Consider the following 72,089-nt stretch of genomic DNA (forward strand, 5'->3'; position numbering starts at 1 on the left):
TTGAGTCATTTACTCTATATTTCTTTTATGCATATTATGTATTTATTTATGTGCCTTACATACTCGGTACATTATTGGTCCTGACGTCCCTTTTGCCTGGGAATGCTGCGTTTCATGCTCGCAGGTCCTGATAGACAAGTCGAGAGTCCTCTAAGTAGGCTATCAGCTCAGCGGAAGGTGTTGGTGAGCTCTATTTGCTCCGGAGTTGCTTATATGGTAAGTATGATTAGGACATGTACTGATTAGTATAGCGGGGCCCTGTCCCGACCTTTATGACATTTATGTACTCTTAGAGGCTTGTAGACATATGTCGTGTACGTGATAGATTGTACGACCTTGTCGACCTATATTTTGAGTTTATAAATGATCATGTTGGCCTATTAGGCCTGTATGTCACATGTATATGATGATGTAATAAGAAAGATACGTTACGTTGGTACTCGGTTGAGTAAGGTACCGGGTACCCGTCGCAGCCCATCGATTTGGGTCGTGACAAAAGTGGTATCAGAGCAGTTCTGTCCTAGGGAGTCTATAAGTCGTGTCTAGTAGAGTCTTGTTTATGGGTATGTCGTGCACCATACTTATAAGTAGGAGGCTACAGGGCATTTAGGACTGTCACTCTTTCTTCTTACTCTAGATCGTGTGGTAGAGCTCAGTTGTAAGAACTCAATTTCCTAAACTCTATCCTATTCATAATACAACAATGCCTACATTCAGAAAAACGGTTGGTAAGAGATATAGTTGTGAAAGAGTTGAGTCAGAGGGACTCGATTTTTGCATCATGCTTATGATGGATAAACATGAGGTATTCAGCAGATCATATCTATACTAAGACGTGTAAGCCTCTTGATAAGGAGCCTTAAGGCAAGAATATTTATTCACTTTTATGGTGAAAGACAATGAGAGATTTAGAAGATAAATACAAGTTTCAAGGAGTAAAAGAAGCAAGATGAAGAAGGGTACGGGGTACCCAGTTAATAAAGATTATCATTATCCAGGAAGGGAGATATAAGCATTTTGAGTTACCTTCAACGGTGACAGATGTATGTACAATCGACCATACCTATCTCAGTTATACCCTATGAGAGCTAACAGACATAGCTTAAAAGAAGGACGGGTTATAAGGATCCGACTGGGATAGAGTAACCCAAAATAGTGGATGAATTGGTAGAGTTAGTTGACATTTCCGAAGGATGGTGCAAACGTGGTAATGGATCTCCTTGTGAGACACCTCGATAGTGCACCCTAAAATAATACAGATAGATATGAGTACTACAAAGATAAGCATTGGAAGTCTAGAAGGGATAAATATTATCTTAGTATGGCTCCCATCCCTAGTAGAAGAATGTTAGGCAATTCGAGGAGCCAATGGATTGAACAAAAGGGGCTAAAAGCAAAAGAATGTTTTGTTCGAGTTTTTAGAATAAAGTGATAGACATAAATGTTAGCATGAAAATAAGAAGAGAGTTAATGGAGCAGTATGAGTAAAATATGGTACATGAATGACAATGGTAGATCAAAAAAATGATAGTATTACAGAGTCTATAGTCAAGTGAAGGGAAAAACGAGAGGTGACGGGCCTTGAGACAACAAAAGAGTATAGACCATAAAGTCATATCCTCACTTCAAAAAATAAGTTTGTGACTCCAACGCAACTACCAGAAGGACAAGTTAGATCAGAATAATAAAAATCAGTATGGGCTGGTGAACAAGATAAACTTAACATGAATTAGGGACTGAGTGACTTAATAATAGTCAGCATCATGAGAATTTCATATTTGCGTTCCGACGATAATAGAATGGACAACTGGAGATAATTCATGAGAAATTCAGAAAATGGTCATTCAGGAAGACGCTTCCCTAAAGCAAGCAATATGAGCAAAGTTAAGCTTAAGGGATTGTATGTGCCAGTTGCAATAAGTGTCAGCATTGCGAGTAAGGGAATTTTTTATCCTTAGTACATAAGGATTGTCGCAAGGCGAGTAAGGGTCATTGATGTTATGAAACGACGCCAAAGATAAAGAGGTAAAATATCTATAGGTAGATCGTCGTAACGCTAAATATTAGTACTTCCCCAAAGAGGGGAATGTGGAGTGAGGTGGCATTAAGTCAGAATTAAGTGGTTCTAGTAATTATGGAATGGTAGAGGAAGAATGTGATAAAATAAAAAAGGAACGAGATTGCACTTATTCAAAGCCTACAAATATGCTATGATTCCAGAACATTATGCAAACACGACGTCAAGGAAATGAAGTAAGGGTCCCTGCCCAAGATGTTATTGATAGACGAGGAGTCAGTGCGAGACGTAAGTTATTGTTGTTTCTTTCCAGCCCGTTCCATTTACCGGGGGCCCAGTTTCTGTCCTAAGGGGGGCATCATCAATTCTTGATGCTTGAAAGCAGCTGTTCCAGACAATTTTCTTTGAAAGCTAGGTTAGAGGGCGAAAGCCTGGTTTCCAAGTTAGTCTTCAAGCCATACAAAGGACATAACCCAAGAAAGATTACGCGGAATATTGATATGAGAATGGGCCAACGAGTAGTCAGTAATTGATTCAGTAAGAGCCTAGTTATGGTTAAACATGGGATTACAAACGAGGTAGCAGATCGTGCAAGATAAAACATAGTAAAACCCAATATGGTGAATCCAGTCTCGCATATATGACATCATGATCCTTGAGAAATATTTAGATAGGAGTTGGGTAGTTAAAGGTACCATATGAGTGTTACGAAGATAAAAGAGAGTGCCACTGGGAAGTCAGTCAAAATATCAAGTTCAGAAGCAACCATACAAGCAAAGGGGGTGGAAGTAAATAACTACATATAATTATAGGCAAGGAAGGACATCAAAAGGTCCGTCAAGTATACAATGTAATAAGCTCATAGCTTTACAAGAGTCAGAGAATCCTCCCTAAATACTACAAATGAAAGACTAGTTACGAAAGTAAGGAAGAAAGCTTTAATCTAAGCTGAGTGACCTAAGGAGGAAATGGTCTTATAACAACAGTCTCACAACAACATTGTATGCACTCCATAAGAAAATGGCACCTACTATGGCTAATGAACGGGAAGTAAAATCAAAAGTGATATTCAAGATCATATGAGTTGTATGGAATTCCAATATGCATGGGTACCAAGATAAGCTAAGTATGCACGCCAAAAAAAGGGGCAGAAAGACCAGAAAAAGTAATTGCTCTCGTTTGAAGAAAGCTGATATGGAACAAAAAGAATTATTCGATTCATGATCGAGAGTTAGTTACGTTATGAACGCACTTGAGAGTTTGAATTTTTATACATGCAGCATATACAACCGTAGAAGATTCCAGTATAAGTTAAAAGAAAGAATTGAGCCCAGGTCATAGACGAATGATTGAATTATTAAAGGATTGTATCATGAATATTCCTCAATGCCCATGAAAGGCTAAACATAATAACTAATACCATGAACCACATATTGAGAGGTAGCTTAAGCCTACATAAAGGCTGATCATAAGAAGGAGGAAACTAAAGAGTTATATCAACGAAGTAAATCAAGAATCTCATTATTGGACCCAAAAAATTATAGAAATCGTGATTGAGAACATTATAGGATCACTCTTAATATCAGAGGTACTAGAGGGATAGTACAACAACCATATTCTATAACGGCCCTACGATAAAGCTAGTTAGAAAAGTACCAGCCTCATAAGAAGTCAGTACGAAACTCCCACCGGATTGTGTATGCACCAGAGGTGCAAGTATTATAATAGAGCTTCAAGTTATGGACGTGAATTATACCTATGTAGAAGGGAGGTCATGAAAGAGATAGAAGATACGATGCGAGATTTTAAGGTAAGTAAGGTAAAGGTGAACAACGCACAAGATACTCAAAGGCAAAAGATCGTGAATAGTCCATGCTTCGGATAGAAGGCTGGAAGCACTGGGATTCAATATCCAAGAACGATAGCAGCGTCGTTATTGGCGTACCTTCCAGCCTATGGTTTCTAAGTATTGAGAGATCTAGTCAAGAGAGTAAAGAAGAGTTAGAGACAATGCGATGTCTCGCTTAATGTTCCAGAATAACATAAGGGAATTAATGGTGCAAGCAAGTTGAATGAAGGTTGTGAATAGTATAAATAGATACGTAGAGGTCGCAAGCTAAATTATAGTAAAGCGACAAGGTTTTATGACAGGAGTAAAGATAAGAAAGGATGAGTAAGAAAGTGACGAGAATGAGTCAGTTCTTGGGATTAAGCCCATGAAAACATGAAAGCCGATGGGTTCTCTAAGTTATAGAAGGCTCAGTATAGCCTGAATGAACTCAAATGAGTCTATGACTAGTAGCATTTAAAAGAGATGGAATGGTGCCCTGGTAGTGAAATGAAGGTGTAATTGTGACAGATAAAAGATAACAGTTGGGCCTTCGACTAAATAATGAATTGAAGAAAAAAGGAAGAGAGAAGGAGAAAAGATTTCGCGAACGACACGAGATCAGAATACCCCCATAAGGCGAATCACATCGAGATACTATGAAATACGATTATGGAAACCACTTCAAATATTCCTCGATGCAACGTAAGCCCTAGTGGCAAGGTTTTACGTAAGAAGTTTCAAATTATCAGTGGTATATTGTAGATCAATATTGAGGCAAATCATAATGGATGGACAAAAGTCACAAAATATAAGCTGAGATTAGGTCGTCATTCTTAAGATGAACAGTAATAAGGAAGCATTAAAAGACTTAGATTTATACATATGTGATAAACAACAAGAGTAAGCTGGAATTTGGTAGCAGGCCTCCGCAACGATAAATCGAAGTAAGAATTATGGTATAGTATGGCTTAAAGCTAATGACGCCCAGAGGGAGAGTTTGACATAATTTTGTATATGTTCACAAAGTGAAGCCTAGAGATTGGCTAAAAGTTGGAGGAAAGAGAAGAGAAGAGTCGCATAGGCGCACATACAAAGTTAGAGTCATAAAGGATGCATGATAGAAGGTAGCAACAGTTACGAGATTAGAAGGATTCCGACTACAAGTCATGGTGTGAGAAAGAAGATTAAAGTGGGGAATGCCCTGGCCTATGGGATTCATTCACAGAATAGTCGCCTAGATGGCAAGAGGAGTACTAAACTATTCGCAAGAGTTATGGGTTATGAGAATGATAAGTGCATTCGTCAACATTTGAGGACGGATGTTCCAAAGGGTGGAATGATGTTACACCCCATATTTTCATACGTGGAAGTATGCCATAAGTAAATTGATATAAGATCGGAAATGGAATTATTTTGAGGTTATAAGCATTATGCTATTTCAAACAAAGGGATAAGTAAATTCGTGAAGGTGGGAGGGTAAGCAAATCAAAGAAAATGAGTTCCGTCGAAACTTGACAATTTGGGATAAAATACAGACCGGGCTATAATACCCAGTATTTATGGACTAGCGCCATACAAGGTACTACATAACCATGATAGTAAGATGTACAAGGTATGTTAAAAGTGAGTAGCATTTTAAGTAATTTGAGATAATTTTTAATTATGTGGGTGATTGATTAATTATTAGATAATGGGATATTACCCAATTAATTAAGGAATTGTATTGGATAAGGATTAAAGGGCATGAGGTGGCAGCCCCCATTCAAATTAAATGACTCATGATATAAAATGAAAGGTGGCCATCAAAGGGGTCATACAAATGACACTTACCTAAAGACTATCAAGACATTAAAAGTTTGGCATTGTGGTCTTCACTTGGCCTTAACATAATCAACAATCTTATAATCTTCTCCATACTACAAATATTCAAAAATAGACGTGACCCCAATCTAACAAGATCTCAACAAGATTTCTTGAAACAGAAGAATTCCAACGAGATTTCTTAGCACTTTAGCAATGTGAGATTTTACGATTCTAAAGGAGTACGGTGCAACCTTTTCCAAGAATATCATACTGATTTTTTCCTACTCCAGGTATGTTAAGGCCATTCCTTATTTCTTTTATGCACTATTTTCATACATGACTATATTCATAGAAATATTAGAGATGCTTATGTTCTTGATTTGCCACGTGCCATATAATTTTATCATATGTTCATGGGTCTCAAAAATACGTAAATTGGTAAAGTTTATTTCATGATATTAATTAGAGGCATAATAGTCTTACGACGTACCGAAAGATTTTATTAACGTATTTCATATCCATTTCATGCATTTATACATGCACATTGACCCATGACCAGATGGTGTTATATACGCATATATATATATATATATATATATATATATATATATATATATATATATATATATATATATATATTGGGATGATGGAAAATGTTATGGCGTTATATACGCACTACTGATCAGCTGGTATACATTGATGATTTTGCCCACAGTGGCCGAGATGATATGATAGGATGCCCTCAGAGGCCTGATGATGTTATGAAACATGTACCTATGCACGCCATGACATTCATACGCATATGCATCACACTATAATTATTTCATGATTTACAGAGTTATCCAGACTTACAGGTTGAGTCATTTACTCTATATTTCTTTCATGTATATTATGTACTTATTTATGTGCCTTACATACTTGGTACATTATTGGTACTGGCGTCCCTTTTGCCTGGGGACGTTGCGTTTCATGCCCCTAGGTCCTAATAGATAGGTCGAGAGTCCTCCAAGTAGGCTATCAGCTCAGCGGAAGGTGTTGGTGCGCTCCATTTGCTCCGAAGTTGCTTGTGTGGTAAGTATGATCAGGACATGTACTGATTAGTATGGCATGGCCCTGTCCCGACCTTTATAACATTTATGTACTCTTAGAGGCTTGTAGACATATGTCGTATACGTGAAAGATTGTATGGCTTTGTCGACCTATGTTTTGAGTTTATAAATGACCATGTTGGCCTATTAGGCCCGTATGCCACATGTATATGATGATGTAATAAGAAAGATGCATTACGTTCGTACTCGGTTGAGTAAGGTACCGTGTATCCGTCGCGGCCCATCGGTTTGGGTCGTGACAATCTTTTTCCTACATTACCCTTGGAGTAAATAGTATTGGAGTATGTGTTAGGAATATTTATGTGAAGAGATAGTAAATGTTAATATGGTCAATTTCATTGCTAATTAATTTTAAAAGGTGAATTTCTTAATCTGTGTGAAAACAACCAAAAAATTACTTATTGTGGACCGTAAGAAGTATTCTAACTAAATTATCCTTAATTAAAATTAGCATATTGTTAACTTGACATATTGGGATTTGTAAAGAGGGGCAAAGTTTGGAAAAATAAAATTAATTTTTTCTTGATTATGTAAAATGTTACTTATTTTGGACCAAAATAAAAAGGCAAAAAATCACTTATTATGGACCGGAGAGAGTAAGATATTAGGTTAAATTGTTTTAAAAAAATTATAATTAAATTTTTTAAAAAAATGGGGATGGAGAATATCTAGTATCTACATAGGATCTACCACATGGAGGTTGGTGCGTCAATTCTGGGGTATGATAAAAACGAAGTTATATATGTTTCACAATCTTATAATCACAGTTGACTATTTAAAATTTGATAGTGTGCCTGGTTATTCAAGCAAATTTATATGTTTCACAATCTTTTAATCACAAATGACTATCTAAAAATCTAATATCATTGGAAGAGGCCATAAAATCATTGAAATTTAGGAATCAAATATGAAATTAAGTAAGGCAACGCGCATAAATGCTTTGATTATTTATAAGCATATTTACAAGCATTTCTACTCTATTTAATATTTGATACATTATAATAGGGTTAGAAAGCATGATATTTGAAATATCCCACTTGATGATATCATTATCATGAGATCACATATAATCTTTAATCTCCTACGAATGTCATGATATTCAAAACTTTATAACGGCAACTTATAATTTATAACAAAATAATTCTTGTGAAAAAAGTTGTACTTATTGGTAATCGATAGATAGACTTCTCTGTCGTCAATTTAAACTATTTTGGATACAGATATATATTTATTAATTGGAGAATCAATTATTTATTGTTTCTAGTTCTTTCATTTTTGTATTTTAATTATTTTAATATAAAAATTACAAGTTTTATTACTATAACACAAAAAGTTAAAGAAAAAAGAAACAAGTAAAAACGCTCCCCCTCCCCCCCCCAAAAAAAAAAGAGAAGGGAAAAGGAAAAAAGAAAAAGAAAGTGTTTAACGTTACTGTTGAGTCCCTGACTCATAAGTATCCTGTTTCAACCCTAACTTCACCTAAATCAAAACCCAACCCCATCACTCATCTCCCCCTTTTTTCTCTTCTTTGCCCCTTTCCCTCCCTCTCCTCTTCCCTTTACAAATCAAACCCTTCCCCGCCTCTTCTCCTTCTTCTGCTTCTACCTCTTCATTTTTCCCCATTTTCAAAATAGAGAATCTTCTCTCTTTTCACTTCATCAAATGGGAAAGTATATGAGAAAAGCTAAAATAACAGGGGACGTGGCAGTGATGGAGGTGTCACAAGCAACTCCACTCGGTGTTCGCACCAGAGCAAGAACCCTAGCCCTTCAGCGCCTTCACTCTTCCTCCACTTCGCCGCCGCCGTCTGCTTCTGCTTCTGCTTCAGACTCTTGTTACCTTCAGCTTCGTTCCCGCCGCCTTGAGAAACCACCCACCCCTCTCTCCGACCACAGAAAGACCAAGAACCTTCACACAGAGGAAAACCCAAAATCTGATTCGAGGTTTTTAGTGTCTGGCTCTGTTGGGTCTGTTTCAATTACACAAAAAGATGGTTTCTTGGATGTGAATGAAATTTCATTTGGAGAGAATACTCTTGATTTTGAACACAGAGATAGGTACAACAAAATCTTCCTCTTTAGTCTGCATGCTTATCAAACTCAACTATTTTGTTCTTAATGTGGTTTGTATTGTGTTTTGCCCCGATTTTTTTATCAATCAATATGTTTTACGGGTTTAAGGCGGGAACGAGAGAAAAAGATTATTGCTTTGCAAATTTTTGTGGATAATATTAAGGGGAAAAAGAGTTTTGAAGGTGTAAAAGAGTTTGTTGCTTTTGTTTGAAAGCGCCCTTTGAGCGACTTTCGCATTCACAAAAAAAGAGTTTCTTTTAGTTTCCTCTTTTGGTGTTGCATTCGTGGGTACCACTTTTTTTTAAATGCTTTTTTCAGTTCCTTTGTAAATTTTGTTAAAGTTTGAAGAGGAATGATGCTTTTAATATTCTACAGCATTTTTCATGGTTGAAGTTATTTTTCTGTTTGTCTAAATGTTCTTTCTCTTCATTTGCTAAGTTCTAAATTCATTAAAAATTGTTGCTTTGTTAGTTTTCTCTCCTTTGGTCAAGGAAAAGATGAAATTATTGGTCTATAGTACTTTTATGCTACTCATGAACCTAAAACCTTTTCTTTTCTCACCATTCGGGTGTCTCAAGATTTTGGTCATCTATTTTCCTTCTTTGTTAAGTACAAATTTAGTCATCTTTTCAACCTTCTGAATTAGCGGAATTTTTGTGTAGTATTGTGTTTGAGCTGTTAGATCTACATGAGAAGAATTAACTAATTGTCATTTTGTATCTTATGGCAGACAGCCTTTGGAAATACCATGTTCCACTGCATAAAAAAGAGACTTATCATGTACTGTTAGAAAGAGAAACACATTGCAAAAATAGTTTAATACTTTAACTGCAGCAAAATGTTTCATTTTTTATGGAATTCCCTTACTTTTTTCCTACAGTAAACTTAGTAAGTAGTAGCAAGTGAAAAGTGAGGTTTGGACTAGATTTTTGCAGACTGCTTAGTTAACTGGATCTATGTTTTTCTGTTAACAAGTTGGATATTCAGTTCTTTTTTTTTTTACTAGAATCAGTTTCCTAAGCACTGTAGACTGGTCATAACAGAGCTATATCTGTTTATTCAGATGTGTACTAATGAGGTATAGCGGAACATTAGCTCAGTTTAGTCAGTAAAATGGGGTAAGAAAAAAGAAGAAATTTGGGTTTGGTTGTCATGGACCTAATTGTAAATGTAGCAAAATATAAAAGTTTAAAGACATCTAAAACTATTTTTGTACCATGTTTTTTTTCCAATGACATGTCCTAGTCATGGGGCCAAATATCTGAGTAGCAAAGGCAAAATCCTCAGCTATATTCTAGGTTAAAAATAGGATATCCCTTTTCACCCTCAGTGTATTTACATTGCTGAAACCTAGCAATTTTTTGTTTTCAGTACTATAGTTGTCCCTTTTTGGGGTATGGGTGGGGGTGGTGTAGAAATAAATTTGGATTAGATAGTTATTATCCCCAAAATATAGGTAATATAGAGCTTTATAAGATGGAAGTAATTACACCTTAAATTTATAGTGATTTCTCTATTGTAGTTCCAGCAAAATGTGATGTTGTCTCACTGAATATGCTTTCTTTGATTGCATAAGTGGTTTTTGTAACTGATAGTTGTCGTGTGCTTTGTTCGTTTTTCTTCCTTTAAAAGAAGCACTAGAGAAAGCACACCTTGTAGCCTGGTGATGGAAGCCGATGGTACGGTCAACCCTGGTTCCGCGACAAGGCGAACAAACTTAAACACAACAGCTCAAAGAACAAGGGACTCTATTCTTAGAAACATCCCTTCAGCTCAAGAAATGGAGGAATTTTTCACCTTTGCCGAGCAGCAACAACAGCGCCTTTTTATGGAGAAGTATGTAGTATTCAATTCAACGGATACTGTCATCTTTAAACACGTTTTACTGTCGACTAATGTGAAAATTTTTGTTTTTCATCAATAGGTACAACTTTGATGTGGTAAACGATTTACCGCTTACTGGTCGGTATGAATGGATTAGGGTGGATTACTGAGCTGGAGAAAGTCATCAGTTTTCCCTAATTTGCTGTGAAGAAGAAATTTGAAAAAAAGGGGGCATGAAGTTGGTGGATATTTTATGTTTGTCTCTCCCCCAACCAAAAATTGTTGTATAAAGAGAGTGGGTGTAGTTTAAGTTGTCTGTCAGATGGCAGAATTACACATGACTAACAATTTGGAAGCTGTACTGTAGAATAGGGCATAAATTGTCAAATTAGGCTTTTGACTATCTTTGTAACTTGCAAGGTGACATAGCCAACACCTTATGTACCATCTGTTTTTTCAATCAATTTAGGGTTTAGCTTTCCACTCCCCCTTTATTATCCACTTGATAATAGTTGCATGTGACATCAAAGGTGTACTTTTTCTCTACAGTCAATTCTATGGTTATAAAATCTCGCCCTTTACTTTACAAAGACAAATGTTTTAACTATTTCTGAACGACTTACGTATTCGACAAAAAAAAATTCAGTAACGATCTAAATAATGAGTCAATTTTGTACTGTCTGGAACTGTAACCATTTTATACCGTCCAACTAGAATATTAGTTGAATATTCATTAGCAAAGTAGGGCTTAGACCTATCCCTCTTCCCCACACTAGAGTGTAATATGAGGATAGTCTTATTACTTATGTTCAATCCAAAGAACCAAAGCTCCATTTGGATTGTGGTGTGACCAAATTCAATATTTTCATTTATCACCAATAGGCAGAGTGAGCAGGAATTAGTTGGGCTTGCTAATATATCCCAGGCGTACTGCAAAGGACTGATTCTAATGGGGATTGATCATTTCATGGGAGGCCCTGTGCCATGTGATTCTCTCCTGAAAAACTTCACATGTGATGTTTCGAAAGCGAAGAAGCCTAGTATAATCCCACAGTAGGGATGTATACAGACTTTATCTCTATCTTAAAATGTTATTTGCCGGAAGACCCTTAGCGAAAGCATAAGCTGCCTATTATCAACTAACCTAAGGGGATCTTTCCCAGAATGCGCATCAACAGTGCTTAAGCTGTTCCTTGCTCTCTGTCGTACACTCGTTAAGGGGGCAAAAATTAACTTTGTAATCAGATGATAAAGCATGAAATATTTGGTAGCATGGATATAGCATAATTTTATTTTTCAAGTGTAATTTATCCATATAAACAGTGAAATATAAGTAATCCAATTGAGACCAGTATATATAATTGGGTTTTCCTACTCCTTGGTTTAGTAAGAAGTATCAATGTCAAGTGGCAATAAAGTTTGTGTGGTGGTTGGTGGTTTTGCCATTATTATTATGGATTCGTATATTGTATTGTCCTGTTTTTCTCAAGCTGCCCAGCTAGTAATAATAATATCATTCACAGGTGTGCATTTAATAATGTGCGTGAAGTCCCAAATACTCCCCCCTCCCCCCCCCCCCCGTGTTTGTTTGCTCCCTCACATGCAACATTGTACCCTTTCAGCTTTTTCTTACCAATTCATATGAGAATTGATGATCAAATTGTAGATTTAATGGTTTCCACTTCTCTCATGTTTGTACCATTTGTACTTTCAACTTAATTTGAGTTCCCCTTTGTTTTGTAGATTTATGTCAAGTCTTGAACATAATACAAAGTAAATTTCAATTTGGGACCTGAGCAGATATCGCTAGGTAGTGCATAATTTGGACACAAACCAGCGCTTTGCAATAACTTGTTTTAGCGTTATCTTTAGGTGAATGCTATACTTAGGCAAATTTGTGCTTTCATTCTTTAGCTTCTCACTGAGAGATCTCAAAAGCTAAGAAACAAAGCAATTTTGTTGTGTTGCTCTTTATGTCACGATGAGGAAATTGCACACAATAAAGATGCTGTCAGTTTTGCTCTTTCATTTTAATTAAGAACTCAATGGGCTAACTGTTTACTTTTCGGTTTTTCACTTTTCAAACAAAGAATCCGGAAGTTAAAAAGGAAAGCTAGTTTTAGCACTTCAAAGAGTACTTGAGATGCTTGGTCACTTTGATGCAAGGCATGACAAGTTTTAAAGTGCATTTCATGCCTTTCATTAAAATGCATAGTTATTGCGCAAGCAAAGGATTTAACTCAAACGTTTTTAGAATTAAACCTATTTGTTTTAATTTTAGTGAATTTTTATACATTACCCTATACTCGGCATTGAAAGTATTGGATTCAGATGAACTCAGTAAACTACATCCCCTCTTGAGTATTGCCATTTGAAGTTGAATGATTGGTTTTAGAAAAAGAGGTTATCATAAGAAATATTTATATACATTATTAGATCACTTATAAGGTAATTAGAGTTATATCTTTATTACAAGTATTAAACAATAACCTGATAATATGGTAGCTAACTCACTAATAAGTTATAGTAATAGCTTAAACTATACCGCTTATATAAATAAGTTGCACTTTATCTCTTAGACCATTTACTGAAGCAACTATAAACTTGGGGAAAAAAATAATTATTGCCTCATAGTTTTTAAAAGTGACACTTATTTCAGACCAAATTAGTTTGTCTTAAATGCTACGAGTACTTATTTTGCAATGGAGGAAGTTCTGCTATTCTGAGAGACAATGATGATGATTTCAGAATTCATTGAATGAAGTAGGGTAGTGGAGTGAGTTGTAAAGCTTAAAAAATACTATACTGTCAATTTCAGGATTGACATCTTCCCCCAACGGATTCTTCTCCTTTTACTTTTGTCATTGTTTTCAGTGAGAGAAAGTCAGTTAATGGACTGCTTCAGTGTCTTCCAACCTCGCATTACACCACTGCTTCACTGTTTTTTAGTACTACCCAAACTTCTTTCCCCCATAAACTATACTCGTGAACTGTTCATTGGTCACTTTACTGTTCCCATAATTTACATTGAACTTTGTGTTCGATGCAAACTATGGAAACTCCTTCCCCTTCAACATGTATTGTAGAATAGTTTGAAATTGTTTTATCCTTGATCAGAGGTTTTGATTATTTTTCAAAGTTGGGGCTTAGCTACCTTGGGAGCTGATAATAGAAGTTCCTCTACTGTAGACAAAAATTAATTATTTGTAAAAGTTATGTAAATATTTTGAAGGAAAATTGCCTAAACATGCTCAACCTTCTGTTTTCTAATGTATCATTGTTTGTTCAGCTGTATTTTTTAACAAGAACCGAACTTTGTTTTCCTCAAAATTTCCTCTTCGGCGAGTTTGATACATGAAAACAACCGGTCACACAAAATTTGTAATTTTTCAGACAAATCAACTATTCAAATCAATTGGCACTCTTCTGTTAGACACACGAAAGAAAATCATTTCTCCAGTGGATTAACCCCACAATCTCGAGAAGAAACACTTCATAAAGAGATGAAAATTCAACACATAGCAAGGACAGAGAGACATTTGATGTGCAATCTCATAATATTTATCTGGTTTGACATCATCAAGCTAGTACATTAAGATAACTTACAGTTAACCACCATGAGAAGCAGAAAATGTAATTTAACCAACCTAGATTAATCCTAACATCTACTCAATGGAAAGTCTGATCTTCTGAGCATTTACAGAACTATAATACACCTTGTAACTTGCACAGTTTGTCAGCAGTCAGCAGCATCTGCGAAGGACATAAGATTCAAATAATAAAGACACGACAAAGTATCTCGTTAAACTCTAGCTTGCCGAAACTCAACAAAGTGATTGAGGAACATCAAATGTGAATATTTCTAAGAGTTAATACCCTCAAACCCGTCTAAACTATACGATCTTTGTCAGTTCCCTACCTAAACTATCAACTGTCCCCAAAACCCCCCTGAACTATATCTCCCTTCATAATAAAACCCCCCGTCTCAATCTTACTAGTGCGTATGATACACGCTCTAATTAAATTTTAAAACCTGCCATGTGGCGTGCCACGTGGATAATTAATTACCTTAAATCTTAAAACTGGCTTAATTAGCATATATTAATTTAATTACATGGTAAAAATTAAAAGGGGATTTTACCTTACTAGTCGGTCATTTCTTCTCAGCAAAAATGGTCTCCTTGCTCTCATCCGAAAACTTCTCTCATCGGACATGAGAGACACTTTTGATTTCACTTCTTAATCACCTTAATCTTATTGTTGCTACCATTGATTTCTCTTCTTAGTGTTGCTGCTATTTCGAATCGGGAGTAAATTTCGGGTTTTGCCGGTGAATCAGTGTAAAAAATTAGGGTTTAGGGTACTGAAGATTCATTTAGTTCTGAAGATTGTTTGAAGATTCTGAAGATTATTAAAGAAGATAGCTTCAATACAGGTCCTATTCTTTATTCCCTATTATTTTTGTTACGAAATTATGATAGGTAGGTGCTACGATTTAGTTCGGAGTAGAAAAATTTGGGTCTTTTTTTTGAATTGTTACATCTTTCTGATTGTTGATGTTGGTTTGTCGAATATATAATTGCATGCATGCTGCCTGTTGTTAGTTTTAGATTTCGGGTCTTTTTATGTTAGTTTAATAAGTTCTTAAAAATAAATTTGGGTAACAACTAAGGATGGATAAAATGAGAAAGATAAAAAATAAACTCAATCAACAGAGAGAATTTCAAATGGATTAAGATGAAGAAATGGAGAAGAAAGGTGTAATATAAAAAAAAAAGAGGAGAAAATATAAGTTTTTAAAAACATGGGCTAATTAGCCGTTACTTCCTGTCAGCTGGGGCCCATTTTACTGGTTATTGTCACCCTTCACGCGCTCTTAGGCGACTTATTTCACACAATGTGTCACATAAGCGACGGGAGGTTTTTATTATGAAGGGGAATATAGTTCAAGGGGGTTTTGGAGACAGTCGATAGTTTAGGTAAAGAACTGACAATGATCGTATAGTTTAGGCGGGTTTGAGGATAGAGGTGCATTTGTATTTATAAGCAAATACGAATTAGATCAATCAACTTCTCATTTAATGGTTCTTAATATACTAAGCTCATCAGCGGCTTAGAATCTTCTAATGTCCATTTGATATGCTCTAGTGTGGCTGGAAAGGGAGAAGATTGTCTTCAAAAAATTAGCAGTAGATTATACAAGCAGCATGTTGCTCAGTTCTGAGTGTCCTCTTGCTCCAAGAATAGGACAGGATTATTCGAGCTGCTATATTCCACTTCAGAGTACAATGTCTTCTTGCCATATTATCAGGAATAGAGTCAAGGAGGAGATTCATGTTTCACCATTTGATTAAATACTCACTTTAGCAAAATGACATGCATCTTCTTGTACTAGCCTCAATTTCCCTCAACCTGTCTTTCTCTCATTCTCACACATATTCAGGTAAAACAAGCTGGCTTTCCCCACAGATCTCATGCTGATAGCAGCATGATCAGGTTTAATAAAGTGGCCGTTTCCCTTACTCGCCACCAGAGTTACGAAATGATTAACTCCGAACTAGTGCATAGATAATCCGGAACTTAGATCTTCTGTGCTCAAGACCCTAATATACATATCATTACGAGCACATGCCAGCAGTATATCAGGAGGATTTTATAGAGAACCATTGATTTTTTTTTCTTGTAAAGGTATTACAACCATCTTATTGATACTATTTCGAACAATGAAAAGATCAAGAATTAATAGTTATCTATCTATTTTTGATGGATAAAATAACATAATTATCTATTATAGGTTTTCAATGAATGTGTCTACCTCAACATTGAGCATTTGGTTGTCTCCCTTATAAATACCAACTTCAGTGACAAAAGAGGAACTGTTGGTAACAGCAAAAGCCATGTATGTCCAAGGTGTTTGGGTGAGCTTATAAGCTGGTCAAACTAGTTCATCGGTACTTTCTGCTTATTTACGCATTTGGTGAATACCAGATGTGCTTATAAGTTATAACCAAGTGTTTATAAGACAAAATCATTTTTACAAAAGTTTTACTATTTTTCTGAGAAACCAAAAGTTTTAGTATTATTTTATCCCTAATACTTTTGTAATTCCCGAAATGCCCTTCCAGAACAGAACACCTAACTCGCTCTCCATTCCATGTACGTTGTTTGCCTTTCTCCATGTAAATATACTTTTAAATTCATATTTTTGACAACTTTAAGGGCATTTCGGTCATCTTAATGTAAAAGTGCTTATCCACATTTTTACAAACACATCAATAACTCTTTATCAGTTTTAGCACTTTCTATCCAAACACGTAACAACTTATTTACAAAATCAACTTTAGAAATTGTGCTTATCCCTTAATTTCAATCAGTTAAGCAAAAAGGGCTCATAAACAACAAACCAACCCCATCCATGGCAATTTTTCACATCCTTTGTACCAATCTTAATGTACATCGGATTCTGCCCTCCTCGTGGCATATCGGGCCAGTGGTTTCTTCAATCTCGCACTCTTTTACATGGCAATTTGAGAATGGAGATGTCGCAGTACAATAGATACACATGACACTGCTTCAGCCACCTTTCACATGTCCACTATAATTTAAAGGTCACTGTGAAACACTTCCCCTATTCCAACCGATATTTGTGTCAATTTGTATGAAGAAATATTATCTAACCTAACAGGTTGAAGGAGAAGAAAATCTTGGCAATCCAAAACCAAATGGAATCAGGCAATTGGTCAGAATCAGCGACATAGTAAAAACATTTATGTAAGAAATCACATTGTAAAAATATCTTCTCATCTTTCACGGTGTCCATAGATTTTTAAATTAGGACAACTAGACTTTTTTTCATCATCATATCTAAATTTTGCTAGCAGCTTCCAATTTTGAATATTTCAATCACATGTTTCACACATATATTTTCCATTTTCCACTATATAGCCAACATTGCCTTAAATACTCATGCCAGGGGCACGAGCTCACTTACTTCCAATTTTTGAATATCCTCCCGTTTTTGAAGGGGAGCTTTGGCGCAATGGTAAAAGCTGCCGCAGTATGACTAGGAGGCCACGAGTTCAAATCGTGGAAAGAGCCTTTTGCAAAAACGCAAGGTAAGGCTACCAGACCCGATGTGGTCCAGCCCTTTCCCCGACCCCGCACATAGCGGGAGCTTAGTGCACCGAGCTGCCTTTTTTTTTTCCTTGAAAATCTCAGATATCCTGTTTCACTTTCCATTTTCCAACTATATTTCCTACATTGCCTTAGATACTCATGCTAGGGACACGAGCAAACTTGCTTCCCATTCTCGAATATCTTCCATTGCAAATTACATACATTTCTATTTCATTCGCCATCTTTCAACTATATTTCCCACATTGCCTTGCATACTCGTGCCAGAGACACGTGCACGCTTAAGAACTGCTCTTATGTGGGCATTGCTCAGTTGCATTAAATAGGTTTTATGGTGAAGTTAAGATAAATGAATGGCAGTGGTGCTTTTTAATCAAATTTCTGTATGAACTTGCTCAATTGATTTAATAACAAACAGCTTGATTTAGTAGCAGATTAATACCAGATAATCAATTCCAGTAACATAGGTACAGCAAAAGCGATCAAGTGACACATCAGTATTTGAAATATTTTCTCCTTTTTCTTGATGTCCATGCATTTCCAATTTCAACAATCAGTTTCATTTCCCATTTTCATCTGTAATTTTGCTTGACTTCCAGTTTTTTATTATCACAAATCAGAATGTTCAGATATTCTGTTTTAGTTTCTTTACATTGCCTTCAAATACACATGCCAGGAACAGGAAGGCACACTTGGCAGTTGCTCTTAGATGGGGCACTTTTCTTGCACTGAAATGGTTCTAAGGTGGAATTGAGAAAAACATGAACGTTTCTGCTGCATAAAATTTGTGTATGAACTTGCTTGCTTAACAAATAGGTTGATTCAGGATCAGAGGAAATGAACGCATACCTGATAATTAATGATATATCCAATGAGATACTAATTGTGCTCCTCAGAAGTTGTAGGTGATACTATCTGTTGTTTGCTTCGCTTCAGACATCTCAACTTCGCATGCAGAAACATCTGGTGCATTTTCATTTTCCATTCTTATCTGTTTGAGTGTATCTAATTGTATAGCACGTAGCTCATATCTGATCATCAACATTAATTGAACTTTATCTTCTCTGGGTAAGAAGCACAAGCACAACAGCATTTGCAAAGTTAGTACACGGAACTTACTTGGCAATATAACCCTTAACAAGTGCAAAATATATCGCCCAAAACTGGTGCTCCTTCAAATATCGTGGACATAATTTGAACCTCAGTTGTGAGAGTTCCTGAATGGAGCATTGACGAAATAAATTTAAGAAACCAAATTAACAGAGAAGCTGTCACAACTAAATGCAAACTGATAAAGCTGGTGCAGGTCTCTAAACCCACTATAGTCAAATCCACAGAAATAATATCTTTTTATCTTCTGAAAATGCATGAACCAAAAGTAAGCTCACAGTAGAAAATTAATCTACCCAGAGAAGAATTAATGTACAGGTGTGTAACAGGAAGTAGGAAAAGAATGGATGCGAGCTGATGAAACTAACACATGTCTCTCAGATATAGCCATCAAACCAATATGAACAGGCATATAATACTCAGACTCCACACAAGATACTGCTTAGGGGAAGGACTGCAGGATCATCTATACTACGCAACAAAAAGACAAAAAAGTCACTAATCGTTTTCTTCATACGTTGGTTCTTAATGTGAACACATAGTTGTCAACTTCACATGTCACTAGTTTATCAAGTTGTGAAATGCTGCTAGCCTAGTAGATTGGTGTTAGGATCTTCTAGGGAGATAGCTGAAAATCCCGACTACATCAACCGATCTAAGAAAGAAGGTCTGATAAGGCCAAAATACTTGCTCGGTGTTAAGAACTGGACATGGAGCTTAACTCACTAAGGTGGTGAAGAATGCCTAAAACCACATAAAGAGACTAAACCTATACACTTAACCAAAGTGAGAGTCTAATACCCTTTGGCATGCTCAGGAGTGGACATTTGAATTTTGAAGGGTGTAATGACATAACATAGCTGGTCTAACATTGGGTATCCCTAAATCAAGTAGGGGTCTGCTCCGATACCATGTTAAGAAATGAACATCGGGCCTAATATAACCTCAAAAGCTATCTCAACTGATTAATATTGTCCAAAACCATATAAAGAGAGAACAACTCATACACCTAACATTTTCACTTGGAAAATTGTGGCTTTATCCCTACTAAAATTATTTGTAGTCTGCATCCACTACCTAGTAAATTTCTAGATCCCAAAGAAAATCAACATAATGCAAGTATAAAAACCTTGCATGAGATATTTAGTCTAGTCACTGTAGCAAGCAAAATAAACTTATACCAGGTCAAGGTTCTTTGTATTGTCTCATGCTACAGTATAAAAACTAAACCTTTTTTTCTATAAGGTAACCAAAAAAAAAAAAAAACACTTTCATAACTGAATATTCCCTTTCACATGCCGATCCTTCCTTTTTGGTCGGTTCCGAAAAGATCGACACATTTTTATGTTTCTTTTTAACATTCTCATTTTACTCTTAATGATGTACTTATAGGTATCGGCATGACATGTTGGGAGCCCTACTAGATACTAGGAGTACTTTGGTGTGTCGAAGACATTTAGTTAGGGTAACAACTTACCCGCACCGGGGTGTTTATGCCAAACCAATAGGTGCATGACATGTGTTTGTAAAAAGACTCAACTCACATAATCATGGTTGGTTAGTACATGTTTAGCATATTAAAATCACTTAACCATGGTAAATTGGTAGAGTTTGGTGTAAACACCCGATGTCGGTAAGTTTTTACCTTTGGTCCATCGGGTAAGTTTTTACCTTTAGTTAATGTACCAATTACCAGAAGTCTTCCTTTCCTTTCCAGTCAAATATTGCCGTATATATATGGGGGGAAGTAAATGATGACAAAAGCTCCATTGTTTCCTGCTAGGCAGGACGAAGTGGGGCCTTGGAGTTACTGGAAAGTTGATAGCAACATTAGGAAAGTATGGAAGATGATACCTGCAGCTATTTTTTGGAGCATTTGGAATGAAAGAAACATCAGGTGTTTTGATGGAGTATCAATTTCTCCACACAAACTCAAGGCTAGATGCTTCATGTATTTGTATAACTGGGCTTATCTATCCCCTATAAACTCCCTGAGAGTTTTTTGAATTTTGTTTGCTCCCTAGTACTAGTATAAACATTTGTAAGGAGCTAACAATTGCTACACTCCTTTGTAATTGATGCATCTTCTTGATGCCAGTAATGAACCAATTACTTCATAAAAAAAAAGCATTCAAAATATACGTCCTAAATCTTCCTTTAACACAGCTTTTAAGAACCTGAAGGGAAGAGAAAGTAAAAGAGTTGGAGAAAAGGAAAGACCTTGAGTTTGGAAAGAACAAGCAAAGCATGACGCTGTTGCCAATCAAATAGATCTTTCCGTACATTATCTCCACCGCCGTCGTTGTTACCATCCTCCTCATCTAACAACAAAACCTTTTACAATTTCAGACATTAAGATATATCGGCATGTAAGCTAAATATGTAAATCTCCACATAAGGAAAATGTCAATAAATATTTATCAATTCTAAACTACTTAGAGTCTGGCCATATCAATCCCAATTTCAGTAAAAAGAAAAGCAAAAATAAAAGAAAAAGGAACCTGGGAGAGAGAAGTTGCGAAAGGTATCAATGGAGAAGGATTTGATAAAATCGAGTAATTGGTCAGTGACGCCGTAGAGTAGTTCCTCCTCCTCAACGTTAGGTTGAGCAGTAACAGCGGTGGTCGTAGTAGCAGTAGTTCTAGAGAGACTTCGTCGGAACCATGAATACACATCCATGAATCAGAATCACAATCGCAATCCCTCTTTCTTCCCTTGCTGAAAATTCTCTGTATCTCAATTCTGATTTTGGAAGATTAGAATAGAAGAAGAATCCTAAATTGTTAGAGGAGGAGGTTTTCACTCAAATGGTCTACAAGTTTGGAAGTATCTTTTGCCCTTGTTACATAATTTTGAACAAATAGGAGTAACATGAGGGGAAAACTATCCAAAGGTCCATAAACAATTTTAACCAAAACTAATTCAAAATAAAATATCTACCAAAATAGCTCAAATATCATTTTGTAACAAATTTAGTTTGCTAAAACACAAAGATAATTCAAACTTTTTGAGACTTCAGTAATATTCTAAGTTTCTTTAAGTTGAAATTCAAATTCCAGGTTCTTAACTCGATTTAGAAACCGCTATTAAACATTAGTATGTTGGATTGGGTCGAAGGATTAAACTGAAAACGCCATTGACAATTATTAAAGCTTGCTTAAGCTTAAATTAAAAAATTTGGGTTTTCGAAATTGGAATTTATTTGAGTAGCTATTTGTTGGAATAAATTGGGTATGTTTTAAGGAATGTGAATCTCAATTTTGAGATGATTTGGTGGAGATTTTAAGTGATTTGAATTGAAATTTGAGCCAAATTCGAAGTATACAAAATGAACATGGAAGAAGATCATATGTTTATCACATTGTTGTGTATCATTTGTATATCACATATGTATCATTTGTGTATCATATGTATATCACATATATATCCATGTATACATGTGTGTGACATATATGCATGATACATGTTTGATACATGTGTCGCGGAAGAATCATTTAAACTCGATTTTAACTGTGAATTTTGATACCAAACTAGTCCAAATCACCTCCAATCTTTCTCAAATTTATTTACTGCATCATCTATATATTTTCAACGAATTTCAACCATACCCATTGAAAATAATATTTTTTTGCCTAATTCTTTTAATATTGTTTATCATTGATAATGAATTTTGACTCCAAACTAGTCTAACTCACCTTCAAACTTCGTCAAATTTTGTATATTGCCTCGTCTATATATTTTCAACGAATCGCGATAATACCCATTGGAAAAAAAAATCTTTTTTCGCCTATGTTTTTTGAATATTGTATATCATGGATAATTTTTTGGGCTATTTTTTGTAACATGATAGTTGTTAGTAAATTGTATCTTTTTTTGGTATATTCCCATAAGATGCCATAAAAATACGCTAGGCCTGTTGGGCCAGCCTAACCCAGCCTGCTATTTGGACAGTGTAAAGTTAGGGTTTTTCTAGCCCATTTGAAGTTGAAGTTTATAAGGGGAAAGGCATGATATGACAATGCATAAAGAGAATTGGTAATTTTAGCTTTAAATTAGGTTTGGCAAAGGCAGTCCCAAGAAAATTGGCATTTTATAGCTATATAATGAAAAACTCTAATTCCTTATTTATTCTCTCGCCCAATATTTTTTTTTCAATCTGGTAAACTTTCTTCTTCTCTCTCCCGACGTTACTTCTTCTTTGTCACGACCCAAAATCTCACCCGTCGTGATGGCGACTATCTCAATATTAGGCCAGCCGACAATCTCAATAAATCACCATATCTTTTAAGTTTGAAAACATAATATCTAAATTTAGCGGAAGACAAACTCACAAATACATATATAAAATACTCCCAAAACTCGGTATCACTAAGTACATGAGCATCTAATATGAATACAAGTCTGAAAAATACGGTCCATAATAGTCTGAGACCAAATGCAGTACATAAGTAGATAGGGAAGGAGAGGCAAGGTCTGCGAAACACGGCAGCTACCTCTGAATCTCCGAAAAAGTCAATTGTGCGAGAGAATCAACACCCGCTATGACCGGGAACACCTGGATCTGCACACAAAGTGCAGGGTGTAGTATGAGTACAACCAACTCAGTAAGTAACAATAATAAATAAGAAATTGAAGATAATGACGAGCTACACAGTTATAGTTCACTTTCAGTAATTCCAGCAAAGAATAGACATGCTTTCAAATCCAGTAGTTTAAGTTAAATCAATTTTATACAGTTCAAGTTCGTATAATCCGGATATAAAATCTTTCAGAGAATTTCACAACAATGACAGATAACAACTAAGTGCAACAACAAATGAAAAGCAAGTACAGCCTCTCAGGACAACAGTCACTCAACTCGTCACAACAACTCAACCACTCGGCTCTCAGCTCTCAGCACTCACACTTAATGGGTACCCGCGCTCACTAGGGTGTTTAGACTCTGGAGAGGCTCCTACAATCCAAATGCTATAATCTGCACGAACAACTCACGTGCTGCACAAATAATTCACGTGTCATAGTATAAATATCTAGAACCGCACGGACAACTCACGTGCTATAGTATAATATAAGGATCCGCACGGACAACTCACATGCTATAGTATAAATATCTCACAATCAGGCCCTCGGCCTCGCTCAGTCATAAATCTCTCCAGTCTCTCGGGCTCTCAACAATCATGAAATCAGCCCAAACAACAATGATATGATGCATCAACAATGAACAATAGAGACTGGGATAAAATAATCAAGTAAATTGTGACTGAGTTCAAAATAAGAATTAAGCAGATAGTTCAACATGTATACGACCTCTGTGGGTCCCAACAATACCAACATATAGCCTAAACATGGTTTCTAACATGACTTATAGTCAAATTTCCACAACAGATAGAGAGCATATAGCTAATAACAGATTATTCAACTTTACAGTTTTACGGGACGGACCAAGTCACAATCCCCTCGGTGCACACCCACACGCCCGTCACCTAGCATGTGCGTCACCTCCAAAGTAATCACATGATACAAAAATCCGGGGTTTCATACCCTCAAAACCAGATTTAAAACTGTTACTTGCCTCAACAACGTAGAACTCCTAATCCGGAATGCTCTTTCCTATCGAACCGGCCTCCAAATGCCCCGAATCTAGTCACAAACAGTACGAGATAATCAATATTGGCTAAAAGGATCAATTCCACAAGAAACTACTAAAATCTAGCCCAAAATCCGAAATCAGCTTAAACCCGGCCCCCGGGCCCACGTCTCGAAATCCTACAAAAATTACAAAATCCAAAAGCATATTTACTCACGAGTCTAGCCATACCAAATTCATCAAAATCCGACATTATTTGCCCCTCCAAATTCCCAAAATTCACTTTCAAATTCTCAAGCCCTAATCTCCCAATTTCACCTCAACCCACACAATCTAGGTGATAAAAATCAATGGGAAACAAGATTTATGATCAAAATCAAGCACAAGAAGCTTACCTCATAATTCCTCTCGAAAATCCTCTTCAAAATCGCCTAAGCCCGAGTCCAAAATGTTAAAAATGGTGAAAAATCTCGAAATCCCGTTTTTATTTGTTCTGCCCAGACTTTTCGCACTTGCGGCTGTATTTCCGCATCTGCGGACCAAGCTCCGCTTCTGCGGAGAATCACTTAAATGCAGTCCCCGCTCCTGCGACCAAGGAACCGCATCTGCGATTATCGCAGGTGCGGAATTATCATCGCGCCTGCGAACACAATACGCACCTGCTCTCGATTCCACGCTTATGCGGCCATCGCAGGTGCAGTAAATCCTTCACACCTGCGCACTCTGCCCAACCTTCTCTCTTTCACTTCTGCGCTCAAATACCCGCTTCTGCGGGCTCGCACCTGCGGTTCCCATTCCGCAGGTGTGGAAATACCAGTAGCAGCAGCTTCAGCTGCATCTTTCCAACTTCAAACAATCCGTTAACCACCCGGAATCACCCCGAGGCCCTCGGGATCTCAACCAAACATACCAACAAGTCATATATCAACATACGAACTTAGGTTGAGCCTTCGAATCACTCCAAACAACATCAAACACCAAATTACCCTAGGATTCAAGCCTAAGAACTTCTAAACTTCCAAATTCCGTAAACGACGCCGAAACCTACCAAACCATGTCCTAATTACCTCAAATTTTGCACACAAGTCACATTTCACATTATAGAACTATTTCAACTTCCAGAATCGGATTTCGACCCCTATATCAAAAAGTCAACCCCCGGTCAAACTTTTCAAAATTCAATTTTGCCATTTCAAGCCTAATTCCACTACGGACCTCCAAATAATTTTCTGGACACGCTCCTAAGTCCAAAATCACCATACAGAGCTACTGGAATCATCAGAATTTGAATTCGAGGTCGTTTACACATAGATCAATATCCAGTTAACTTTTCTAACTTAAAATTTTCAATTATGAGACTAAGTGTCTCATTTCACTCCGAAATTCCTCCGGACCCGAACCAACTAACCCGGTAAGTCTTAAAATGACCGTAAAGCATAAATTGAGCAGTAAATGGGGGAAACGGGACTGTAATACTCAAAATAACTGGTCGGGTCGTTACATTCTTCTCTCTATTTCTCATTTCCCTCTTTCTCCCCATATTTATTCTTCAATCTCTCCTCTTTCCCATATTTCATCTTCAATTTTTATGCTAATCAGTTTCATATTAATAACCTATCTAAACTTCATTGATTATTTCACCTAAATAAACCCATTATCTACTAATCAACGTCCCTTGAACACCATTTTCCAAAATCTCTAGAATAAAACCCAAGCTATGGTGCGCTTAAATGGGTGCTAAATAGATCGAGGTCGGGTTCTCTATTTTTTTTAGTCTTGAAATCTTAGTTGAAAGCATCCATGCTCCGAGACATTCTCTCTTCTTCTCTTTCTTTGTCAAGAGGCAGATTCCAATTTTCTTCTTCTTCCCTCTTTTTTTTAATTGTGAAAAAAAAAATATGTGTGTTTGAGGTGGTGTACATCTATGTATATCACCGTGCATGTTTGTGTATATATTATGTTGCATATCGTGATATACATTGTTAGATTTGATAATATAAGATTAAATCTAAATCAAATCGTCCAATTTGATTTTAAGAGGGCAAAATTGTCCAATTTGATTTTAAGAGGGCAAAATTTATTCTAAATAAACTTATTTCAAACTTATTCTTGATCAAACAAGAAAAATAAATTTTGATATAACAATATTAGAGCAAGTTCTAAAATATAAAAATAATAAATATAATTGTGGTACTAAATAAATTTTTAATATATTTTTTGATATACAAAGAAGGAAAATAAATTTTTAATATACACAAAGAAAGAAAATAAACTTGTGATATCTATTTTAGTATACACATATCCGATGTGTTATATACTGCGATATACAAATAAATAATTATTTTTATTGTGATATACATTGATATAGAGACAACAATAAATTTTAAACATTTATATTTATATTTTTATATTTTAGATATACAAATAAGAAAAATAAAATTTAATATATATTTTAATATAGACAAAGAAGAAAAATAAAATTGTGATATATATTTATTAGTTACATGGTGCAAATCTCTATAACTAGGGCTATTTTCTGCTAATTATATGAGTATTTGTCACACCATACCAAAATCTTATTTATAAGCCCGACTACTGAATTTAGCTCGCTAATCTTTGAGTCTTGACCGAGACTGACCTGTGAGCTAAAAATTTAATTAAATTTGAATTAAAATAATTTTTTTAAGTAAATGACTAAATTACCCTCATTTCTCAACTCTAGATCCAAAGTTAATTGCATATATAATTCGAACTATAATATATTACTCTAGTACCATAGGTTATAAATTAACCATATATGACCACATTTCTAAGATCAAGCAAAAGTTATTGTTGACTTAGGCCAGTGACATGAGTAATATTTTGAACACTAATACATGATAATTGTTTCATCAAAATGGTTGATATTAGAAATCAGAAGTTATTCACATGATTAGGGACTATGTGAGTAAGAAATCCTTAAAGATTTGAATCAATCGCAAAGCTGGTGAAAAACTATACTTTTTCAAAATTATATTTGAAAATATAATTATTTATTAGCTTGTAGCCTTTTTTTATATCCCAAGGCCTGCTAAAAAGAATTTAATGTGTTGTTATCTCTAAATTTAATATAAAAACTATATTTTTCATATATAAAATTGAGATTGGTCTACACCGAGTAACCAATTAAGTTTATCAATCGCAAATGCTATTGGTCAAAATTCCAATAAAATTCATTACGTGCAATATCACTTTAAAAATCAAAGCACATAAGATGGAATTCGCTATAATACTTATCAGGGTGTTAAAGGATCTTTAAAAACCGACTAAATGATCGAATCGAATCATACTGAAATGGTTATGACTTATGATGTTTCTTTTAATAAAATTATTAATTTCTATATAAATTTATAACTATACTAAATAATTATGGTGGGTTTTAAAATTTTAAAAAATCAAAACTTAATCGAACCGCACCGATATTGAAGGGAAACCGAGATGATTGAGATATTTTTAAAATATCTAATTTTAATTATATAAAATAAAGCAACCCAAAAATTAGTATGATATATATATATATATATATATATATATATATACACACAATGAGAAACTACATCAGACAAAAATAAGAACTAATCTTACCTTAATAAACCTTAATAAAGAGTTGTTCTACCATTGCTCTGGTTAATAGCTACTGGAACAACTCTTTATTAAGGTAAGATTAGTTCTTATTTTTGTCTGATGAAATTTATTAAGGTCTCGTTATGTTAGAATAAAAGTATCATCATTTTATAAACATAAAAATATATTTGTTCAACTATAACTGCAACTAAGCGACTGTATATGTCACGACCCAAAATCTGTCTAGTCGTGATGGCACCTAACTCTAATGCTAGGTAAGCCAATATAAAATAAGGTAAATCAAATGATAAATAATTAATAACAAGAAATTAATGACTAATTCTACGCAACCTCCGAAGGACTGTAATACAAGTTATGAGCCAATATGATTTAGAATTACAAAATCGAAATAAAGAAGTAGTACAATATATATTTGAAGTTTACATAAACCGAGTTTAAGTTCTAAACTACCATGAACAAGAGGTAGCCTGGATCTGGAACGCTGGGACATCTTCAGTGCAAGGCTTCGTCTTCCACAGCTACGCGACTCCAAGATCTGTACACAAGGTGCAGAAGTATAGCATGACGAGATTTTACTCAGTAAGTATTCTAACTAACCTCGGTGAAGTAGTGGCGAGATTTTAAGTTAAAAGACACCTACTTATATTTGTACCTGTGCAGATGATAGGCAGAAAGAACAAATACGAAAAAAGATACATACATAATCACGTAATGAATGGAACAAGAATACAAATGGTAGAGGCCCCCCAGAATATCATCACTTCTTGGTCTCACAACACGATACAATGACATGAATCAAAAGACATGAATAACCATAATACATGTTCTTTTTCGTTGTGGCGCGCAACCCAATCCCCCATATATACATATTAATCTCATATCTGATATCAATATCGTTGCAGCGTGCAACCCGATCTCTCATATATATATGTATCAATATTGTTGTGACGTGCAACCCGATCCTCCATATATATATTAATTACTATTGCGGTGTGAAACCCGATATCAACAATACCATATGAAACCACAACAACAACCAAATGCGGGAAAAGTTCACAACGTAATACTAAGAAAACGAACACGCCATATCCGACTAACTAATATGACTCAACAGAGCAAAATGTCCAATCCAATATCAAAAACTAGTCCACCATATATAATGACAAGGGTTCCACAAGGTATATCACACAACCAATCTAAAAACCACCCCAATCCGGTTAAACACAGGAGAATAGTACATGAAACGAGCAAAGATATTTATCAAGTAAGAACAAGAATCAAATGAAGACATTTAATATATGAAATCATGTACCAATGAAATCATATAGCAAGAAGAAGCACGTAACAAGTAAAGGCAATTAATCAGTGAAGGCGGTAAGTAGAGCATATAGTAAGTGGAGACATATAGCAAGTTAAAGTATGTAGTGAGTGAAAGCATATAGCAAGTTAAGGCATTTAACAAGTAAAAGCATATGGTAGGTATAAGCATATGGTGAGTGAAGACATGTAGTAAGTGAATGCATATAGTGAGTGAAGACATGTAGCAAGTTAAAGCATCTAACAAGTAAATCATGTGACAACTAGAGGCATGTAACATGTATTGGCTAATAACAAGTAAGGCATGAATTAGAAGAGGACATGTAGCTGAAGTAAATCAAGTAAAAGCGTATGTGTAACAGTAGCAGACAAGGTAAAGACATAATTATAACTGTAACAGACCAAAGGAAAATCACAGAGGTAACTACGTAAGAAACTCGAATGGAAAGTACCACACAAAACAACGAACATTAATAGAAACCAAAGTAAAGGATATGCAAGTACTTAACGAATGTGTACTCATAACAGAAATCCAACTTCCTTTGCTTTCGCATAGTAATAACCAACAACTAATCTCATTTCAAACCGTACGAAATTACTCATCGTGTCAACATCATATCAACCGCAAAGAATTAACCCTCGTGCCAAACATAGCCCTAAGTCCATAATCTTCACACATATTACATATAAAGGAACTCAAGTGGCAAGATAATAACAGGTATAGAAGGATGTTCAAGATGCTATGGCCAAATAAGTATGTAAACTGTCCGAAAATAACCTATTAAATCCTTTTTAAGATACCATATGTTCTAACATAATTTCTAACACAGATAATTGAGTTTATTAGTTATAGAATTGAATAAAGCATAAGTAAAAGAATCACTAGCTTTATCAAAGTACAAATAAAGTATATAATTTCCCCCTCCCGAGCATGAAAAGCTCCGGCACATGCATATACGCTCGTCACCTCATATATACATCACCCCTGCATGTGTAAAACAATATCATTTAGTAGGAAAAATTCCCTCAACAAAGTTAGGCAAGACACTTACCTTAAAAAAGGCAAATCGATACACTAGAAGTGTCATCCCGCACAAATAGGTCTCTAAACTGCTCGAAACTAGCCAAAAGCAACTCAAAATCATCAAATAATGCCATGGGAAGTGATGGAAGCTTAAGGTCCACCAAACTATATAGAGAACCTGGTTCTCTATCAGTTCCCACATAACACACACAATAAGAGAGAAGTAAATGACACAATAGAGTTTTACGTGGAAAACTCCCAGCTCACGGGATTAAAAACCACTACCTACACTCGTAGGATTTCAACTTCACTAACCGAGAAACTTTAGATTACAACCTATTATAACCTAGGAATTAGACTCTTAATCCCTTACTCACTTGTAATAAGTCTATTACAAGTCTCTTTTTAATAACTCTATTACAAAGCTCACAACTCGACTAACTTTAGCCAAGACACAAACACAAGATTTATGGTTTTACAATTGGTTTCCTACACAATGCTTCTAACTAAGCTAAGTAGAAATTACAAGTGGATCACTTTAACAAAAGTACAACAAAACTAAGGACATATAATAACACAATGCTGGTGTAACGACCCGACCGGTCGTTTCGAGAGTTATAGCCCCGTTTTTCCTATTTTTGCTTCCTTTTGTGCTTTTCAGCTATATTATGTTATATCGGGTAGTTAATTCGGGTCCGGGGTGATTTCGGAGTGGATTGAGATACTTAGTCTATAAAGTAGAAGCTTAAGTTGGAAAAATCAACCGGACATTGACTTATGTATAAACGACCTCGGATTTGAATTTTGATGGTTCCGTTAGCTCCGTTAGATAATTTTGGACCTGGTATCGCGTCCGTAATGTGATTTGAAAGTCTGTGGTAGAATTTGCCTTGAATTGACGAAAGTTGGAAATTTGATGATAGTAGTGGAAAATTTGATATCGGGGTCAGAATAGAATTCTGGAAGTTGGAATAGGTTCATGGTGTTATTTGTGACGTGTGTGTAAAATTTGAAGTCATTTGGATGTGGTTTGGTAGGTTTCAACGTCGTTTGCGGGATTTAGAAGTTTAGAAGTTCTTAGGCTTGAATCCGAGGGTAATTTGATATTTTGATATTGTTTTGAGTGTTTTGAAGGTTCGACTAAGTTCGTATGTTTATATATGACTTGTTGGTATGGTTGGTTGAGGTACCGAGGGACTCGGGTGATTCCGGGTGGTTAACGGATTGTTTGAAGTTGGAAAAATACAGCTGAAGCTGCTGCTACTGGTATTTCCGCACCTGTAGAGGGGGAGCCATAGGTTCAAGGTCGCAGGCGCGCGTGGGTGTTCGCAGGTGCGGATAGTGTTAAGATAGGCTGGGTCCGCAGGTGAATAGGAAAGGTCGCATCTGCAATTCCGCAGATGAGGATATGTGCCCGCAGAAACGGAAGTGAGGAGGTCAGGCAGTGGCCACATGTGCGAGGTCTTTTCTGCACCTGCGTGGTCGCAGATGCAGATTTGGAGCGCATGTGCGAAGTTGGGGTTTTTAATGATTTTCTGCAGGTGCGGAGGTTCTTGCGCATATGCGGTACCACAAGTGCGCATATTTAGCCGCAGGTGCGAAAGCCTTGGGCAGAAAGCATAAAAATAACACTTCGCGAATTTTGGCTCATTTCCACCATTTTCAAGTCGATTTTTGGAACTTTTGGAGTGAGTTTGAAGGGAAATTCAAGGGTTTTCAGTGAGGTAAGTTGCTTGGGCTCTAATACTCCTATCTATGGTGTTTTCCCATTGTATCATCATCTGATTAGTGGAATTTAGGGGTGAAAACACGGGGTTAGGGCTTGGGATTTTGGAGAGTTTAATTTAAGGATTTGAGGGACCAAATGATGTCGGATTTTGATAAATTTTATATGTATGGAATCGTGAGTGAATGGGCTTTCTAGTTTTGTGACTTTTGTCGGATTTCGAGAAGTGGGACCAGGGGATGGGTTTGAGCCGATTTCGGATTTTGGCTATAATTTGGTATTTTTCTTGTGGAATTGATTCCTTTAGCCTATATTGATCGTATTGTATTGCTTGTGTTTAGATTATGGACGTTTGGAGTCAAATTAAGGGGCAAGAGCATCGCAGAGTAGGGGTTTGATCGGTTTGAGATAAGTAACAATTGTAAATCTGGTCCGGAGGGTATGAAACCTTAGAATTTTGTATCATTTTACTATTTGGAGGTGGCGCACATGCTAGGTGACGGGCATGTGGGCGTGCACTGTTGGGGATTGTGACTTGGTCCATCCCGTATCAACTGTAAAGTTGAATATTTTGTTGAAACTATATGATTCTTTTGTGTTTTAGAAAGAATTTCTGTAAATCGAGCTGGATGCCATGTTTAGGCCTTATGCCAGTGTTGTTTGGAACCTTCGAGGTCTTTTATTGCTATCTTCTCATTGTTTTTGATTGAAAATATATACTCACTCATGTTTACACATGTTTACAGTATAACTCAGTCTCTATTACTCTATTTTGATGCATCATATAAATGTTGTTTGGGCTGAATACTTTGTTTTCTGATAGCCCGAGAGGCTGGAGAGGTTTATGACTGAATGAGGTCGAGGGCCTGATTTGTGAGGATATTTATGGGATCGGGTTGCATGCCGCAACATGTTTAATATAGGCCGATGGCCTCATTGATTTATGCCATAATTGGCTTGATATAACAGTTGGGCAGAAGGAGCCCCTCCGGAGTTTGTACACACCCCCAGTGAGCGCAAGTACCTACTGAGTACGTGTACCGAGTGCTGAGTGATTGGGAGGCATGAGTGATAGTGAGGTTTTCTCGAGGGACTGTATACGAGTGATTGTAAGGTTTTTCCGATGGGCTGTATATGAGTGATGTTGCCCGAGGGGCTGATTATGATTTCATTATTTTTGCTCACCTTTGCATTGAGCCTTTGTTGAAAACTATTGAAAGATGTCTTTAAATGATTTTACTGGAATTTGATTTAAAAGAGTTGATTTGATTCAAACTCTGGTTTTAAAAGCATGCTGTATTTTGCTGAAGTTTTGTGATATGAACTTTACTTGCACTATTGCTCGTCACTACTTCTCAGTCTTTATTTAGTGTTGTTACTTATTGAGTTGGCATACTCACGTTACTCCCTGCGCCTTGTGTGCAAATCCAGGCAAATTTGGACACGGTAGCGGCTGTTGACTATTTCAGTTACAGATTTTCTAGGGGATAGCAAGGTAGCTGCTTGGCGATCGCAGCCCTACTCTTCTCCTTCTTATTTTCCTTTAGTTGTATTTAGCTATTTTCCAGTCTATGTTAGTCTCGATATTGTCAGACAAATTATAGTAGATGCTCATGACTAGTGGCACCCCGATGTCGGTCTTTTCTTTTCTGTACTTTTATTTTGATTTGAACTCCTTTACGAAGGTTTTTATGTTAAATAGCCTTGAAATTATCTTTGAAATGAAAATATCAGTTTGTTTTGGAAATGAGTCGCCTTGCCTAGTTCCATGATAAACGCCATTACGACAGTGTTAGTTTGGGTCGTGACAAGTTGGTATCAAAGCCTAGGTTACATAGGTCTCACGAGTCATGTGCAGGTTTAGTAGAGTCTTGCGGATCGGTATGGAGACGTCTGTACTTATATTCGAGAGGCTGCAGAACTCTTAGGAAACTCCACATTCTTGAATTCTTGTCGTGCAAATCTGTTGATAATAGTAACTAAACATATGTTGTTTCATTCTCTCAAAGATGGTGAGGAATCGTACTACCGGTCAAGAGGGCCAGCCACCAGTACCACCAGCTAGGGTCGCGAGAGGTCGAGGCCGCAGTAGGGGCAGAGGTTCAGCCCGCACAGCAGTTGGGAAAGTACCTGCAGACCCACCAGTTACCCTAGATCAGGATCAGATTTCAGTTGTTGATGCACCAACCCAGGCACCACCTGTGCCTATTGTGATTCCAGGCCTTCAGGAGGCCCTAGCTCAGATTTGGTAGCGTGTACCGTTCTTACTCAGGCGGTCTCTATCTCGACGGATGTAGCCACTTCTCAGGCAGGGGAAGGCACTCAGACTCCCGCCGCTCGCACACCAGAGCAAGTTGTTCAGTGGCTTCAAACACCGGGGGCACCATCAGCCCAGCCGGTTGTAGCTGCTCAGGACTATGTAGTTCCTATTATGCCTGAGGATGAGCAACATAGATTGGAGAGGTTTGGGAGACTTCAGCCTCCATCTTTCAGTGGTGTAGAGGGTGATGATGCACAAGATTTCTTAGATAAGTGTCAGAGGATGCTCCGGATAGCAGGTATTCTAGAGACCAGTGGGGTCTCATTCACTACTTTCTAGTTCTCTGAGGCTGCATTCAGTTAGTGGGAGGTTTACGAGAGGCGTAGGCCGGTTGGCGCAGCACCCCTTATTTGGCAGCAGTTCTCCGTTCTCTTTCTGGAGAAGTTTGTACCTCAGTCCCACAGAGAGGAGCTGCGCAGACAGTTTGAGCAGCTTCGTCAGGGTGATATATCTGTGAGACAGTATGATATGCAGTTCTTCGAGTTGGCCCGTCATGTGATCTGGTTGGTTCCCACAGACCGAGAGAGGATCAGGAGGTTTATAGATGGCTTCGGTTTTCAGCTTCGGTTGCTTATGACCAGAGAAAGAGTGTCTGGTGCTACTTTTGATGAGGTTGTCGACATTGCTCGACAGATTGAGATGGTTCGCGGTCAGGAGAGGGTTGAAAGGGAGGCCAAGAGGCCTCGTGGTCAGGGTGGATTCAGTGGTGCTCCTTATGGGGTCAGTTCCAGCACGACAGAGACTGTCTATTCAGGCATGCTCAGTCAGCTCGCCCAGTTCACCGTGTTGCATCATCAGGCCATGGTTCTCATAGTTCTCATCAGGTACACTCATCACTTAGTTCCCTCCCAGCCCAGAGTTCATCCCGTGCTCAATCCGTTCGGGGCTCCTCCATGCTAGGTTCTTCTACCAGTTATCCGGTTGCTAGCACCAGAAGGGTTGTTTTGAGTGTGAGGAGTTTGGGCATATGTGAAGGCAGTGTCCTCGTCGTTATGGGGGTCCGCCTCAGTAGAGGATCTAACCATCGACTTCAGCACCAGTTCCTTCACCACCCGCCCAGCTAGGGGTGGAGGTCAGTCAGCTAGGGGTCGCCCTAGAGAGGGAGGTCGATCAGGTGGTGGTCAGGCCCGTTTCTATGCACTCCTGGCCAGACCAGATGCTATTGCTTCAGATTCCGTGATTACAGGTATCGTCTCAGTTCGTCACAGAGATGCCTCCGTATTATTTGACCATGGTTCCACATATTCATATGTTTTCTCATATTTTGCTCATTTTCTGTATAAGCCCCGTGAGTCTTTAGTTTTATCTGTTCATGTATCTACTATTGTGAGTGATACTATTGTTATGGACCGCGTATATCAGTCATGTGTGGTGACTATTAGGGGTCTGGAGACCCGAGGACCTTTTGCTGCTCAGTATGGTTGACTTTGATGTGATATTGGGTATGGATTAGTTATCTCCATGTCATGCTGTTCTAGATTGTCACGCTAAGACCGTGACATTAGCGATGTCAGGATTTTCGAGGGTTGAGTGGAGCGGTTCTATAGATTATGTACCTAGTAGGGTAATTTCATATTTGTAGGCTCAACGTATGATTGAGAAGGGTTGCCTGTCTTATTTGGCGTTTGTGAGGGATGTTAGTGCAGAGACTCTTGCCATTGATTTTGTTCCGGTGGTACGTGATTTTTCGGATGTGTTTCCTGCAGACTTGTCGGGCATGCCGCCTAACAAGGATATTGACTTTGGTGCTGGGAACTCAACCCATTTCTATTCCACCACATTGTATGGCACCGACGGAGTTGAAGAAATTGAAAGAATAACTTCAGGAACTCCTTGATAAGGGGTTTATTCGGCCTAGTGTGTCACTTTGGGGAGCACCGGTTCTATTTGTGAAGAAGAAGGATAGTTCTATGAGGATGTGCATTGATTACATGCAGTTGAACAAGGTCACAGTCAAGAACAAGTATCCCTTGCTTCGTATTGATGATTTACTTGACCAGCTTCAGGGAGCGAGGGTGTTCTCTAAGATTGATTTGAGGTCCGTGTATCACCAGCTGAAGATTCGGGATTCGGATGTTCTTAAGACAGCTTTCAGAACCCGATATGGCCATTTTGAGTTCTTAGTGATGTCTTTTGGGCTGACCAATGCCCCAACAACATTCATGCATTTGATGAACAATGTGTTCCAGCCCTATTTGGAATCATTCATTATTGTATTCATTGATGACATCCCGGTGTACTCTCGTAGCCAGGAGGAGCATGCTCAGCATCTGAGGATTATATTACAGAAATTGAGGGAGGAGAAGCTTTATGCAAAGTTCTCCAAGTGTGAGTTTTGGCTCGGTTCAGTAGCATTCTTGTGGCGCGTGGTGTCCAGTGAGGGTATTCAAGTGGATCCAAAGAAGATAGAGGCGGTGCAGAGTTGTCCTAGACCGTCTTCAGCCACGGAGATTAGGAGCTTCCTTGGTTTGGCGGGTTATTACCATCGCTTTGTGGAGGAATTTTCATCTATTGTATCGCCCTTGACCAAATTGACCCAAAAGTGTGCTCTATTCAGGTGGTCGGATGAGTGTGAGGAGAGCTTTCAGAAGCTCAAGACTGCCTTGATCCCAACTCTAGTGTTAGTTCTGCCACCAGCTTCAGGTTCTTATACCGTGTATTGTGATGCCTCGAGGATAGGCATTGGATGTGTTTTGATGCAGGAGGGTAGGGTGATTACCTATGCCTCTCTCCAGTTGAAGACCCATGAGAATAACTATCATGTCCATGATCTTAAGTTAGCAGCTATTGTTCACGCCTTGAAGATTTGGCATCATTATTTGTATGGGGTTCATTGTGAGATCTATACTGATTACCGGAGTTTGCATCATCTATTTAAGCAGAAGGATCTTAATTTTCATCAGAGGAGATGGTTAGAGCTTCTCAAAGACTATGATATCACTATTTTGTACCATCCGGGGAAGGCCAATGTGGTGGCTGATGCCTTGAGTCACCGGGCAAAAAGTTTGGGGAGTTTAGCATATCTCCCAACAACAGAGAGACCCTTAGCATTGGATGTCCAGGCCCTAGCGGGCTAGCTTTTCAGATTGAATATTTCGAAGCCGAGTCAGATATTGGCTTGTGTGGTCTCCAGGTCTTCTCTTTATGACCGTGTCAGGGAGCGTTAGTATGATGACCCCCACATGCTCGTTCTCCAGGACAGGGTTCAGCGAGGTGATACCGGTGATGTGACCATTGGTGATGACGGCGTGTTGAGGATGCAGAGCCAGATATGTGTGCCTAATGTAGATGGGCTCAGGGAGTTGATTCTTGAGGAGGCTCACAGCTCGCGGTATGCCATCCATCAGGGTGCCGCGAATATGTACCAGGATTTGAGACAACACTATTAGTGGAGGCGGATGAAGAAGGATATAGTTGGATTTGTGGCTCGGTATACTGTCAGCAGGTTAAGTATGAACATTAGAGATCAGGTGGCTTGCTTCAAAGGTTAGAGATCCCAGAGTGGAAGTGGGAGCGAATCACTATGGACTTCGTAGTTGGGCTCCCACGAACTTCGAGGAAGTTCGATGCTATTTGGGTGATTGTGGATCGGCTGACCAAGTCCGCGCACTTCATTCTAGTTGGTACTACTTACTCTTCAGAGCGGTTGGCAGAGATTTACAACCGAGAGATTGTTTGTCTGCATGGTGTCCCAGTTTCCATCATTTCAGATAGGGGCACTCAGTTTACATCGCAGTTTTGGAGGGCCGTGCAGCGAGATTTGGGTACTCAGGTTGAGTTGAGCACAACTTTTTACCCTCAGACGGACGGGCAGTCCGAGCGCACTATTCAGATATTGGAGGACATGTTGCGCGCTTGTGTCATTGACTTTGGGGGTTCATGGGATCAGTTTCTGCCGCTCGCGGAGTTTGAATATAACAACTATTATCAGTCGAGCATTCAGATGGATCCATACGAGGCTTTATATGGAAGGAGGTATAGATCTCCAATAGGATGGTTTGAGCCGGGTGAGGCTAGGATCTTGGGTATAGACTTGGTCCAGGATGCATTAGATAAGGTGAAATTGATTCAGGAGCGGCTTCGCACGGCGCAGTCTAGGCAGAAGAGCTACGCGGATAAGATGGTCCGTGATGTGTATTTTATGGTTGGGGAGAAGGTTTTGCTGAAGGTATCATCCATGAAAGGTGTTATAATGTTTGGGAAGAGGGGAAAGTTGAGCCCCCGGTTCATTGGACCTTTTGAGGTGCTTCAGAGGATAGGGGAGGTGGTTTATAAGTTTGCCTTTCCACCAAGCTTGTCGAGTGTGCATCTAGTGTTTCATGTTTCCATGCTCTGAAAGTATGTTGGCGATCCGTCCCATGTTTTGGACTTTAGCATGGTTCAGTTGGAGGGTGATATGACTTATGATACCACGTGACGTGCGGTGCTCTTTCAGCCGCTGGACCCTACCTCTGATTGAGTCATTTCCAGGGTGGGCAGGCTGTTAAAAAAAAGATAACTCTTCCTGAGGCCCCCGCCGACGTCTCCGAACGGGGTCTCGGGGCCCCCGGGTGTGAACTGGATTGAAATCGGGCTAAGTTTGGACTTGGTTGCTGAGGGGCTACTGTTCTGGTGTCATCGCACCTATGGTGGGAATGGTCGTAGGTGCAGACTCGGTGGTGCAAGAGAAGTAACGTATAAGCGAAAAGGGTTGGCCAGGCCTGGGGTCGCAGAAGCGAAGACCCTCCGCAGGTGCGCCCATCTTCCGCAGCAACATATGGGCGTTATTCTCGCCGAAAAGGACGTGAAAATTTATGGAGTTAGTAAGATTGGGAACTTTTGGTGTGTGGATGAGGATTTAAGTAACATTGGGTGTCTATGGCAGATTCTAACCCTCATTCGAGGACGAATGATCTTAAGTGGGGGAGAATGTAACGACTCGACTTGTCATTTTGAACATTTACGCTCCTTTCAACTATTTGAAAGGAGCTTGGAGTGTTCCGTGCTATCTTGGTCTACGGGGTATCATGAGAGGAACGGGAGCCCAAACATGAATATATGACCCTGGTGCCCGTATAAGGGCTCATCACCACGCATGTGCGCACCCAATAGCACGTGGCTATCACAATAATTTAGCTAGTTGAGGCTCGACTGTAGGTGCCACTACATGTGCTCTAGGCTGAGATTCTACCTTTTCCCTTTCCCCGACCCCTTCCCCTGGTAGTGGCTGCAATATCGGGCTCCAGCTCCTGTTCGGCTGCGGCTGAAATACGTGTCCACACTATCTTAAAATCGGGCAAAATTTTAGTTTTATGGCCGTAAAACGACAAAAGACGAGTAACGGTCAGGATGAGGCACTGCCTATTATTTCTTTGGTTATTTTTTATGGTTTGATAAAATTTAAGGCAACAAGGTTCGGTGGCCCGGGCCAATGCAGAAAGCGTGGGCTATATCATACGAAAATCTAGGAATCGAGCGAAATTGCAGTTTTATGGAATATTTACGAGTGATTGTGAGGTTTGCCCCAGGGGCTGTATATGAGTGATGTTGCCCGAGGGGATGATTATGATTTCATTATTTTTTCTCACCTTTGCATTGAGCCTTTGTTGAAAACTGTTGAAAGATGTATTTAAATGATTTCACTGGAACTGGATTTAAAAGAGCTGATTTGATTCAAACTCTGGTTTTAAAAGCATGCTGTATTTTACTGAATTTTTGTGATATGAACTTTACTTGCATTATTGATCGTCACTTCTTCTCAGTCTTTATTTACTGTTGTTACTTACTGAGTTAGCGTGCTCACGTTATTCCCTACATCTTGTGTGCAGATCTAGGCGTATCTGGACACGGTAGCGGCTGTTGACTATTCCGGTTGCAGATTTTCTCGGGGATAGTAAGGTAGCTGCCTGGCGATCGCAACCCTACTCTTCTCCCTCTTGTCTTCCTTTAGTTGTATTTAGCTATTTTTCAGACTATGTTAGTCTCGATATTATCAGACAAATTATAGTAGATGCTCATGACTAGTGACACCCCGATGTCGGGCTTTTCTTTTTCGCACTTTTGTTTTGATTTGAACTCATTTATGAAGGTTTTTATGTTAAATAGCCTTGAAATTATCTTTGAAATGAAAATATCGGTTTGTTTTGGAAATGAGTCGGCTTGCCTAGTTCTACGATAGGCGCCATTACGACAGAGTTAGTTTGGGTCATGACAGTCGAAAACTGGTCCTTCGTTCTGTTTGTTCTTTGTTCTTGAAGCCTAGAAGTCACTTGCAAGGTGGCAACACACTTAAGAGAAAACTTACTCGATTTTCAGATGTGCAAGTGTTTTTTTTCTTTGCTTCATGTTAATAGTCTCCAAGTGATGTCACTTGGATGATGCAAGCAAATATCTGGTATAAGGCATTACCCATAAAGTGACTACTGCACTATTGAGTGTGCGCATAGGAATAGTTGCATCGACTTTACAGCTGTGGAGAGTTGACTGGTACAGTCAGCAAGGGAACTGATATCCATTTGTTCCCTCTGTCGTTTCTTTGACTCTAGTTGTTGGAACTTGTGCCCGACTTGAGACTTCTTGTTCTTGAGTACTTTGAGGATGTGTAATAGGTTCACGATCTGGCTCTTATTATAAAGTTTGTTAGATCATCAAAATACAAAAAGGCACATAACTTATCAATTTACCACTTTTGATGATGAAAAAGTTATAATTGAAGTTCCTCACCGGGAACCAGATCACCATACAATATTTCCTATATTTCCCCTGAGAGAACTTGTTCCCCCTTCTTCCCCCTCTCAATCCTTTTCCCCCTTTTGGCATCATAAAAATATTAATCACATGTAATAAGCAAAAAAGAAGTCCATCATGGTTAACTCATGCCACATATGTGCACACAAACATGGCTAAAAACAGAGCATAAAAGTATAACATGCATAGCAAAAAGACAAGATTCTCATTAATTGTGAAGGAAAGGAGAACATAAATACTAGTACCATTGTTACACAATTATTCCCAAAAAAAACAACGTAAAAGTACGAGCCACAAAAATAACAAAAAGAGGACCAAGGTAGGACAAACAACATTTAACTGGACACTGGAAAGGGAATTGCTTTAAGGAGCACTAGACGGAGGAGGTAGGGATGAGGAGGCAAGGGTTCTGAGGAGAGTATCCATTCGAGCATTTGCAAACACTTGTTGGTTAACCAGCCTTTCCTTCAAGTCCTCGACTTGTTTCTTGAGATTTGCATTTTCCTTGGTCAGGCGAGCAACCTATGTGCCTTGTGCACTACTGGAACCATGTGCCTCCTGGGCCTGACTAAGTTGTCCCTCAAGAATGGCAGTCGTGCCTTCAACCTCCTTATCTCCTCATTCAAGCATTTTGAGCATCAATCAATTGAGATATAGTGGAATTGCCGCCAATCCCTCCCTTCTTATCAGTGCACTCACATTCCACCAAGGTGGTCTTTAAGAAGGTCTGTTTGCGAGTTCCCACTGTTGCTTTTCCCAAGGGAAGTTTGAAAAAGTTAAAAACCTTAGTGAGCAAGAATCCATAGGGAAAACCGTGATTATGATCCTTGAAGTCACTCACTTTATTCATATGCTCTATCATTATACCAGACAGATTGATAGTGGTGTAGGCATCCAACGCTTCCATGAGGAATAGATCTGCTTTTGAAGTAATTGAACGTCTTTCCACACAGGGAAGCAAGACCTTATTCACCATCTCAAACAAAAGTTGATACACTAGAATGAGGGCCTTCTTGTGCACCCGATTTCCTTGCTGCACAACATCATCCTTCAGAATAGCACTTATGAAATTGGGAGAACAAGTCCCCTCAATGGATGAGATCCCTTTAGTATGCACTCCCAAAATGTTCCCCAACACAGCCTCGTCTATCACAAAATCTACTCCGTTGACCTTCAAGCAGATGTTATCATCTTCCACTGTGAACATGTCTGCGTAGAAGCTACGCACCTCTTCTTCATACACCTTGGGGCTCTCATTGGTGAACAAGTGTGTCCACTTTTGAAACTCAAAAATATCAACCAGTTGACGCATCCCTGTCATGTCAAGAATGTCAGGGGAAAATGTTCTGCCCCATAGTACCCTCTGTTTTCTCAGGTTTTCTCTGCTTTCTTCCTTGGCCACACTTACTTTGGCTTTCTTGGAGGAACCAGGTTCCTCGTTGTCACCAACCTTCCTTTTCACATACTTTCTCACACTTTTCTCTTTCTTTGTAGACTTCTCAGACAATTTCTCACCAGACTTCTTAGACAAATTTTCACCCGACTTTTCAGACACCTTTTCACCAGACTTGTCTACCTCAAAATTTTCTATTTCCACAACTTTCACAGATGGCTCTCTCCTGGGTTTTGGAATCACAGGTTTCTAAGAGGACTTATGAATTAAGGAAGCAGGTTCCTCATTCACCCCTTCATCGTCAACATCAACAACAAGTGCTGGAGGTACTTCTTCCTCATTCACCAGCTTTCCCCTTTTCACCGGCCTCCTCCTTTTCTTCTCTTCTTTGTTTTTCTTCATAACAGATTCAAGGGCTTCCTTCTTTTGCAGCCTGGTAGTAGGTCTTTTAGGAGTGGGATTTTTGGGAACTGCCCTTCTAATCCTAACCGCAAAGAAGCTTGCTACAAAAACATTGTCATAATCATCCTCCCTGTTTTCATTTTCCTTTTCAAATAGAGATCTCATATGTGGAAAGATAATGGTTAACGACTCAGCATCGAAGTGAGGAGAAGGAGAAGGATCAGTACTAACCTGGGGTTCTTTTGAGGAACAATGAGTTTTATCCCAAGTAGGAGCAACGGGCTCCTCTTGGGCTGAGGGATCTGGTCCCTCATTTGGTTCCCCAGTAGTACTGACAAGTGCCAAATTTTTAGAGGGCACCAGTTCACTACCCTCATCCTTATTACTTTCACCTTCCCCTTGAGACCTAATGGTCTCATTTTCATGCTCATACCCACCAACTAAACCTCCCTCTACAACGATTAGTAACATATTCTCAATGGCTTCTTGTTCATTCACCCCAAGGTAGAATCAGAGGATACAAGAGGAACATTACATGTAGGATTGGCAATATTCAGATCAAAGCTTAGAACGGGCGCTGCTGAGTCTTCACTACTATGAACCACACTTTGTTGGGCTTCAGAACTATCCCCAACTTTCTAACTAGAAACTTCATGACCCTCATCTCCATTTACTATTTCGCCTTCTGCTATTTTTTCTGGCAAGGCAGAAGGAGAGGTTGCAGTAATGAATCTTTCAGGGTTCTGAGTCTTACGACTATGGTGAGAGCCAGAATTCGATTGGGTTGGAGAGGAAGTGGTAGGTGATTGTTGGTCTGGTATGGGGTTTTGACTGGGTGACAAAGGGGACTCGCTCCTGTGGTTCGTGAGACGAAGACACAACGGGGACTACACTGGAGACATCTGAAACTTATGGATCTTGAGACATAGTGAAGATTTGAAGTGAGGACACGAGAGTAAGAGTGTTTGCTTTAAGAGAGAAAAGGGAATTTTTGGGTTTGATGTGGATAGTGAGGAAAGAGACAACGTTTGGGGGTTATTTAGAGGAAGTGAGGGACGGTTACAAAACGGGTATGAATCACTAGGTAGACGGGTCATTTGGTAACAGGTGTGACTTTTGAGTTCTAAAGAGATGAGAGAGAAAGACTAATTTTTTTAATGATGTGGCACTTTTATAGTAGTTAAAAATATGCATGAAAGTACAAGGGAACTACTAACCTAAGTCAAGGGAACCGGGTTCCCTGACTTAGTTTTGTAAATGTGAGCCTCATCCTTTTACCAAGATACAATGTCATTAGTTGCTTGTTTGCTTTGTAGTTGCCATGCGTGTCTACCTGTAACGGTATAGAGATGAGTTAGAACTTGCCAGAAAACACTTTTGAGTCGTTTTACCTGTTCATTCTTTCATAGCCAATCATTGAGGGTCTTGGTGCTCAGTTTAATTTTATTAACCCCAATGCCAGTCGATTCTTTTCAAAGTGCTCTATGCTCAGTGCTTTGGTGAAGATATCTGCTACTTGGTCTTCTGTTTTGCATAACTTCATGCAGATAAGACCCTCTTCAACATTGTCTTTGAGATAATAATGTCGTACATCAATGTGCTTTGTTATTTTATACTAAACCGGGTTCTTTGCCATGTTGAGAGCACTGGTATTATCACACAATAATGGCACGCAATCAGAAAATACACCATATTCCTCCAGTTGATGCTTGATCCACAACAATTGAGCATAACAAGAGGCGACTACCACATACTCAGCTTCTGCAGTTGAAAGAGCCATAGAGTTTTGTTTCCTTGTACCCCATGAAATCAAACATGGTCCCAGAAAATGTGTTATGCCAGATGTACTCTTTCTATCCACCAGATAACTAGCATAATCAGCATTAGCATACTCAATTAAGTTGAAATTGTCCCCTGAAGGATAGTAGAGAACCAGGTCCTGCGTTCCTTTAAGATACCTTAGAATCCTCTTGGCAGTTTTAAGATGAGATTCCTTTGGACTGGATTGAAATCTAACACATAATCCCACACTAAATACAATATCAGGTCTACTAACTGTGAGATACAAGAGTGAACCAATGATGCCTCTATACATGGTTTTGTTCATAGGAGAACCAGGTTCATCCAAGTCCAGACGGGTGGCAGTGGCAATATGAGTATCGATGATTTTTGAACTTTCCATCTCAAATATCTTCGGGAGATATTTAATGTACTTTTGATGTCTTATCATCATTCCCTTAGGGGTTTGCTTAACTTGCAAACTTAAGAAAAAATTTAATTCCCCCATCATGCTTATTTCAAACTCGCTTCCCACAAGCTTTGCAAACTTCTCACACAAGGAGTCATTTGTTGCAGCAAAAATGATATCGTCAACATAAACTTGCACAATGAGCAGGTTCCTTCCCCGTTTCTTCAGAAATAGGGTGTTGTCAATTTTTCCTCTTGTACAACCCTTTTCAAGAAAAAATTTGGACAACCTTTCATACCATGCATGAGGGCCCTACTTCAATCCATATAATGCCTTATCAAGTTTGAATATATGTTCAGGATGCTCATGATACTCAAAGTCAGGTGGTTGTTTGGCGAAGACTTCTTCCTTTAAATATCCATTCAGAAATGCACTTTTGACATCTATTTGGAACAATTTGAATTCCATATGAGATGCAAAAGCAATGAGAATTTTGATGGCTTCCATTCGAGTAACTAGAGCAAAAGTTTCATCATAGTCGATCCCTTCTTCTTGATTGTAGCCTTGAACTACTAACCTGGCCTTGTTCTTTATTTATTCCCAAATTCATCAAGCTTGTTTCTGAACACCCACCTGGTTCCTATGACCGTTCTATCTGAGGGTCGAGGGACCGGGTTCCATACACGGTTCCTCTCAAATTGATGAAGTTCATATTGCATAGCAGTAATCTAGTCAGCTTCTTTCAATGCTTCCTTGATATTTTTAGGCTCAATTTGAGAAAGGAAAGCTGAGAAGGCAAACAAGTTTCTTGTTTTTGATCTAGTTTGAATTCCTGAATTAAGATGAGTGATCACATTTTGGAGAGGATGTGAACTTTTGTGCTTCCAGTTAGACACCTGAATCTCATTATAGGAAGATCCAGGTTCCTCATAATGGGATCCATTGTGGCATCTATGGATGGGTGAGTACCACTTCTCTACTCAGCATCAGGAGTTTCTTGCACGACATCAACAACCCTATCCTCTGCTTTAGTTATTGTGATAGAGGAACCAAGCTCTTCTGCATCAGCTAAGTGTTCTGTTGTATTTTCTTCGTTGAATTCCTTGACTTGGCTCATCAATTCTGTCTTTCCATTTGCCATATCAATGACTTCTCCAGGAACCTTCAACTGCTCTCTGTCTTGATCAATCTTATCATGTGAATTTTTCCCACATAGGTGGTGTGATTCATCAAAGATTACATGTATGCTTTCTTCAACACATTGAGTCATTTTGTTGTAGACCTTGTATGCTTTGCTTTATGAGGAATATCCAAGAAAGATTCCTTCACCACTTTTGGCGTCAAATTTCCCCAAAGCTTCCATACCATTATTGAGAACAAAGCATTTGCATCCAAACGTTTTTAGGTGAGTTAGCTTGGGCTTCCTTCTGTTTATCAATTCATATGGAGTTTTTTTCAGGAGGGACCTGATCATGCACATGCTCACCAAGTAGCAAGCAGTGTTGACTGCCTCTACCCAGAAGCCTTTTGTTACGCCACTGTCAATTAACATAGTTCTTGTTATGTCTTCAAGAGTCCTATTTTTCCTCTTCACAACACCTTTTTGTTGGGGTGTTCTGGGAGCTGAAAAATTGTGACTTATGCCATTTTCAACACAGAATTCGTCAAATTTTGCATTGTCAAACTCCGTGCCATGATAAGACCTTATACTTATAACATTATGGCTCATCTTCACTTAAATCTGTTTCACAAATGCAACAAAGACTGGGAAGGTTTCATACTTAGTTATGAGAAATAAGGTCCATGTGAATCTGGAGTAGTCGTCAACTATGACAAAGAGGTACTTATTTCCTCCTCTACTTGGCACCCTCATAGGTCCACATAGATCCATATGGAGAAGATCAAGTGGCCTTGAGGTGCTTACTTCATTCTTGGGCTTGAAAGAGGACTTGACTTGCTTTCCTCTTACACAAGCATCACACACCTTGTGATCTTTGAACCTTGACTTGGGGCAGCCCATGAACCAGGTACTTCTTGATCAATTTGTTCAGCAATAAAAAGCTTGCATGTCCCAATATTTTGTGCCACAGCTCGGCATCATCATCAACAACACTCAGATAAAAATCATCAACATAAATGCTCTTAAATCGTTTTTCCAGCAGGACCACTTCACTAGTCACGAGATTTGTGACTATGTAGGTTTTTGATAAAAATTTAACTTTGTTTCCTTTGTTGCAGATTTGAGAGACACTTAGTAGGCTTTATTTCAAGCCATTCACATAGTACATATTCTCAATTGAATAAGTGAGCGTCTTTCCAATTCTTCCTACTCCCAGAATGTATCCCTTTTTGCCATTGCCAAAGGACACACTCCCTCCTTGCAGGGCTTTGAGTGAAAAAAAATCATCAATGCTTCTAGTCATATGCTTAGAGCAGCCACTATCCATATACCATTTTGGCTGCTTCCTTTCACTGCTCCCTACAAAAAAAAAAAAATCAAGGATTAGACTTAGGAACCGAAACAAGTTTGGGTCCCTTGTAGTGAGGAAAAAGGCGAATTAAACTTTATTTTGTCCAAGAAGGAAATACCTATTTTTTAATGGAGGAACCAAGTTCCTTAGCAGTAGTTACCTTTTCAACAAAAATCTTGTTTTTCTGTTAGGACTGAATTCTAGCCTTACAATTTTCTTTAAAGTGTCCGGTGTTGCCACAGTGAGTGCAAAGCAGTTATCAGGGACAGTAACATACTTGCTATGTGGATTGTAGGGAGTACATTTCTTTTGGAACCTGACTCCTTGCCTGTTCCCATCATTGCTTGTATACATGGCAGTGATTGTATCAGAGCACCAGGTCCTCTTTAGAGATTTTTCTAGGTCATTTTTAACTCTACCTAGATCTTCTTGAAGTTGTCTGTTTCTTTCAAGTTCAACACACAAACTAGATTTCACATACTTGAGTTCATTTTCAAGCTTAATGTGTGCCTCACTTGCAACTTCCTTTCCCTTTTGGATGTTCCCAGGACTGTTTCACCAACAAGTCATCTCTCTCATGTTCTACCTCTCCTAGTTCCACAGTTAATATATTTTTATCATTTATAAGACTATAATAAGTATCAATTAAAATATTTGCCAAAGATATAAGCTTTTTTTTGAGAGTAAGACTTCAAATTTCTTTGAACGTCTATAAAGTTTTCCTCATCATCATCATCTTCATAATCGTCAGATTTTGCCATCAGGGCAAAAATAGGGTCATATTCAGCTGCTTCACTTTCAACTTCCATCATGGAGGTGTCACCTTGTTCATCATCTTCTCTAGATTCATTCGAAGAATCTCCCCATGCAACAAGAGCTTGTTTCACAACATTGTCAGCGACATCTTTTCTCTTGAATCTTTTGTTAGGAGCCGGGTTCCTCTTGACTGCTTTGTCTATGTTGTGCTTGTACTGGTCTTGCTTGAGAAAAGGACAGTCCTTGATGAAGTGTCTTGGATTCCCACATTTATGACATAAGTCATAACCTCTTGGCTTGCTGGAGCTGCCCTTTTTTGGAATGCCTCTATTTCGGCGAACCATTTTCTAAAATCGCTTTGTCAGGTAGCCCATGTCAGCATCCTCACTACTTGAGTCATTGTTGTATGCCTTGAGGACCAGGTTCTTCTCCTTTTTGGGCTCTCTTCTTTCATGGTCCTTTTTCTTCTTCATTTCATAAGTCTTCAGATTACCAATGAGTTCATCAATGGTCAATTTTTGCAGATCCTTTGCCTCCGAGATAACATTTACTTTGCTTTCCCAGTAACCAGGTAATACACTGAGTATTTTCCTGGCAAGTTTGTTTCTTGGAATGATCTTTCCTTGAGAGTGGAGCTCATTGATGATAAAGGTGAATCAAGTGTGCATGTTCTGAATGGACTCATCATCCTTCATCCTTCATCCTGAAGAGTTCATACTTAGTGGAGAGCATGTCGATTTTTGACTGCTTGACTTGAGTTGTACACTTATGTGCTGTTTGGAGATCTTTCTAGATCTCCTTGGCAGACTGATAGTCAGAGATTCTATTGTACTCGTCTGGTCCAATACCACAAACGAAGATCTTTTTTTTCTCGGAAGTTCTTCTCTATGGCTTTTCGGTCAGAATCGTTGTACTCCTTCCTTTGTCCTTGGATTTGTCACTACTGGCTCGCCAATAGTTTTCATGGGGACGAAGGGTCCATCGCAGATAATATCCCAGAGCTCTGAATCTTCAGCTATGATAAATTCATGCATCCTTGTCTTCCGCCATCCATAGTATTGTCCATTGAATCTTGGTGGTTTGTAGGTTGATTGACCTTCTTCAAAGATTGGTGGAGCAGCCATTTGGATCCTTTCTAGGTGTTAGCTTGATAGAAAGAACATGTTCTAGTACCAATTGATGGAAGCTTAGAGTCCACCAAACTATATAGAGAATCTGGTTCTCTATCAGTTCCCACAGAACACACACAATAAGAGATAAGTAAATGACACAATAGAGTTTTACGTAGAAAACTCCCAGCTCACGGGATTAAAAACCACGACCTACACTTGTAGGATTTCAACTTCACTAACTGAGCAACTTCAAATTACAACCTAGGAATTAGACTCTTAATCCCTCACTCACTTGTAATAACTCTATTACAAGTCTCTTTGTAATAACTCTATTATAAAGCTCACAACTCGACTAACTCTAGCCAAGACACAAATACAAGGTTTATGACTTTACAATTAGTTTTCTACACAATGCTTCTAACTAAGATAAGTAGGAATTACAAGTGGATCACTTTAATAAAAGTACAACATAACTAAGGACATATAATATCACAGTGCTGGAAACTGGTCCTTCATTCTGTTTGTTCTTTGTTCTTGAAGCCTGGAAGTCACTTGCAAGATGACAACACACTTGAGAGGAAACTTACACAATTTTCAGATGTGCAAGTATTTTTTTTTCTTCGCTTCATGTTAATAGTCTCCAAGTGATGTCACTTGGATGATGTAGGCAAATATCCGGTACAAGACATTCCCCATAAAATGACTGCTGCATTGTTTGCACTGTTGCGTGTGTATAAAGGAACAATTGCAGTAACTTTACAACTGTGGGAAATTGACTGGTACAGTCAGAAAGGGAACTGATGTCCATCTGTTCCCTCTGTCGTTTTTTTTACTCTAGTTGTTGGAACTTGTGCCCAACTTGAGACTTGTTGTTCTTGAGTACTTTGAGGATGTGTAACAGGTTCCCGATCTGGTTCTTATCATAAAGTTTGTTAGATCATCAAAATACAAAAAGGCACATAACTTATCAGGAAGAAAATCCAAACGATAAAGGTCGAATCTTTAATTAATTACTCAAAGTCAACCAAAAGGTCAATCCGGATCCGCACTTCAGAACCCACCAAAACTCACAAATTCTAATAACCCATTCGAATATGAGTCCAACCATATTAATTTCACTCAAATCCGACTCTGAATCGATGTTCAAATCTCAAATATTCAATTTAGAAAATTTTAGACAAAAACACCCAATTTCTCTTTTGAAATCATCAATCAAATGATAAAATCGAAGATTGAATCATGTAATATAATCAAATCCGAGTAGAAAATACTTACCCCAGTCCATGTGGTAAACATTCTCTCCAAAATCGCCCATATCCGAGCTCCCCAACTCAAAATATAACCAAATAACTCAAAGTTCAAAAATAGAGTACTTATAGATCTGCTCCAGGGATACCCTTCGCGAACGCGGAAAAATGATCGCATTCGCAATGAACAAAAATGCACTGCCACGAAATAACACTACGCGTTCGCGGAATTACCCTAACAAACACGATGCACAAAATTGTCAGACCTTCGCGAATGTGGAAACTACATCGCGAACGCGAAGAAGAACCCCCCATGACTGCCCATTGCAGCTTAACTATATGCGAACGTGGATGCTTAAATCCTCAATCACCGCGAACGCGATACCTGTAGAGCTAACGCGAAGAATGTCAACTCCTAACACTACGCGATCGCGAAGAACAAATAGGGCATAAGAAATTAGCAGAAACCAGCAGTGCCAAAGAACATGAAAATGATCCGAAACTCACCCGAGCCCCTTGGGTCCCCGTATGAACATACCAACAAGTATCAAAATATAACATGAATTTACTCGAGGCATGAGATAACACATAAAAAATCAATGCCACAAATCGTACCCTAAATCAAACTTAATGAACTTTTGAACTTTCAACTTTCAAAACTCGTGCGAACCACATCAAATCAACTCGGAATGATCTCAAATTTTTCACACAAGTTTCAAATGGCATAACGAACTTATTCCCGATAACATCAAAGTCAACTCTCGGTCAAACCTATGAACTTTTCAAACTTTCAAATTACCAACTTTCGCCAAATAGTGCCGAAACCTTCTAGAAACATCCAAATAAAAATCCAGGACATACGCCCAAGTCCAAAATCTCCATCCGGACCTAACAGAGTCATCAAAACTTCGATTCGAGGTTAAATATATAAAGTCAAACTTGATCAACTCTTCCAACTTAAAGCTTCCAAATCGAGAATCATTCTTCCAAACCAATCCCAAACCACTCAAAAATCAAAACCGACGATACACACAAGTCATAATACACCATATGAAGCTACTCAAGATCTCAAATCACCTAACTGAACGCAAATGCTCAAAACGACCGGTCGGATCGTTACAACATAAGAAGAGGAAACTTTTCTAAGAAACAAAAGAACAATTAACCATATTAGAAACAAAGAATCACACTCCGTATAAAAGTCTCTCCCAATAGATATCAATTATCATATAGGAGCAATGTTAATAAATAACATTAACGAATCCCCAAACCAAAGTTACCACAAGTGACTAATTCTGATAATTTTAATAAACCTCATTTGAGTTTCGTTACCTTGGATCAAAAGTACACATTTTTCGTAAACTTGAATAATCATAGGAGCTTAGAATTATACTATAAAGAAGAAAATAGCCTTACTCCCTCACCAAAACATAAACATAAGGGATCATTTGAATATAAAAAAAACTCTTATAAAAGAAGTGTTATCATTGTTGGTTTTGTTTCTTTTCCTTATTGTGATGATCTTATAAGATGGTCCTAATGTATTTTAAATAAAGATAATTTATTGCCTAATGAAATGAGATGGATTTAAATAAAATAAAATGAATCTACAGAATTCATATAGCACAAGTAAAGATGTGACCTACCAATCAATGCATTGGATAAAATCATGAGAGGCTAGAGATCAAATCCTAAGTAGAGACAAAAATATCAGATGGTTTTGACATTTGCCTAAACTTTGATAGGCAGATTTATCGGATACGTACACTAACGAGGGTAACAAGCACATGGTTAGATAGTTTAAGTACGCTCAAGCTATTCAAAATATTTGAAAATTTTGATCAAGAAAGAAAAATAAAGAAGAAAAAGCTATTCATAATACTTTCAGTAAAATAACCTTAACCTTTGGACACCATTTTCTTGAATTTGGATGAATTTGTGGATTAAAGACTATAAAGGCCATCAATTATGAAGATACATATGTCATATATTTATTTTATTTGATTTAAACATCATGCGAGTAAGTTTTTTTTTCGTATTTTAACCCTACTTTTGAAAGATGCTTATCCACATGGTTTTGATGCTTCCAAATTAGAAAAGTTAAAATGTTACATGAGCGTAAGGAAGTTAGATGTTACATTGAGACTTCACTAAAAAAATATATAAGTGACTAAAAATAAGTTCTACGAATAAGCATTGGGCTAACGAGAGAGCATCTTCTACATGGGAAATTTGGCATGGCATGACAACTAGGTTTAACAATTGGCATAAAAAAGCTTAAGTTTTAGCATTTGGCATATGGTATCCTAAAGTTATTCTCTTTCTTATAATGGTTCAACCATCATCCTAAAAATAAGCTCCATCAAAATTATATTTCTTAAAAATAGCAAAAAATATTTAAAACCCTCTCTCGCTTCTCTCATAGCAACCATCATCCTAGAAATTAGGTTCTATTTTCTTCATTAGTATCCGAAAAATCTCCCAAATATTTTAAATTATTTTTGTAATTTTTTTTATCTGTATATCCAAATATATATAACACAATAACAAATATATTATCTATATTATTATAAAAGTATGAATATTAAAACGTTAAATGTTAAACGACTAAAATATCCCCGAAATCTTAATCGACTTTTATGCCCTTCAAAAAATAAATTAAATTATTTTTTCAAAATATAATTCCATGTTGAATAAAATTGTAATATTAATTGAATGAGATTCTAATCCGATCAGGTTTCCTACTTATTCTTAAGTTTACGACCACACCAATTTCACAAGGACAAGAACTCGATCATATTTGCATCGCCTCTTTTTTCCTACAAAAAGGAATACGGTTCCTAATCATTTTATTGCAACACACATGATATATCATTTTTCTATAGGTAAGTTAATTTCCTTTGTCACAAGAATTGTAATATTTGTATTATTTCCTTCTTGCTGCTTTTTTTTTTCTATCGGCATTTGAATCAATGATGGTTGTGTTTTGGGGTGACGAAGGATAGAGTTTTGTTGGGGTCTTGAGTAATATGCATGGGTGTTTCTCTTTTTAAGTTTGTATGATAATCGTCATGTTTGGTTTTTGTGCTTTGGGGGTAACACGGCTAAATTGTTGGAGTTTTGGGTATGTAAATACTTCGTGTAGCATGCTTGGTTCAATCGCATTATCTTTGGTCTGATTGTCTTGTTGCATTGTTTAATTGTATATTTCTTATCAAATAGTGTCGCATGCATGAATAACAGTCATATTTGAGGTAATTTTATTTGATTGATGTTATCAATGAGAAAAACATAACAAAATATACCCAATGAATAAATAAATATTAAAAAAGAAACGACCAAATGACAAGTTAATGCAATTACGAATTATATGTATTTTTTCAAATTGTGATCCTTTGGAGGGTCAAGCAATGGCCAAATACGTCTTGAATTCAAATATTAGTTTACTAACAATGTTAATTTAGTATATACATTAATTAGTTCCATTTACTCCAAACAAAATTACCTTTAGAACAAATATGCATGTGAAGTTTTACTATTTTTAGTGTTACATATTCGTGCAACACACGAGTATAGAGATTAGTTTGTATATAAAAAAGTATATCAAAATTCTATTTTCCTTCCTTATATAACACATTTCAGATTGAAAACTCAAGTTTCAAGACGACTCCACCTGTGTATCCCTCATTATATCCTGTGTATATCCCTCATTATATCTCGTGTATATCCCCATATACATCAATAGTATCTCATGTATATCATGTGTATCTGTATATATCTATAAAAACCTGTGTTATATACATGATATATAATGTGATATACACAAACGTCCATAAAACCTGTATGTGATATACACTGTTTGTATACGATATACAACATGATATATACATATCACAATTGGATATTTTCGTCTGATACTTTACTTGAAAATAGTCTAAATCACTTCTTATCTTGCTCAAGTTTTGTATATAGCCTTGTATAGATGTTTTCAACCAATTTCAATCACACCCACCCGTTCAATCCAATCAAGAGAGAGAGAGAGAGAGAGAAAGAGAGAAGAAAATTATAGTTAAACTCTATTTTTTTCCTATTCTCTCTTAGTTTTTGCTTCTGATATTTTTTGATGTGAGATCAACCTTACTTTTCATTCCACCGATTTTTGTGCATAATTTTTGCTAGTCCATGAGAGAGAAAGAGGAGAGATATAAGAAGAAATATGAGGAGAGAAATGGAGAGGGAAATGAAAAAGATAGAGGGGGTTATATATATAGAGAGAGAGACAATAAATAGAAAGTAGGTCTTTTGAGATTTGGCTATACAATGCTAATTTTTTTATGGCTGCCTTTGCCAACATAATTTAAGGTCAATAATTTGCCAATTCATCATATATGTTGTTACCTGGTGTCAATCTACCCTTTTACATGTTACATAGTAACTCACTTCATCATTGGGCCATTATGAATCGGCAGCCCACCACCAATATTGAATCATTTAATTTTGGGCCAAATGATCTTGATAAATTAACCTAAATAGCCGTCCGGCCACCCAATATTTAAATTAAAATTAGACGGCGGATAAATAATATATATATAATTAATGTATAATATATCTATAATAATATATAATCAATTATATTCTATATATATATCGATTAGAAAAAATAAATAGTGAATCCGACCGACTATTTAAATAAAAATCCATTTTCTCTCAATAGCCATTCCATTTGAAGTAGCTATGTAGAGTTTGCTTTTAAAACGCATAAGAAAGAATCTTTCTCGCTAAATGACCATTTTCTTTTCTTTGATAAGGCTTTATAGAGTCTAGTAAGTAGTAATTACACAGTTGGCTATTACGAGTACTAGATATACTAATGAATGACTTCCTTTTCATTTTGTTGTAGACCTTGTATGCTTTGCTTTATGAGGAATATCCAAGAAAGATTCCTTTATCACTTTTGGCGTCAAATTTTTCCAAAGCTTCCTTAACATTATTGAGAATAAAGCATTTGCATCCAAACGTTCTTAGGTAAGTTAGCTTGGGCTTCCTTCTGTTCATAAATTCATATGGAGTTTTCTTCAGGAGGGATTTGATCATGCACCTATTCACCAAGTACCAAGCAATGTTGACTGCCTCTACCCAGAAGTCTTTTTCTACGCCACTGTCAGTTAGCATAGTTCTTGCTATGTCTTCAAGAGTCCTATTTTCCCTCTCCACAACACCATTTTTTTGGGGGTGTTCTGGGAGTTGAAAAATTATGACTTATGCCATTTTCAGCACAAAATTCGTCAAATTTTGCATTGTCAAACTCCGTGCCATGATCGTACCTTATACTTATAACATTATGGCTCATCTTCACTTAAATCTGCTTCACAAATGCAACAAAGACTGGAAAGGTTTCATCCTTAGTTATGAGAAACAAGGTCCATGTGAATCTGGAGTAGTCGTCAACTATGACAAAGAGGTACTTATTTCCTCCTCTACTTGGCACCCTCACAGGTCCACATAGATCTATATGGAGAAGATCAAGTGGCCTTGAGGTGCTTACTCCATTCTTGGGCTTGAAAGAGGACCTGACTTGCTTTCCTCTTACACAAGCATCACACCTTGTGATCTTTGAACCTTGACTTGGGTAGCCCACAGTCCAGGTACTTCTTGACCAACTTGTTCAACAATGAAAAGCTTGCATGTCCCAATCTTCTGTGCCACAACTCAGTATTATCATCAACAACACTCAGACATGTAAGATTCTCATTGTGCAAGGACTCAAAATCAGCAACATAGATGCTCTTAAATTTCTTTTCCAGCAGAACCACTTCACTTGTCACGAGATTTGTGACTGTGCAGGTTTTTGATAAAAATTCAACTTTGTTTCCTTTGTCGTATATTTGAGAGACACTCAGTAGGCTTTATTTCAAGCCATTCACATAGTACACATTCTCAATTGAATGAGTGAGCGTCTTCCCAATTTTTCCTACTCCCAGAATGTATCCCTTTTTGCCATTGCCAAAGGACATACTCCCTCCTTGTAGGGCTTCGAGTAAAAACAAATCATCAATTCTTCCAGTCATATGCTTAGAGCAGCCACTATCCATATACCATTTTGGCTGCTTCCTTTCACTGCTCCCTGCACAAAAGAAATCAAGGATTAGACTTAGGAACCCAAATAAGTTTGGGTCCCTTGTAGTGAGGAAAGGGGCGAATAAAACTTCTTTTTGTCCAAGCAGGCAATACATATTTTTAATGGAAAAACCAAGTTCCTTAGAAGTAGTTACCTTTTCAACAAAAATCTTGTTTTTCTGGTGGGACTGAATTCTAGCCTTACAGTTTTCTTTAAAGTGTCCAGTGTTGCCATAGTGAGTGCAAAATAGTTATGAGGGACAGTAACATACTTGCTATGTGGATTGTAGGGAGTCCTTTCCTTTTGGAACCTGACTCCCTTCCTGTTCCCATCATTGCTTGTATACATAGCAATGATTGTATCAGAGGACCAAGTTCACTTTAGAGATTTTTCTAGGTCATTTTTAACTCTACCTAGATCTTCTTGAAGTTGTTTGTTTCTTTCAAGTTCAGCACACAGACTAGATTTTACAGACTTGAGTTCATTTTCAAGCTTAATGTGTGCCTCACTTGCAACTTCTTTTCCCTTTTGGATGTTCCCAGAACTGTTTCACCAATAAGTCATCTCTCTCATGTTCTACCTCTCCTAGTTCCACAGTTAACACATTTTTATCATTTACATGACTATGATAAGCATCAATTAAAACACTTGCCAAAGATATACGCTTCTTTCTGAGAGTAGGACTTCAAATTTCTTTGAACGTCTAGAAAGTTTACCTCATCATCATCAGATTTTGCCATCAGGGCAAAAATAGAGTCATATTCAGCTGCTTCACTTTCAACTACCATCATGGAGGTGTTACCTTGTTCATCTCTCCAGATTCACTGGAAGAATCTCCCTATGCAACAAGAGCTTGTTTCACAACATTGTCAGCGTCATCTTTTCTCTTGAATCTTTTGTTAGGAACTGGGTTCCTCTTGACTGCTTTGTCCGTGTTGTACTTGTACTGGTCTTGCTTGAGAAGAGGACAACCCTTGATGAAGTGTGGATTCACACATTTATGACATAAGTCATAACCTCTTGGCTTGCTGGAGATGCCCTTTTTTGGAATGCCTCCATTTCAGCTAACCATTTTCTGAAATCGCTTCTTCAGGTAGGCCATGTCAGCATCTTTACCACTTGAGTCATTGTTGTCTGCCTTGAGGACCAGGTTCTTCTCCTTTTTGGGCTCTCTTCTTTCATTGTCCTTTTTTCTTCTTCATTTCACAAGTCTTCAGATTACCAATGAGTTCATCAATGGTCAATTTTTGCAGATCCTTTGCCTCCGTGATAACATTTACTTTGCTTTCCCAGTAACCAGGTAATACACTGAGTATTTTCCTGACAAGTTTGTTTCTTGGAATGATCTCTGCTAGAGAGTGGAGCTCGTTGATGATAGAGGTGAATCAAGTGTATATGTTCTGAATTGACTCATCATCCTTTATCCTGAAGAGTTCATAATCAGTGGTGAGCATGTCAATTTTTGACTGCTTGACTTGAGTTGTACCCTTATGTGCTGTTTGGAGAGCTTCCTAGATCTCTTTGGCAGACTAACATGCAGAGATTTTGTTGTACTCGTCTGGTCCAATACCACATACGAGGATCGTTTTTGCTCGAAAGTTCTTCTCTATGGCTTTTCGGTCAACATCGTTGTACTCCTTCCTTTGTCTTTGGAACTGCCACTACTGGTTCGCCAATAGTTTTCATGGGGACGAAGGGTCCATCACAGATAACATCCCAGAGCTTTGAATCTTCCGCTATGATAAATTCATGCATCCTTGTCTTCCGCCATCCGTAGTATTGTCCATTGAATCTTGGTGGTCTATAAGTTGATTGACCTTCTTCAAAGTTTGGTGGAGCAGCCATTTGGATCCTTTCTAGGTGTTAGCATGATAGAAAAAACATGTTCTTATACCAATTGATGAAAGCTTAGAGTCCACCAAACTATTAAGAGAACCTAGTTCTCTATCAATTCCCACAAAACACATACAATAAGAGAGAAGTAAATAACACAAAAGAGTTTTACGTGGAAAACTCCCAGCTCACGGGATTAAAAACCACGACCTACACTCGTAGGATTTCAACTTCACTAACTGAGTAACTTCAGATTACAACCTATTGTAACTTAGGAATTAGACTCTTAATCCCTCACTCACTTGTAATAACTCTATTACAAGTCTCTTTGTAATAACTCTATTACAAAGCTCATAACTCGACTAACTCTAGCCAAGACACAAACACAAGGTTTATGACTTTACAGTTGGTTTCCTACACAATTCTTCTAACTATGCTAAGTAGGAATTACAAGTGGATCAATTTAATAAAAGTACAATATAACTAAGGACATATAATAACACAGTGCTGGAAACTGGTCCTTCATTCTGTTTGTTCTTTGTTCTTGAAGCTTGAAAGTCACTTACAAGATGGCAACACACTTGAGAGGAAACTTACTCAATTTTCAGATGTGCAAGTGTTTTTTTTCTTCGCTTCATGTTAATAGTTTCCAAGTGATGTCACTTGGATGATGCATACAAATATCCGGTATAAGACATTCCTCATAAAGTGACTGCTGCACTATTTGTAATGTTGCGTGTGTACAAAGGAACAATTGCAGTGACTTTACAGTTGTGGGGAGTTGACTGGTACAATCAGCAAGGGAACTGATGTCCATCTGTTCCCTCTGTCGTTTCTTTGACTCTAGTTGTTGGAACTTGTGCCCGACTTGAGACTTGTTGTTCTTGAGCACTTTGAGGATATGTAACAGGTTTCCGATCTGGTTCTTATCATAAAGTTTGTTAGATCATCAAAACATAAAAAGGCACATAACTTTTAGGAAGAAAACCCAAACGATAAAGGTCGAATCTTTAATTCGTTACTCAAAGTCAACCAAAAGGTCAATCCGGGTCCGCACCTCAGAACCCAACAAAGCTCACAAATTCTAACAACCCATTCGAATATGAGTCCAACTATATTAATTTCACTCAAATCCGACTCCGAATGGATGTTCAAATCTCAAATATTCAATTTAGAAAATTTTAGACAAAAACACCCAATTTCTCTTTTGTTATCAATCAAAATAATAAAATCGAAGATGGAATCATGTTATATAATCAAATTCGAGTAGAAAATACTTACACCAATCCACGTGGTAAAAATTCACTCCAATATCGCCCATATCTGAGCTCCACAACTTAAAATGTTACCAAATAGCTCAAAGTTCAAAAATAAAGTACTTATAGATCTGCTCTAGGGATACCCTTCGCGAATGCGGAAGAATCATCGCATTCGCAATGAACAAAAATGCACTCCCACAAAATAACACTACGCGTTCGCGGAATTACCCTCACGAACACGATGCACAAAATTGTCAGACCTTCGCGTATGCGGAAACAACATTGCGAACGCGAAGAAGAACCCCTCATGACTGCCCAGTGCAGCTTAACTCTATGCGAACGCGAAGGCTTAAAGCCTCAATCACCACGAACGCGATACCTGTAGAGCTAACGCGATACCTGTAGAGCTAGCGCGAAGAATGCCAGCTCCTAACACTACGCGATCACGAAGAGCAAATGGGGCATAAGAAACTTGCAGAAACCAGCAATGCCAAAGAACATGGAAATGATCGGAAACTCACCCGAGCCCCTCGAGACCCCGTATGAACATACCAACAAGTATCAAAATATAACACGAATCTACTCGAGGCATGAAATCACATATAAAATATCAAAGTCACGAATCGTACCCCAAATCAAACTTAATAAAATTTTGAATTTTCAACTTTTAAAACTCGTGCCGAACCACATCAAATCAACTCGGAATGATATCAATTTTTTCACACAAGTTTCAAATGGAATAACGATCCTATTCCCGATAACATCAAAGTCAACTCCCGGTCAAATCTATGAACTTTTCAAACTTTTAAATTATCAACTTTCGCCAAATAGTACCGAAACCTTCTAGAAACATCCAAATGAAAATTCAGGGCATACACCCAAGTCTAAAATCACCATCTGGACCTAACAGAGTCATCAAAACTCCGATCCGAGGTCAAATATATAAAGTTAAACTTGATCAACTCTTCCAACTTAAAGCTTTCAAATCGAGAATCATTCTTCCAAATCAATCCCGAACCACTCGAAAATCAAAACCGACGATACACACAAGTCATAATACACCATATGAAACTACTCAAGATCTCAAATCACCTAACTGAACGCAAATGCTCAAAACGACCGGTCGGATCGTTACAATATAAGAAGAGGAAGCTTTTCTAAGAAACAAAATAACAATTAACCATATTAGAAACAAAGAATCACACTCTGTATGGAGGTCTCTCCCAATAGATATCAATTGTCATGTAGGAGCAATGTTAATAAATAACATTAACGAATCCCCAAACCAAAGGGACCACAAGTGACTAATTCTAATAATTTTAATAAATCTCATTTGAGTTTCGTTATCTTGGATCAAAAGTACACCTTTTTCTTAAACTTGAATAATCATAAGAACTTAGAATTATACTATAAAGAAGAAAATAGCCTTACTCCCTCGCCAAAACATAAACACAAGGGATCATTTGAATATAAAAAAAAACTCTTATAAAAGAAGTGTTATCATTGTTGGTTTTGTTTCTTCTCCTTATTGTGATGATCTTATAAGATGGTCCTAATATATTTTAAATAAAGATAATTTATTGCCTAATGAAATGAGATGGATTTAAATAAAATAAAATGAATCGACAGAATTCATATGACACAAGTAAAGATGTGAACTAGCAATCAATGCAGTGGATAAAATCATGAGAGGCTAGAGATCAAATCCTAAGTAGAGACAAAAATATTAGATGGTTTTGATATCTGCCTAAACTTTGATAGGCAGATTTATTGGATATGTACACTAATGAGGGGTAACAAGCACCTGGTTAGATAGTTTAAGTACGGTCAAGCTGTTCAAAATATTGATCAAGAAAGAAAAATAAAGAAGATAAAGCTATTCATAATACTTTCAGTAAAATAACCTTAAACTTTGGACACCATTTTCTTAAATTTGGATGAATTTGTGGATTAAAGACTATAAAGGCCATCAATTATGAAGAAACATATGTCATATATTTATTTTATTTGATTTAAACATCATATGCGAGTAATCGTATTTTAACCCTACTTTTGAAAGATGTTTATCCACATGGTTTTGATGCTTCCAAATTAGAAAAGTTAAAATGTTACATGAGCATAAAGAAGTTTGATGTTACATTGAGACTTTACTAAAAAAATTGTACAAGTGACTAAAAATAAGTTCTACCAATAAGCATTGGGCTAACGAGAGAGCATCTTCTACATGGGAAATTTGGCATGGCATGACAACTAGGTTCAATAATTGGCATAACAAATCTTAAATTTTAGCATTTGACATATGGTATCCTAAAGTTATTCTCTTTCTTATAATGGTTCAACCATATCCTAAAAATAAGTTCCATCAAAATTATATTTCTTAAAAATAGCAAAATATATTTAAAACCCTCTCTCGCTTCTCTCATAGAAACCATCATCCTAGAAATTAGGTTTCACTTTCTTCAATAGTATCCGAAAAATCTCCCAAATTTTTAAATTATTTTTGTAATTATTTTATCTGTATATCCAAATATATATAACACAATAAAAAATATATTATTTGTATATAAAAATTATATCAAATTTCTATTTTCCTTCCTTATATAACACATTTCAGATTAAAAACTCAAGTTTCAAGACGACTCCACATGTGTATCCCCCATTATATCCCGTGTATATCCTCATATACATCAATAGTATCTCATGTATATCATGTGTATCTGTGTATATCTATGAAAATCTGTGTTATATATACGATATACAATGTGCTATACACAAACGTTCATAAAAACCTGTATGTGATATACACTGTTTGTATATGATATACAATATGATATACACATATCGCAATTGGATATTTTCGTCTGATATTTTACCCGAATCAAGTCTAAATCACTTCTTATCTTGCTCAAGTTTTGTATATAGCCTTGTCTAGATATTTTCAACCAATTTCAATCACACCCAGAGAGAGAGAGAGAGAGAGAGAAAAGAAAATTATAGTTAAACTTTATTTTTTTTCCTATTCTCTCTTAGTTTTTGCTTCTGATTTTCTTTGATGTGAGATTAACCTTACTTTTCATTCCACCGGTTTTTGTGCATAATTTGCAATAATTTTTGCTAGACCATAAGAGAGAAAGAGGAGAGATATAAGAAGAAATATGAGGAGAGAAATGGAGAGGGAAATGAAAAAGATATGTAGAGAGAGGGTTATAGAGAGAGAGACAATAAATAGAAAGTAGGTCTTTTGAGATTTGGCTATACAATACTAATTTTTTTTATGGTTGCCTTTGCCAACATAATTTAAGGTCAATAATGCCAATTCATCATATATGTTGTTACCTGGTGTCAATCTCCCCTTTTACATGTTATATAGTAACTCATTTCATCATTGGGCCATTATGCCAAATGGGCAGCCCACCACCAATATTGAATCATTTATTTTTGGGCCAAATGATCTTGATAAATTAACCTAAATAGCTGTCCACCACAATATTTTAAATTAAAATTAGACGGCGGATAAATAATAAATGTATAATATATCTATAATGGTGTATAATTAATTATAATATATATATATATACCGATTAGAAAAAATAAACAGTGAATCCGACCGACTATTTAAATAAAAATCCCTTTCTCTCAATAGCCATTCCATTTGAAGTAGCTATGTAGAGTTTGCTTTTAAAACGCATAAGAAAGAATCTTTCTCGCTAAATGACCATTTTCTTTTCTTTGATAAGGCTTTATAGAGTCTAGTAAGTAGTAATTACACAGTTGGCTATTACGAGTACTAGATATACTATTGAATGACTTCCTTTTCCTTTTCTTTTTCCTTTGTGTTTGTTGTTTGTCACGAATAATTTGCATAGCTCCACCAGATTGTCCTCTCGTCCGCGTGCTACGATAGAAAGTCAAAATGAAAAAAATAGAAATTTAAAAGAGCAAGAAAATAAAATTATCTTTTAATCATTTCTTTTACCTAAATCATGACGCGTGACAAATTTTGACCACCGAAAAAGAAAAAAGCAAGAGGGGTGAAAAGTGAAAAACTAAAAGAATACAAAAAGATTCTCAATGAAGAGGCAATTGCACGTACGTAGGCCATAGGATACCTTAATTCCTCCGATCTTTACTGATTTAGAGAGGCTGCTTTTCGTTCTTTTCACAGCTAGATCATTTAAAAAATAATTACAGTTAACTCTATTTAATTAATATTCAATAATAGCCTATAATGTATTATAAATTTATTTGTGTTCTCTTTACACAAAATTTAATACAATATTTCTCCAACAATATCAGTGAGACCGTGACTAGTCTTCCATTGTTTCATTTCCATTTATTGCATAACTGTTTTGTATTTCCCACTTCATTTACTAATCCTTCCCCACTTGCCAGATACTCGGGATAAGACGGATGACAAGTATTTCTAATTCAAAATTTGATACAATTGTCAATGCTCCATCAGAAATATGATTGATTATTTTATGATTTCCATCAAGTATTCTGTATTCGCATTGAAGTTCCAACTAATCTGAATTCGCGTCACGTAAAAGTCAATTAAAATGATGGAATCACTCCTTATCATAATTTTATTTTTTATTTTCAGAGCTCGAATCCAAACCTCTGATTAAAGCTAAAGGAATTTTATCCATCTCATCATAATCCTTTAATTATTTTTTTTGAGAACAAATTCAAGTGAGCAGCGTCAATTAAGTTCACATTCGCAGTGTTATATATGAGAAGGAAAGTTATAAATTAATATATGTGAGCAGCGTTAAGTGCTGAAGGAAAAATCATCAACAGCTACACCTATATGAATATACTAATCAAAGTGATGAAAACCATAAGAAATGTCAAGTATTTGAAAACACATTTAAAGTGATGAACAATACATCTTCTATACTTTTTTTTTTCATCTCTTAGAAAAAACAAAGAGGATTACTTGAGAATGGGTAAGAATGTTATAAATGCATCATAAGCTTATGCCAGTGGCTAAAGTGTCTAAATATATTATATTTATCTAACACTAATTTGCATTTCGCAACATGAATTTTGATTTACATTAATTTCCATACATTTTCTCCATTATGTTCTTAAACCCTTAAAAATCGATATCTCTAGCAAGATAATGAAGAGATGTAGTAACATTTTTTTCTTCTTCTTTTTTCGATCAATAATCACATATAACAACGGAATAACTTTTGGTAGTCATTAACTCATACTCACAAATAATATCACAAAAACTTATACTGTATAACATTGGAGAAATCTCACGAAATTTATTTTAGTATGATTTGAACCTGCGACTTCTATGTTTATTTTAGCCTAAACATAGCAATTCGAAAGACATGATAAATTGACACATTGTCCAGGTTAAGGACATGTTTGGCCGACGTTGCTGTTTTTTATTTGAAGTTTGAGCTTTCTATTACCACATAATGTGATGCATTATGGCCAAATAATTGGTATAATATAGCCAAAAGGGGGGAGCAAAAGGAAACCAATGGCTTGAAATTGTCTTTAACATGCAATTGGGAGGACGGAGTTGTTAGCTGGCCAGATTTATTGAACATAGTTAGATGTGAGATGTCTGAAACTTCGTTAAACAAATTATTCTGTATAAACTTAGAAATATTATATGCTTAATACATCTTGGAAATTCTTTTTACACATTTTTCTTTGCGGCCATTCTTTTACACCTTAATTTGCAAATTCAATCTGCAAGATTCAAATCTAGATCTTTTTTTTTTGTGCGGACTTGCATCCGTTACCCTATAACATGCTTACTATGATGTTTAAGAAAAGAGAGAAGACTTTTGAACTTGTGGTGTAAAATGAGACAAATATATTTTGTGTGGCTATAAATCATTGCATAAATGTAAATTGTTTCCAAATAAGGAAAGTGGTCATTCTTTTTGGCATGGACTAGAAAGAAAATAAGTTCACATAAATTGAAACGGAGGGAGTAATTGAAAATGATACAAAAGAAATTGTAGCAAGGATTTACAATCAAACCTCTCTATAAAAGCCTCGTTTGTTCTAGATATTTTGGATGTTATAGCGAATTGCTTTTATATAAAATATATATTATAACAGAACATGAAATTTGGTTCCGAAAAAAACTTGGCTTTTATAGTGAAGTGCTGTTATATAAGGATGCAGTTATAGAGATGTCTGACTGTATATAAAATTAGCCACCTAATTAACCTACAGTCCTAATCTAAGTATGAATCTTGTCATAGACAAAACTCTTAACCGAATAAAAAATCTAGGTCAATTCACACGGGTGTTTAATTACAACAACAACAACAATAAAAAAATCTAGTGTAATTCCATAAATGGGGTATGAGAAGAGTAGTGTATACACAAACCTTACCCCTACCTTGCAAAGATAAAGATGTTGTTTTCGATAGACTCTCGACTCAAGGAACAATGGAGATAAGATAAAGCAACCAAGTAGCAAACAATGGTAACAACAATGTAATATGGTAATGAGTGCGAATGAGACAAACACGTAATAATAAAGAACCATGCATGATAAGATAATATAAAAATAGTCCTAGTACTACTGATAAGCCTATGAGGAACACACTACTATCAGTCAACCTACAACTAGAGTCGTCAAAATGGGCTTGGCTCGTGACGCCAACCCAACCCAACCCGCTACTTGAGTAGGGTTGGGTTGGGATTTTTTAAGTCCATTTAAAACTGGGACTTATAAGCCCATTTAACTATAATCCCCATTCTCTAACCTTAGATTGCTCATTTACCCTTCCGTATCAATTAGAATTTAGATTTTTGATATGCATGTAGTATGACAAGATTAGTTTTTCTTTTGTTTAATTAACAATGAACTAGGAAAGTTTTAAGTGGCCAATAATAATTTTTTTCAAAAAAAAAAAACTTTAAGTGGCCAATGATTAGTTGGGTTACTTTAATATATTACTAACAATTAAACTGCTCTTTAATATAGAAATAGGTCAAGTTTTAATAACCAAAGAAAATTGACAATACTAGCATATTTCATGAATTTTAAACATTTTATGGATTATAATGATGAAATCAACAAATGATGTTAAACCTAAATTAAAAAATTTTAACATATAAACTTATTGAAGCAATGCCTGAACCTGAGAAAAGTGAAAGAAAAGTATTAAAAAAATATTCATGTAACGTTAAAAAAGAAGAGCTAGAGATATAGAGAATTTGTATTTCAATTACGAGATTCCTTGCCAAATATCAAGATTCTTGTACACTCTAAACAAATTGAAGTTGTTCATATGATTAAGAGAATATGTCACGAAGAAATATTTAAAAATTTGAAGAAAAATAATTTCTAAAAAAATTGAAGGATCGGCTCGCCCTAGCTCGCGACCCTCTTAGGGTTAGGTTGGGCTGGCCAATTTTAAGGCCCATTTAAATGGTGGGCCGACCCTCCCTAGCACACCAAATTTAAAAGCCCATAAGACTTGGGCTGGGTTGGGCTGACTCGTTTTGATAGTTCTACCTACAACCCTAATCTGCGACCTTCATACCTTTCTATCGTGGGTCATATCCTCGGTAAGCTGAAGCAGCGACATGTCATGCCTAATTACCTCTTCCTAATACTTCTTAGGCCTACCCCTTCCCTTCCTCAGACCCCCCATGGACAATCCCTCACACCTCCTGACTGGAGCATCTATGTCTCTCCTCTTCACATGCCCGAACAATCTCAACCTCGATTCCTGTAACTTGTCATCCACAAATGCCACTCCCACCTTGTCCCTAATAACTTCATTCGTAATCCTGTCTTTCCTGGTATGCTCACACATCCATCTCAACATCCTCATTTCAACTACTTTCATCTTCTGGACATGAGACTTCTTAATGGGCCAGCACTCAGCCTCATACAACATAGTCGGTCTAACCACTACTCTGTAGAACATGCCCTTAAGTCTAGGTGGCACATTCTTATCATAAAAAACCCCCTAGGAAAGCCTCCTTCTCATCCACCCTGCTCCAATACAATGAGTAACATTCTCGTCAATCTCCCCATTACTTTAAATCATAGACCTAAGATACTTGAAACTATCTCTTTTGGGGATGACTTGAGTAGCAATCTTCACTTCCACTTCTTCATGCATCCCATCGCTGGACTTGCAATTCGAGTACTCATTTTTTGACTTACTCAACATGAAACCTTTAGAATCCAACGTTTATCTCCAAACTTCCAACCTAGCTGACTCCGCTACGAGTCTTGTCAATCAGAGCTATGTCTCATTTGGTGTTTAATTACACGAAATAAATATTAATTTTGTTATAGCTAAGTGATTCAAAATCAAAGATTATGTCCAATATGAAGCGATATCAATTGATCCCTCGTTACTGCTCATTTGAGCAGTAATAGGTAGGGATGACATGATTTGAACCTGTGACATCCCAAAACAAATGTGCTACCAATGTAATGACCCGACCGGTCGTTTTGAGCTCTAGCGCATCTTTTGGCGGTTTAAGGCCATGATCAGCTTCACTTCAGGTATTATGACTTGTACGCGTGGTCGGAACTGAATTTCGGAAAGTTCGGAGTTGATTTGGAAAGAAAATTCTAATTTCGGAAGCTTTAAGTTGGAAGAATTGACTAAGATTTGATTTTTGAGTAAACAACCTCGGAATAGGGATTTGAAGGTTCCAATAGGTTTGCATGATAATTTTGGACTTGGGCGTATGTCCGGATCGGGTTTTGGATGACCCGGGAGCGTTTCGGCGCCTATTGTGGAAGTTGGCATTTTGAAAGAATTTCATAAATTTGGGTTGAAGTGCATTTCAATGTTATCGATGTACGTTTGGGATTCCGACACTAGGAATAGCTCCGTATGGTGATTCTGGTATTGGGATCACGTCCGGAAGTGGATTTAGAGGTCCGTAGGTCATTTTGGGGTCATTTGGCGAAAGTTAGAAATTTGAAGGTTTTTGAGAAGTTTGATCGGAAATGGACATTTGATATCGAGGTTGGATTTCGATTTTGAAAGTTGGAATAGGTCCGTAATGTCAATTATGACTTGCGTGCAAAATTTGAGGTCAATCGGACGTGATTTGGTAGGTTTCGGCATCGAAGGTAGCACTTTGAAGCTTAAAAGTTCATTAAGTTTGAATTGGAGGGTGATTCATAGTTTCGATATTATTTGATGTGATTTGAAGGCTCGACTGAGTTCGTAATGTATTTTGGGACGTGTTTGTATAATTGGTTGAGGTCCCGAGGGCCTCGGCTGGAATCCGAATGGTAAACGGATCGAGTTGGGACGTGGAAGAAGGGCTGAGGGCTGCTGTCTTCTGGTGTAACCGCACCTGCGAGGTTAGGGCCGCAGGTGCGGAGCCGCAGAAGCAGCCAAGAGGGTCGCAGGAGCGGTTCTGGCTGGGACCACAGATGCAGTCAAGTTTCGCAGAAGCGGGACTGTACCTGCGCACGAAAAGCCGTAGAAGTGGAGGCGCAAAAGTGCTGCTGGGCCGCAAATGCGGGAAATGGTTGGCTGAGCTTCAACCGCACCTACGATGGAATTTCCGCAGGTGCGGAGCCGTAGGAGTGGCTGATGAACCGCAGGTGCGAGAGGTCACTGGACAGATTGTTTTAAAGAGCGAGATTTGGCTCTTCTTCTCTCATTTTCCACTTGGTTGAGACAATTTTAGAGAGCTTCAAGGAGGGATTTTCATCAAGAAACACAAGGTAAGTGATTCCCACCTATTGCAAGTTAAATACATGATTTGTATAAGGATTTAAGCATGAAAATTAGTAGAAATTGTGGGGGTTTTGGTAGAAAACCTAGAAATTTTATTTTTGAATTTTGACTACAAAATTGGACGTGGAACTTGGAATAAATTATATATTTGAGCTTGTGGTGATAAGGGTAAGGTTTATCTTTGAAAATTTTTGGAATCCAGGTACGTGGGCCCGAGGGTGATTTTATCGACTTTTCAAGCGGAGTTAGGAATTGTTGTAAATTGAATTGTAATGAGTATTATAATATATATTCATGGGTTTACACATTTATTGACTAGTTTTGGAGCGCTGGGCATCGATTTGAGTTGTTGGAAGGGCTTGGGAGCCGGTTATAGAACTTCGGAGCGAGGTAAGTCTCCTTTCTAACCTTGTAAGAGGGAAATAACCCCGTAGGTGAAATAATACGATATGTGCTTCTATTTTTGGGGGCTACGTACGCACGAGATGACGAGAGTCCGTGCATAGCTACTATTATGCTAAGTCCGGGTAGTCTAGGACCCATATCATATTGTACTTGCGATGTCTGCGCCCTACTTGTTAATTTAATTGTTTAAAACATTTAGAAACTCGATAAAGGAATCGTAAAAAGGTAAAACTTCATTTACTTGACCGTTAAATGGAAATTTGAAATTCTTGGAATATTTGCCCCTTAATAAATCTTGAACTGGTTTTATAATGCGTTTTTCTCTTTTGTGGAGCGGGCCGAATGCCTCAGTAGCAGATAGATGCATCTATGGTTCGTGCCGTTCGACCCTCGGCAGTGCATGATTTAAATATTTATGTTGGAGAGAGTCGTACGACCTCGACATGATTTGCGCATGATTGAACTTGGTTGCTTTAGAATTTACAATAAATGATATTGCCTCCTTGGCCTGAGATAAATTGTTAAATAAAGGAAAACAAATTTGGAAATTTCTTGTGAACAAAAGAATTGTTTACTTATTTCATGACATTGAGCTTACAGCCGTTCTACGCAATCCATGCCTAATCATATCCTTTTATTTATAGCCCATAATAAGTATCGAAGTTGACCCCTCATCACTAGTTCTTCGAGGTTAGGCGAGATACTTACTAGGTACGCGTTGATTTACGTGCTCATACTATACTTGCTGCATATTTTGTGCATGTGCATATATGTCTAGTGGCCTTGTGGGCGCAGAGGCGCGGTTATTACGGGGATTTAGGTGAGCTGCATTCCACGTTACGTGTCCTCAACCAGCAGAGTCTCCTTCAGAGTATTTATATTTCTCCTGTCCGAATTTGTATTCCGGGCAGATGTTGTATTTTATTTTACATTCCTAGTTGAGGCTCATGCACTTGTGACACCGTGTTTTGGGGTGATTTGGGTTGTCCTGTATTTCGAGCATGGTGGAAATTTCATTTGTGATGTGGTGTCGTCGCCCTGGATTGAATGTGTTAAGTTCGCCGATGTTATGGTCTTCATCAATTTGCCTTCGGGGCAGGGTAGTGTGAAATAGTGTCGGGGAAGCGGCTGTCAGAGATCGCGGTGTACAATGGTTTAGGATCGAATCGATGTTTCTAGTGTTGATGGCTCGAGAAAGATGATCTTCGGAAAGGTTTAAAGTTGGTAGCGATCGATTGGTTCCAGTGCTACAGGGATAGATTTTGATTTAAGGCAACAACTGTGCAGCGAAGGATGAGGAAAGACATGTGGGAGGTGTCTTATCGCGGTTAAGTTTCTAGAAGGCAAAGTGTGAGAATGCAGAAGTCGAGTAGTTGCTTAAAGGAGAGGGTTTACCAAAATGGGAGAGTGGCAGAGCAGTATATGGGTTATGTGGTAGGATGACTACGCGCCTTGAGAAAGTTTAGAGTGATTTGGGATTCATGGTGGACAGTGACTCGGTCTGCGGGCTTAATTTGGAATATTGGTTGCTATATTGAGGAAGATTGGGTGCGCCAAGAAGGAGTTACTTGATATGAAGAAGGATACAACATGACTTTGGATTGGAATGTATCGTCACACGTTTAATTGATGTCCATAAGGAGTGAAGGACTTATACAGCTGGTGAATGAGCACATGATCAGGGTGGGTTACTGATTTCGTAGTAATTATACCCAGTGCAACGACATTGGATGATGTCGACATGGAGTTTTCACAGGTGGGTTACCTTATATGAGCAGGTTAGCGGTTGCGTGGTGTTGACAAAGCTCCTACGAAGAATTTCTACTGACTATTCAGGAAGAGGCAGAATATATGCACGTGGCTAGTGATTCAGAGTGGCCATGAAAAGTTTAACAAAAAGGTTTCGAGAAATTTGGTGGGTTGATTATGCAAGATCATTTCAATGGGGATAAGGAATCTTGGTAGGTTCCA

General features: G+C 37.5%; 3 protein-coding genes across 6 annotated transcripts; 1 reads left to right on the forward strand and 2 right to left on the reverse strand.

Moving 5' to 3' along the window:
* Positions 1–8,231: 8,231 nt before the first annotated feature.
* Positions 8,232–11,143, forward strand: LOC104092339 (cyclin-dependent kinase inhibitor 3-like). Of its 2 annotated transcripts, none has more exons than XM_009597924.4 (3): positions 8,232–8,817; positions 10,468–10,668; positions 10,757–11,143. In XM_009597924.4, exons 1-3 carry the CDS (start codon positions 8,423–8,425, stop codon positions 10,824–10,826), a joined length of 666 nt encoding a protein of 221 aa, XP_009596219.1. In that variant the 5' UTR covers positions 8,232–8,422; the 3' UTR covers positions 10,827–11,143. The 2 variants fall into 2 exon arrangements, with proteins under 2 accessions (XP_009596219.1, XP_009596218.1); XM_009597923.4 differs by having other exon boundaries at positions 8,234–8,817; positions 10,465–10,668.
* Positions 11,144–14,134: 2,991 nt separating this feature from the next.
* Positions 14,135–21,938, reverse strand: LOC104092340 (uncharacterized). Of its 3 annotated transcripts, none has more exons than XM_009597925.4 (5): positions 21,402–21,938; positions 21,121–21,221; positions 18,910–19,007; positions 18,640–18,821; positions 14,135–14,409 (listed from the first exon to the last, which is right to left on the reverse strand). In XM_009597925.4, the coding sequence occupies exons 1-4, from the start codon at positions 21,577–21,579 to the stop codon at positions 18,683–18,685; spliced, it is 516 nt and encodes a 171-aa protein (XP_009596220.1). In that variant the 5' UTR covers positions 21,580–21,938; the 3' UTR covers positions 14,135–14,409; positions 18,640–18,682. The 3 variants fall into 3 exon arrangements, with proteins under 3 accessions (XP_009596220.1, XP_009596221.1, XP_009596222.1); XM_009597926.4 differs by lacking the exon at positions 14,135–14,409 and adding an exon at positions 17,889–18,561; XM_009597927.4 differs by lacking the exon at positions 14,135–14,409 and adding an exon at positions 17,889–18,564.
* A 22,696-nt stretch (positions 21,939–44,634) lies between these two features.
* LOC117275819 (secreted RxLR effector protein 161-like) lies at positions 44,635–45,201 on the reverse strand. Its single transcript, XM_033655137.1, has one exon. It carries the CDS (start codon positions 45,199–45,201, stop codon positions 44,635–44,637), a length of 567 nt encoding a protein of 188 aa, XP_033511028.1.
* Positions 45,202–72,089: the final 26,888 nt, after the last annotated feature.

This window comes from Nicotiana tomentosiformis, chromosome 1 (genome assembly GCF_000390325.3).
Source record: "Nicotiana tomentosiformis chromosome 1, ASM39032v3, whole genome shotgun sequence".
NCBI lineage: Eukaryota > Viridiplantae > Streptophyta > Magnoliopsida > Solanales > Solanaceae > Nicotiana > Nicotiana tomentosiformis.

Excerpts from the sequence above, each read along its gene's own strand:
- LOC104092339 (XM_009597923.4), top strand. The coding sequence starts at position 8,423 with ATGGGAAAGTATATGAGAAAAGCTAAAATAACAGGGGACGTGGCAGTG. Across the intron at positions 8,818-10,464 it reads GATTTTGAACACAGAGATAG|AAGCACTAGAGAAAGCACAC; the intron begins GTACAACAAAAT and ends TTCCTTTAAAAG. Across the intron at positions 10,669-10,756 it reads CAGCGCCTTTTTATGGAGAA|GTACAACTTTGATGTGGTAA; the intron begins GTATGTAGTATT and ends TTTCATCAATAG.
- LOC104092340 (XM_009597925.4), bottom strand. The coding sequence starts at position 21,579 with ATGGATGTGTATTCATGGTTCCGACGAAGTCTCTCTAGAACTACTGCT. Across the intron at positions 21,222-21,401 it reads TCGCAACTTCTCTCTCCCAG|ATGAGGAGGATGGTAACAAC; the intron begins GTTCCTTTTTCT and ends TTTTGTTGTTAG. Across the intron at positions 19,008-21,120 it reads TTGTTCTTTCCAAACTCAAG|GAACTCTCACAACTGAGGTT; the intron begins GTCTTTCCTTTT and ends TGCTCCATTCAG.
- LOC117275819 (XM_033655137.1), bottom strand. The coding sequence starts at position 45,201 with ATGGAAAGTTCAAAAATCATCGATACTCATATTGCCACTGCCACCCGT.